The sequence below is a fragment of the Podarcis melisellensis genome, assembly GCF_964234715.1.
Source record: "Podarcis melisellensis genome assembly, chromosome: 17".
Lineage (NCBI taxonomy): Eukaryota > Metazoa > Chordata > Lepidosauria > Squamata > Lacertidae > Podarcis > Podarcis melisellensis.
In genome coordinates this window covers 6006559-6067687 of record NC_138534.1, presented here as the reverse complement: position 1 = coordinate 6067687, position 61129 = coordinate 6006559, and the positions used below count along the sequence as shown (strand labels likewise).

The window sequence follows — 61129 nt, the reverse complement described above, 5'->3', positions numbered from 1 at the left end:
GTAATTCATAAATTGCGAGAGGAAAGCAGCTGAGCTGGGGCAGTAAAACCTCATCCAGCAGCATGGAGAAATGCTGTACCAAGCTCTGAAAAAGGAGAGCAACTCCCGCTCCTCTAGATCATGTCTCTGTGGTTTTATTAAGGTTGAACCTGATCCTTCCCACAATCCGCCTGCTGGTGCCCCAGCACAGCCTCCTTGTGCTTCCCTTTCAGACTCTCCCTGCCCTTCCTTCCTTCCTTCCTTCCTTTCCTCCACATTAGATCACTGCCCTGCATGACCCCTGGCCTTTCCACCCATGGCCTGCGATCCTGTGTCACAGTGGGGCTTAAAAAGGTAAAGGTAGGTCCATTAGGTCCAGTCGCAAATGATTCTGGGGTTGCGGCGCTCATCTCGCTTTATTGGCCGAGGGAGCCGGCGTACAGCTTCCAGGTCATGTGGCCAACATGACCAAGCCACTTCTGGCAAACCAGAGCAGCGCACGGAAATGCCGTTTACCTTCCCACCAGAGTGGTACCTATTTATCTACTTGCACTTTGACGTGCATTCAAACTACTAGGTTGGCAAGAGCAGGGACCGAGCAATGGGAGCTCACCCCATCGCGGGGATTCGAACCGCCAACCTTCTGATCGGCAAGTCCTAGGCTCTGTGGTTTAACCCACAGCACCACCCGCATCCAAGTAAACATGCAGCAAGAGCAGCAAAAGTGCAGAACCTGGTGCCCTCCAGGACTACAACTCCCAGCATCCCTGGCCAATGGCTATTCTGGCTCAGAGGCTGATGGGAGTTGAAGTCCATCAACATCTGGAGGAAGACACCCTGATGTACAGGATTGTGCTGACAGCTACTCTCAGATCTGCTATAATTCTTCCTGCCCATTATTTATTGGACACCTTCACAGGACATCTGTGGAGCCTCATCCTTTAAATGCAGTTCCCAAATTCCCCCCAATAAACCACTGTTGTTTAGGTTCTTGGCAGACCACTTAATGATTTTTCCGCTTGTTGTTGCAATTGTAATTCACGCTGCCAAGCGTGCTCTGTGAGTTCATCGGAATTCAAACTGCAATGCAATAAAATACAATATAAGAAAGAAAAGAAGCCATAAAAATACAAATAAAAATCAGTATGAATGGGTGATGGTTGTACTGACTCCTGTCTTCACCTACAAAGCCACAGAGACACCAAGGAGCACCTGAATGAAACTCATGGTCCACAGTCTGGAAATGCCGCTTGAAATCCCTCTGCAGCTTCTGCCTTTGGAAAGCCCCTTAACCCAAGACTGCGCTTCACTAACCGAAAGAGCTGAGCAAAAGATGGCCTCCCAAAATTATCCACCTTATTTGTGAGCACTGATATTGGAGGAGCCATTTTGCTGAATTGTTTTTGGTGTGGATGGGTTCCCCAACAATGCAGAGAAGAGTCGTTCCCCCAAAAATAAAATTATGGGGAAATTCTCTTCTTCTGATTTTCCCCCAGCCCTGTTAATACTTGATAGAACTAGCTTGTGGGTTAATACAGGTGGATAAAGGAAGCAAAGGGCAAGAAGAGGAAGACAAGAAGGAGCAGGCACCAAAGACTTCCTTCTATGATGGCTAGGAAAGCCTTCTTGGCCCAAGGCCACTTTCCTTTCTGGGACCGCATGGTGAGGATGGGAGAGGCTATAGGGAAAAATGAGCTGGGCAACAAATGTAAATTTTACCTTTGTACATATCCCTCTCTTGCCTCTCAAGGGAGAAAGTGCAGAGCAGAGCAGGTGTGAAGAGTTTATCTCAGGAGGGTGTGTCTCTTAGGGGAAGTCCCAAGAGTCGAACAGAGGCCCAGGGGTGGGGTGGGAAGCATCTGGACCCCAGTTCCTGTTCTACGATATTAAAATATATTGAGTGGCATCTGTAATCCACAGATTTAGTCTGCATACACATTGTACATTTAAAGCACATTCAACACACATTTCCCACTCTCCAAAAAATGGTTGGAATTGTAGTTCACCTCTCACAGAGCTACAATTCTCAGCACCCTTAACAAAGCACAGTCCCCAGGACTCTTTCCAGGGAGGTGTGCTTTAAATTGTACGGCGTGTCCCAAGTGCCCAAAGCTGTACCCTAAATTGGGGAGAAGTTGGGGACAGGGCATTTCATCCAATATTGTGTGTGTGTGTGTGTGTGTGTGTGTGTGTGTGTGTGCGTGCCTGTGTGCTTTCAGACTCTCCAACCATTTGCAAGGGCTTGAAATGCTGATAAATTTCAGCCCAGTTCTTCAGAAGCCATTGTTGTGGTATTCATCCCCTCCACCTCCTGTCTCTCCCTTTCCGCACTGCCTCCCCACATTGTTCCTCCTACATCACCACACTGCACATGACAACAAACACATTGCTGCAACTTCCACAGATTCCTCTTTTTCACTCAAACTATCTGGCACAGGGAGGCCTCCTCAGCATCGGGCCTGCAGTGATTTATTCCCCTGCAGTGATTTATTCCCCTGCTCTGATCTCAAATAATATCTCCTCTGAAGCAATGATCCAAGCCTCAACCAGGATCATCTTTGACTCTTTAAAGCAGGGGAGAAGAGCCTCAGGTCTGGAAGACAAATGAAGCAGTCCCAGGTGTCTCTATCCACCCCTCTGGTCTCTTCCCAAGCCATGCTCCTCACTCACCTTGCTCTGTGACCTCCTTAAGGGCTTTTTATCAAGCTGCAAGTCTCCTTGTTGTTGTTGTTTAGTCGTGTCCAACTCTTCGTGACCCCATGGACCAGAGCACACCAGGCACTCCTGTCTTCCACTGCCTCCCACAGTTTGGTCAAACTCATGTTAGTAGCTTCGAGAACACTGTCCAACCATCTCGTCCTCTGCCATCCCCTTCTCCTTGTGCCCTCCATCTTTCCCAACATCAGGGTCTTTTCCAGGGAGTCTTCTCTTCTCATGAGGTGGCCAAAGTATTGGAGCCTCAGCTTCAGGATCTGTCTTTCTAGTGAACACTCAGGGCTGATTTCCTTAAGAATTGATAGTTTTGATCTTCTTGCAGTCCATGGCACTCTCAAGAGTCTCCTCCAGCACCATAATTCAAACGTCTCCTAGAACGGGACTAATGCCTTTTGGATGCCTGGATGAAGAGATGTGTCATGGGGTTGGGTTGTGTCTGGCTGGAATATAACATACCTACACAGAAAGAATTGCACCTGTGGATCCATCCACTTTGACCTCTGGCCCTGCACACCTTGGCGTGCTGCACCAGAAAGTTGTCTAGTGAGGGAATGCAGCTTTAAAGCATCGTTTACATCAGGGGGAAAGTAAGTCAGCCCAATCTTAAGAGAGCTTTCAGGTGCTGCTTGCTTGCAGTCAGCCCAGAGATAAATGTGGGCGGAGCACCAGGTGTGTCTCTTACCTTTGTAAGGTAAGCTGCAGTAAAAGTGTCACCTGCTGATTTCTGGACATCAGTGGTGGAGACACAAGTCAAGTCAATTTCCCCACCTTCCTGCAAGATGAAGCGGACCAGTTCAGGACCAGTTTGACCCCTATTTATGTTTCTCCCACTCCCGTTCATACCGATGGTGGATCCCTGTCACCTTTCCTGTTTCTCCTTTCATAAAAACAGGCCAGCCTGTTGGTCTCCAACAGGCAACCTTCGTCATCTCACAGCAGAGAGCAAAACTCAAAGGCCGCGGGCCAGAGAGTGAGAAAGCGAGTGAGCCAAAGAACAGTTTCTAAAGCTATCAGCCGCATCCATCCTTAATCATCTCTCCCTTGCCCAGGGCAGCTCAAGTGAGAGCACTCAGGAGCAGAGAGAGAGAAAGGCAGGGGGAAGAGAAATGGACCAAAACAGTAATCAGAGGTTCAGAGGAACAGGGGCTGGGCAGCCACAGTCTGGAAAGCACAAGGGCCAAGGAGCAAACTCTCTGTCGTCCACCACTTCACATTTCAGCGTGTTGTAGGGATAGGTGAACTTGCCCATTTCAGCTTTTCTCAGTTGTCTCATTTTTCAAATCTTAAGTTCGGTTCTCACCATTTGTATATCAATTTTTGGATTTCTTTTTCATGCCTTCATGAAAATTCAGCCGCATTTCTCCTAAATATGCACATTATCGTTTGCATTTTTCTCCTGGAAAGCTGCACTGCAAAATTTGGAGAAGCGCATATTTGTTTTGAGAAATCTGTAAAGCGGGTGGGTTTTTCTTTAAATGTGAACTCAGTTGATTCCCACCCACCCCCATCCTTAATGTTTGAGTAAACAACTTATTCCTTTTACCTTTCATGCCTTCCAAGGATGTCTTATTCTTATCTAGCAGAATTAAGAAAGTATTTTCAGCTGCACCGCAGGATCCCTTGCAAATGTCACAGAAGACGCATTGCAAGGAACACCAGGCTGCACCTCACAGGCTCTGCAACACTTCACAAGTTCCTCCCCACAACCACCACTCCCAAATATTAGCATCCCATTTTAAGAGTTAGCCTTGTGTCTCCTTCTCCTGCATCTCATGTCCCCCTGTCTGAGGTCCAGGATGTGGCCCGCTCTTTCTGCCATATCACAGGTGTGGCCAAGTGGTCCCAAATGTCCTTTTGGGGAAGGGGCCAGAGCTGAGTGGATAGATCTTTTCATGCACATGGTTCCAGGTTCAATCCCTGACATCATTTCAGCTAAGAGTAGCTCAAGTAGCAGGCAGCCAATCAGAAGGCACAGAACTGACTTGGTTTATGGAAACATCAGCAGCCGAAATGGAGGGGGATGTCCTTCCATTCTCTTTCAGGCAGATGTAATGTCTGGGGTCACATCCACACCCATACATTTGAATCACTCTCACACCACTTTAACAGTCATGGCTTTCTGGGAATGTGCAAAGTTGTGTCACGTGATGAGCCGGTGCCCTGAGCCTTTAAACACACTTGTCAATCGGAGGGAGAGCAATTGCCATTTCTATTTATTGATTTAATGTTTATGGTGGTTTTCAGTCCTATGGTATTCAGGCTATGGTATTCTCAGCATTGATAGAGAAGCTGTGGCTGGCAAAAAAATGTACTTAGCCAAGGACACTCAGGGAGTCCCAGTGGGGAAGTGATGGTCAGCAATCCTAGATTTCTATCACCTGGAAGGGACTGGCGCAAGACATTTTTCTGCCTGAGGCAAAGGGCAAGATTGTGCCTACCCACCTCCATCCCAGGGGACAGAAGCTGACAGAACTGGCAACTGAATCTCATTTCAGCACTGGAGATGGGACAGCATTTTCCACTGCAATGCCCTTCAGACTTGGGTCCCCCAATGTTGTTGGACTACAGCTCCCATCATCCCCACCCAGTATGGTCAGGATGATGGGAATTGTAGTTCAGCAACATAGAATAATAGAATTAAAGAACATCTGGGGAGCACACATTGAACAACACACCTTTCATGAACCTGAAGCCAGCATGCTAGCTGAATGTGTGATGGGCGCCTGTGTCACACACAGATCTTATCTCAAAAATGGAGAACAGCTGGTGGGGGGACTCGCAAGATAGGACAATGCCCTCCCCCCAGCATCTGCCGCCTGAGGAGAATGGTTCACTCTGCCTAATGGTAGAGCCAGTCCCCCCACTGGCTCAGGCAGAGATCTCTTCAAATATTGCTGCCCCTGGGAGGATTATGAGATGAAGGCATTCCTGAAGGCATCATTTACCTGGAGCATTTGGCCGATGGAGCAAGTTCACTCCATTTCCTGCCCCGGCTTTTTGTGGTGTAACAAGGCAGCCCAGGGAATGATTTTCCAGGAGCCCAGCAGGAGACAGAATGCTATGCCTGACTTCAGTAGCGGTAAAAATAGCTTCAGAACATGGCAGAGATGAGAGAGGAAAGAGGCAAAGTAGACAAGAGGGATTCGTGGGCAGATTTAGATCTTGGTTCAACCACATACTAGTTCTCCTGAATTTGGTATGCTGCAGAGCCAGAGCTAACATCGGGCAGAATGACCTGACAGCCTCAGGCACTTGATTTTGGGGTTGAAAGCATAGCCAATTGTTATTTATTTACTTTATGACTATTGCAATTTTGCTCCGAAAGAGAGGCGCTTGTGGGATTTTCTGCCTAATGTTCCGAAACAAATTGATTGGGTCTAAGCTGGTGTTGAGAGACCAGGAAAGAGATCTTGGGGTCATGATGGAGAACTTGATGAAGATGTTGACCCAGTGCACAACAGGTTTGGGGTCATGATCTTGGGGTCATGATGGAGAACTTGATGAAGATGTTGACCCAGTGCACAGCAGGTTTGGGGGGAAAAGCAAATCCCAGGGGTGATCAGGAAAGGGACTGGAAATTGGCACTGCCAATATTGAAATGCCTTCATAACAGTTGAGGTTTCCTAGTTTCAAGAAAATGGTTTCAAAAATAGGGGGACAGGTCAGAGGTTAATAAAATAGTGCAGGGTGGATAAAGTGGATAGGGAGCTTTTTCGCCCTCCGTCCTCATAATGCCAGAACTCAGAGTCATCCAATGAAGACGAATGGTGGAAGATTCAGGACAGAAAAAAGAAGTTTTTTTCTGCTTCACACCACACATCGTGGACTTTGTTTCCACATGATGTGGTGAAGATAGCCGTCAACTTAGGACATTTCTAGACTATTGTTATTTTGGTGTGGGATTCCATGGCACCCTGGCAGATTCAGATTTCGGGCAATTGAACGTTATTTTGGCAACTCACCCACTTCCCTCCCCCAAAAGCAGACAAGGAAAGGGGATGGGAAATGTGTGAGATAAACATGGGAGAACGCTTGCTTGATGCACCATGGTATAACCTGGCTGTCAACAAATTGGAAGGAACACTTGTACACAGCTGCTACCACCCAACCTCCCCACAAACTGTATGTAACCAATCAGGATGAATGCTCAATATGCAAGTTGTCTCAAAGTGACTTTGGTGGCTCTAAAAAGTCTACTCATGGGGTGGGGGGCAGCAGAAGAGGACTACTGCCCCATGTCCTGCTTGCAGGTTTCCTAGAGGAAGCTCTGGTTGACCACTGTCTGGAACAATGCTTCTGCTTCAAAACTCTCATGCAAAACCTGTGTTGGCAGCTGCTGTCCAGCACGCTCTTCTCTGGTTTTCACCTAGGTCCTGCCAGCCGTATCCAGTAGCTGGATGCGCTCTGCTGTGTAAGGCTGCAAGGCACAAGGGCAATACAAAGGGTGTTGCTCTACCTGACCTGCTGCCCACACTGAGCCTCCCAGAAGCTACTGTCTAGATTCCAGTCAAGCGTCCTGAAATTGTTGTTGTTGTTGTTTAGTCATGTTCGACTCTTCGTGACCCCATGGACCAGAGCGCGCCAGGCACTCCTGTCTTCCACTGCCTCCCGCAGTTTGGTCAAACTCATGATGGTAGCTTCGAGAACACTGTCCAACCATCTCGTCCTCTGCCATCCCCTTCTCTTGTGCCCTCCATCTTTCCCAACATCAGGGTCTTCTCCAGGGAGTCTTCTCTTCTCATGAGGTGGCCAAATTATTGGAGCCTCAGCTCCAGGATCTGTCCTTCCAGTGAGCACTCAGGGCTGATTTCCTTCAGAATGGAGAGGTTGGATCTTCTTGCAGTCCATGGGACTCTCAAGAATCTCCTCCAGCACCATAATTCAAAAGCATCAGTTCTTTGGAGATCAGCCTTCTTTCTGGTCCAGCTCTCACTTCCATACATCACTACTGGGAAAACCATAGCTTTAACTATACGGACCTTTCACTACCCTAAGGAGTCTCAAAGCGGCTAACAATCTCCCTTCCCTTCCCCCCCCCCTACAACAAACACTCTGTGAGGTGAGTGAGGCTGAGAGACTTCAGAGAAGTGTGACTGGCCCAAGGTCACCCAGAAGCTGAATGTGGAGGAGCAGGAATCAAACCTGGTTCACCAGATTACAAGGGCGTTGGTCTGCCTGACCTGCTGCCCACACTGAGCCTCCCAGCAAGCTACTGTCTAGATTCTAGTCAAGCATCTTGAAATTACACTTCCTTATTATGTACAGGAGGCAGTTGGTGGGGTGGGGACAACATTACTCAATTAAGCGCTGTTTAAAGAACTGTTTCTTATATATTGTGTGACTTTTGATACTCATTTCCATGCCCTGGCCCTTCCGGTTGGCTGGCTTGGGAGGGTGCAGAGTTAAGCTTTGCTAGACTGGAGTGATTCCCGGAAGGTGTGGGCGTGCCCCAAAGTTCTTGGGGAAGAGCAGGGGATGCGCGCTGGCGCACCTGTCTCCCGCACTCCTGCCTACCTGAGAGCATCCCTTGCGCAGCAAAAAGGAAGGCAGGAAAAGCGGGAGAGGCGATGCAGAAAGGCAGAAAGACACCAGGAAAGGGGTGTGCGATGAGAAAGAGAGGGGTGGGGACTCGGAAAGGCTAGAATGGAAGGAACGGAGCCGATCTCTCCCTCTCCCTCTCATACTTAATGCATGGGGAGCGCGCGGGGGGGGGGGAGGCGGAATTCGCCGTCCTGGGTTCCCCCCTCCCATTTGCACTCCAATCCTCTCCAAAGCCGGGTGCATTAAAGCGCGAGGATTTTCCGAGCGGATTTCCCTGCCCGCCGCTTCGCTGCCATCTCTAATTCCAGCGGGCGCCCAGCGGCTGGGCAGACGGGGCGTCAAGGCGCCACCCGCCGCCGCCTGGGGACGCAGGCGAGCCCGGGGGAGCCCGAGATGCCGCGCGGAGACGGCGGCCAGAGCCAGGGACCCCGAGGGCAGGCGACACCGGCGGGGGACCCCGGGGTCAGGTAGGAGGAAGAGGGCGGCGGGGGCGCAGAGGAGCGGGAGGGGGGCGCTTCAGCTCCAGGGACCCCCAGTGCAAAAGAGATCACTAGAAAGGCAGTGCCTCTGAGCGTGTGCAGAGCTCTTTCCTCCCGCCGCTGCCTTCTGCGGGATGCATGCAGTGTTAGCCCGGATCAGAAGGGACCGGTCGCCATCAAGGGACGTGACTCCCTCAGGTCCGTTGGTGTCAATGGGTCTACTCTCAGCGCAACTTAATGGGATATATACAGCCCTGATAATAATGTCAAGCCGGTTCCCACCAGATGCAAAAGAGGACCCCGTTTAATTTCTATACGACAAAGAGGCGCGGCGGGTTCAGATGCGATTGGAATTGCTGCCCTCTCTGATCTGAAACCCTCCGTGGAATCACTCAGGGGTGAAGGAAATGCACTCTGTACCTGCTCGGAGGCACTTTCGTTTGCTTTATTTTCTAAACCCGACGCTGGGGCTGAGTCCTCTGAACAAGTCAACGCCGCCTCCCTCCAGGACAAGGCTCCTTTCCTTAAACAATTGCAGCGAGAGGTGAGGTTTGTTTGGTGTGAGGGGTTATAGAAACAGCTTGGGGGGGGGGAGAAGAAACTGCCGTGGCTGTTGGGAGTTCCTTCTTCTACACAACTGTTGTTCTTAGTGCAAGGCAACAAATTACAAAGAAATGAGATTCCGACTAAACATCGGGGGGGGGGGAACTTTCTGACAGTAAGAGGTGCTTGACAGTCTCCCTCTGGAGGTTGTGAAGTCTCCTTCCTTGGAGATTTTTAAGCAGAGGTTGGATGGCCATCTGGCATGGATGCTTTAATTGAGATTCCTGAATTGCAGGGGGTTGGACTAGATGACCCTTGGGGTCCCTTCCCACTGTACAGTTCTGTGATTCTATACCTTCTATGAACATAGAATATATGAAACAGACCCCCCCCAAAAAAAGCATGGGGAAAAACAAACCCCACCCTCCCTTCAACTAACCACAAACCCATTTTACAATTAATTACCCTGTTAAAGAAGCACAGAGATGGCAGGAAAATGGGTCTTTGCTTTTCCTAACTTGGACAACAAAGCCAGCAGGATTATTATTCTTGGGCCTTACAGGGCAGAGCAGAAGTGGCTTTTTCAAAGGACGAGGTGAGGATTGGGGGAAAGCATTAAAGACCACAGCAGTGGCATGCGGTGCGATTTTTCATAGGGGAACAGTTAGGGCCAGAGATGTGCGTGAGCATCGTGCCTCCTCCCTTAAGCTGGGCAGAAGCTTCCCGGGCTTTGGGAAGGAGGCACCAGGCTGTAATACTTTAATACTCTAATTTACCATGAACATTTAGGAGACTAGCCTAGTCCCCCTAGTCCACTGACCGCACACCACTGGACCACAGGGTGGGAGAAGGACAGATCTGTTCCACTGGAGACAATGTACTGCACATGGTAATGCTCTTGTGCAGCTCCTGTTCATGTCAGATAATTTTGTGCAAGAGAACTTCCCAGTGGGCTGTGCTCAAAGATAATTTGTGCACAAGGAAGTGCCATTTTGGATATTTCCAAGTCGGGCACAGGCTGGGCCCTGGCCCCACATCAGCTCTGAGATCAGTGCCTCCTCTACACAAAGACAAAGACCTCACACTGTCACTCAGCCAGCGAATTGGTTGGGAGAGTGATCATTGCGCCCACTTTGCAGGTGAACAAACTGAGAGGCAAAGAGCAGCTTCTGCAATGGCCTCCAGGAGCCACCATGCTGAATTCTGGTGTAAAGGCTGGTGGAGCAGGTGCTGCCTGGTTCAAGGGATCTGGTGCAAGGCAGCAAAACGGAAGGGAAGAGCCCATCATTTCAAAGAGGCCAGCAGGGCACATGGGGAAGCAGCCTGTTCAGGGCAGCTAAGTGAAAAGAGCAATCCCTTTGGTAGCCAAAGTCCCAGAAGCCAGGCCTAGCCCAGGAGTCCAAGTAACCCAAGGGGCTGCTTGGTGTGGTGGTATCTTTAGCAGGGTCCATGAAGCAGCACACTCTCTCTAAGGGAAGCAACCCGCAGGGTCTCTTGCGATGACACAGAAAACACAAAGAAGTTGCCTTATACGGAGTCAGACCATTGGCCCATCCAACTCAAAACTGCCCCAACAGAAGCTCTCCAGGGTTCCAGGCAGGGAAAAGTCCCAGCCTTTACCTGGAGCTGTCAGGAATCGAACCCGGGTCGTTCTGCATGCCAAAACAGAATTCTACGCCTGCAGGGCTACAGCCCTTCCTCTTAAAGGTTTCTGATCATGTCCAAACTGTGCATGATCTCCCAGCTTTTGAAATTCTTAAGGGATCCTCTGGGTCAAATCTCTGGCATCCATTGTTTCATTCTGTTCTTATAGGGAGAGTCGTGAGATACTCCTATAAACACATGATCAGTCAATCGCTGCTGCCGCTGCTGTGGTGCAAGAGAGCACACTCAGAGTGGGTGACTTTGCTAGAGTGAAGTCTACAGGCCTGCCGTTCAGGGATTAAAAACTGGGTGAGTTTTTCAGGGCAGCTGTGCACCGGGGGATCTGAGCTAGCAGCTCTATGAGGTGAAGCAAAAACAAGAAGGTAGAACGTGCTAAAAGAAGTCAAAGGACTTAAAAGATTCCTCTTCGTTGCCTAAGTGTGCCCGCCTTGTCGGCTGTCATGTGGAGAAGACCAAGGGAGGCTCTTTGGAAGTATAGATAGAAGGGCATGTTTGGGTAGTGGTGCCATGTCTTGACCATCAGAGACATCATAGAACTGTAGAGTTGACAGGACCCCATGGGGCATCTACTCCAAACCCTCTGCAATGCTTTTAAAGCAGGGGTGGGGACCCGTGGTCCTCCAGATAGTGTGGGGCTCCAGTTTCCATCAGGCTTAGTCAGCAGAGCCAATGGTCAGGGAGGGTGGGAGCTCTGGAGGGCCACGTGCTCCGCAGCTCTGCCCTAAAGCAGCTGGTCCTTGCTCTGGACTGGATCTCTTCCTTCCGACACCAGGGCCTGGTTCTCAGGCTAGTATACTGACATTCCGCCTTTCCTCCAAAGAGCTCAAGGTGGCACACAGGGTTCTTCCACCTCCCATTTTGTCTTCACAACAATCCTGTAAGGTGGGGTTGAGTGATTGGCCAAGGATGACCCTCTACAGTTTTAGGGTTTTAGGATTGCCTGGTGAGTTTCATGGCTGGAGTGGAGATTTGAACCCAGCTCTCCCAGGCCTTAGTCTGTCACTTGAACCACCACACCACAAGGAAAACCTCAGGGTGACAGCTCAGAGCCAAAGGGGCCAGGTGTATCCTGTGAAGCTTGAACACTTTTGTTATTCACTCTACCTTGGTGCCCAACAGCCCTGTCCCTTACTTGCTAGTCACAGCCAGGTTCTGTCCTCAACCTGCCAAGCGATGTTCTTTGCTCCCTACAGCTTCTGTTAGCCTCTTCTGCTGCTGCTCTAGCATCCTGCCCCTTCTTAGGAGCTGAACCTGAGGAGAACTGGCAATGCCTCATCCAGGGGTGAGGAGGCCTCAGACCCAGGAAATAAATGCCTGGCTTTAGGAAGTCTCCCCAGTCCTCACCCTCTATCAGTCCTGATTCACACACTCCTTGAGGGTTTTTGCCTGGCTGGAAAGTGTCCTTGCACTCCAATTTTATCTTCATCTGCCTCTGCCAGACAATCATCTGACATCTTGATCATGTCAGGTGACGGACAGGTGGGCGGTCCTGCCCAACTGTCAAAGTTGACCTGCAGGGGGTGGGTTGGGGGTGTCTGCTTTGCCAACGTGCTCCCCACAGGGGAAGCAGCACCCAGCAGGATTGAACCCCAGTCCTGCAAGCCCATCAGCTGAAGCCACCCAGTGACATCAGTTGATTGATGGGCAGGTGTGGTTTGGGGGACATGGCCAAGCTGGACCCTTCTGGCAGAACCAGATTGACCCATGAGGCAGAGGTTTCCCACCCCATGTTACAGGCTGCCTCAAAGTTCTGCCTGCACTGGCTGAACAGTAGGTCTGTTGGCCTCTCTCCTGGCTTGTTGCCCCAGCCTCAGTCCTGGACAATATCTGTGCAATGCCATGCAAGGCGGCAGTTGCAGTCGATCCAGGTGATCCAAGGCGGCCATCTCTGGACCAAACGGGGCAGGCACTGAGCCAATGCAAATCAGTTGCTCTGAATCAGCCCAATAGAAGGGGCCCAGAAAGGAGAGGTTCAGTGGAAGAGTCCATGCTTGGCTTGCAAACGGTTCAGCCCTTGGCATCCACAGATAGGACTCGGAAAGACACTTGTCCAAACCTCGGGAGAGTCACTGCCAATCACTGTAGACCAGGAGAGGGGAAGCTGGATCCAGCCAGATCGACAGTGGCGGCCAATCCACTGTGAGTCCACTTTCCAGCTGGGCAAGGAAAACCACTTGTCAATCACCTAGCATCATATGGCATCCAGTAATTGTAACGTCAAGCTGCAGCTGCCAAGGAAGAGTTGGGAGCACACACTGTCGATGTGGACCATACAGAGCTTGATGGTCCAACTTGGATGGCGTGAGGCCTGCTTCCTGTATCCCAAAGTAGGCAAGGCTAGGCAGACAGTTGTTCTTGCCCAGGCTAGGAGTGTGGGAGGGTGGGGTTGGAAGAGACCATTGATCCAACACAGAAGGCAAGGGAAAAGGTTTGCTGTGTTTTTTGGGGAGGTGCCTGTGCATGAGAGCAGGCCCCCAAATCCTGCTTCCCTCTTCCCATCTGCCCCCTAATGTGCTTGCCCTGGGGCAAGCTCTCCCCCACCCACCCCTTGCCTGGCCAGTCGTCCTCTTTCCTTTTTAATCCTATTTGGAGAGAAGAGACCCTCCATTTTCATCCCCTGGCCCCAGCCTGATCTCCGCAGATGCATTCCCTTCTCTCTGCCTAATGTACTGTGCTATTATCCCAGCCGTCCAGGCTCTGGCACCAATCCCCTTTCCCCGGAGAGAGGGAGAGAGAGGGAGAGAGACCACTTTCAGCTTTAATCGGCTGCATTTCAGTCACAGAGGGAAGTAAATAAATAACACACACAAACAGCGCTCAGAAATCGCAATTCCATATTGAGGGTCTTTAGCCCCGGGTGGCTACCGCTGCCTTTCCTCCCATGCAAAGCCATCTCCACCCTCCTCAGTTCTCAGCCTCTACCAATTCCACCCCCTCCTCTTCAGACAGATTCCAGTCCTTGTTTCTGGATTCAGATCTGACTTGTTCATTTGGGGGGGTTTCATAGCAGTGGTGGTAGTAGTAGTAGTAAATAATAATGCTTCTAGTAATTAGGACTTAAGAGAAATCAGAAAATTATATAGGCAGATCCTGATGGGTGCTGGGTTCAGCCAGACTTTGGATGAGGCTCAGCACTCTGCCCAGCTTTTTGCCATTCCACCTTCCTTTCCCCTGTCCCTGCAGCCCCTTCCCCAATTCCTATTTCCCCAATTCTCAGTCCTTCTCATACTATTCTGAATTCTTGGGAAACCTGACTCTTCTACACAAATCAAAAACAATGTTTTTTAAGTATGTAGTTCTCCTCAATGTGTGCACTGTACAGTGGTACCTCAGGTTAAGTACTTAATTCATTCCGGAGGTCTGTACTTAACCTGAAACTGTTCTTAACCTGAAGCACCACTTTAGCTAATGGGGCCTCCTGCTGCTGCCGCGCTGCCGGAGCACGATTTCTGTTCTCATCCTGAAGCAAAGTTCTTAACCCGAGGTACTATTTCTGGGTTAACAGAGTCTGTAACCTGAAGCATATGTAACCTGAAGTATATGAAACCTGAGGTACCACTGTATTCAGAATGGTGAAGTTTCTTTTGAAGCAGGGGAGGAACTGAGCAGCCGGGATCCAACCCTCTTCTATTCTATGCTCAATTGGTAAGAGCATGAAACTCTTATAAGTCAGGTTTGTGGGTTCAAGCTCCACATTGGGCAAAAAGATTCCCGCATGGGGGGGTTGGACTAGATGACCCAATGGGACCCTTTCATTCTATAATTCTATTCCAGCCTTGGATTCTCTGGCACAGACTGCCTCTTCTCTCTTTGGTAAACACACAAGACGTAACCGGCTGTGCGTTTGAAAAAATAATATATACTATTCATTGTATTGAATTGTAGATTTCGACAAAAGTAGCTCATAAAGTTCAAGGAACAAAGTAGAAGACCCAGTGGATCAGTTCATTCTCTAATCAGTTTATGCATAAGATCCATATACAGTGGTACCTCAGGTTACAGACACTTCAGGTTACAGACTCCGCTAACCCAGAAATAGTACCTCGGGTTAAGAACTTTGCTTCAGGATGAAAACAGAAATTGTGCTCCGGCAGTGCGACAGCAGCAGGAGGCCCCATTAGCTAAAGTGGTGCTTCAGGTTAAGAACAGTTTCAGGTTAAGAATGGACCTCCGGAACGAATTAAGTACGTAACCAGAGGTACCACTGTATGTGAAAGTGTCTATTCCACCTGTCTGTTCATAGAGTCCAACAGTCCACACGAAAGGTTGTTGCAGTTCCACAGAATCCTTTCACAGAGTCTAAGGCAAGAATTTCTGGAATATTAGCCTTGTTTCGCCATCTTGGGCTTCATTAGTAGTACAAACTCATATATGATATCACAGGACAGTGGATCTTATAGCATAGTAGTAGCTGCTGACTTTTGTTGAAATCTACAATTCAGTACAATGAATAGTGTATGTTATTTTTTTCAAACGTACAGGCGGTTACGTCTTGTGTGTTTACTGAATATGTTTCACGTAACCAGAGCTTTGTTGTTTTGCGCATCTCTCTTTCGGGCAGGAGGAAGCATTCCTCACCCAGCCGTCGCTGAGAGCAGTTGCAAGCGGAGAGTCAGGCAGATTTCTGGGGGAGAGTCATATTGTGTCCAAGGACACTCAAGCCCCAAACATGCCTTCTGTAGGAACCACCTATAGCCGGGCCGTCCAACCTCTCAGACCAAGTGGGCTGCAATAATACTTTGACACAGGGGCCACACACTGAATTAAATTCCTGTAGCAATAATTTAAAGTGTTAGCAATAGAGTTAATACAAGACAATTCGTTGCTTCTTGTTGTTGTTTAGTTGTTTAGTCGTGTCCGACTCTTTGTGACCCCATGGACCAGAGCACGCCAGGCACTCCTGTCTTCCACGGCCTCCCACAGTTTGGTCAGACTCATGCTGGTAGCTTCGAGAACACTGTCCAACCATCTCGTCCTCTGTCATCCCCTTCTCCTTGTGCCCTCCATCTTTCCCAACATCAGGGTCTGTTCCAGGGAGTCTTCTCATGAGGTGGCCAAAGTATTGGAGCCTCAGCTTCAGGATCTGTCCTTCCAGTGAGCACTCAGGGCTGATTTCCTTAAGAATGGATAGGTTTGATCTTCTTGCAGTCCATGGGACTCTCAAGAGGCTCCTCTAGCACCATAATTCAAAAGCATCAATTCTTCGGCAATCAGCCTTCTTTATGGTCCAGCCCAGCCTCTCGCATGATGAATTCTGCATATTAGTTAAATAAGCAAGGAGACAATATACAGCCTTGTCGTACTCCTTTCCCAATTTTGAACCAATCAGTTGTTCCATATCCAGTTCTAACTGTAGCTTCTTGTCCCATGTAGAGATTTCTCAGGAGACAGATGAGGTGATCAGGCACTCCCATTTCTTTAAGAACTTGCCATAGTTTGCTGTGGTCGACACAGTCAAAGGCTTTTGCATAGCCAATGAAGCAGAAGTAGATGTTTTTCTGGAACTCTCTAGCTTTCTCCATAATCCAGCGCATGTTTGCAATTTGGTCTCTGGTTCCTCTGCCCCTTCGAAATCCAGCTTGCACTTCAAGACAATATTCACAATTAATCCATATAATCAAGCACACAAGTAATAGAGTTGGTATATTTATTTTTTAAACAGATCAGAGGCTGCCAAGTGTGATGGGGGTTGCTGGATTCAGGCAGGACTCTGGTCAGGAAAGAAGGGGGAGGCAGAAAGCAAGGAAGTTCTTGCCAGCTCACGGGGCGGGAGGAGGCAAAATTTATAGTAAAATTATAAGCTGTAACCAAGATGCTTACAGTGATGGCAAGGTGGACCAGCAAACGTACACCCCATACATGTAAAGCCCACTTAAAGCACATGGCTTCCTCCAAATATTCACAGGAATTGTAGTTTACCCCTCACAGAGCCACCCCTCCAGCACCCTTAAGAAACTATAGTTCCCAGTAATCTTGGGGGGAAGTTGTGTGCTTTAAATGTTTGGTGTTTCTGCATATTCCTAACTGATTCTGCCCCGTGTGAATGAGTGGAAATCCCCACTGGGGTTTTCCACCCCAGGCAATCAAATGTCTTGGCCTCACCCTTGGCGTGATTCTCCCATGAGTGATTTTTCAATGCCATCTGAGTGCAACATCCCATTCATGTGTAACAGATGGAGAAGGTGTTTTCATTTCCACTAGGAACAACAGCCTTGCTGTGGGGTACATGTACACAATCATGTTGCTGTCAAGCACTTTGCAAAAAAAAATAACAGCAGCTGAATGAGTATTCATGAGCATGGGTTTTGCTGGAGAGGAATGCAAAAAGTTCAGAGAATAAGGCAGAAATAAAAGAATGTTGTTGATGATGTTGTTGTTTTAAAAATGAGATTGGATGTGGCAACAGCAAGACGAAAGCATCTGATGGATGTGCCTATGAAAATGGCTGTATCCAATGCTAGTCCTACTCAGAGTAGACCCATTGAAATTAATGGACACAAGCAAGTTAGGATTATTCCTTTCAGCAGGTGTGCGTTGAGTAGGGCTAGCATTGAAGACAACCCCCTGGAATTGCCCTAGCAATGAATGTGCTGTTTGTGGACGAAGCTTTGCTTTTCCCCTGCAAGCAGATCAGAATGAATGCACGACAAATAGCCTTCATCGTTTAAACTCCCTGCAAGCTTTGTGCAAACAAATCAGGATGGATGCACAATAAACAGGTTCTCTGGAAGCAGCCACAGTCCACAAGGAAACTGCAGAATAAAAGCAGCAGAGCCAACAGCTGAAATCTATTTAAAGGAGACAGGGTGAGCTCCCGTTGCTCGGTCCTTGCTCCTGCCAACCTAGCAGTTCAAAAGCACGTCAAAGCGCAAGTAGATAAATAGGTACCACTGTGGCGGGAAGGTAAACGGCGTTTCCGTGCACTGCTTTGGTTCGCCAGAAGCAGCTTAGTCATGCTGACCACATGACCCATAAGCTGTACGCCGGCTCTCTCGGCCACTAAAGCGAGATGAGCATCGCAACCTCAGAGTTGTCTGGGGTCCCTTTGCCTTTTAAATATCATTAAAAGTGTGTAATAACTTTCCACTTTCCCCAAGAGAACTTACAGTTAATTCATTACCCTTCCTACATGTCCAGTCCAAGGAATCTGCCCACCCACCAAAGTCACTTTTCACTTCCCAAAACTTGTACCCTGAGTAATGGCATTCTTGTATTGCAAGGAGCAGAAACCTGTATCCTTCCAGATGTTGCTGAACTTCCATCAGTCCCAGCCAGCATAGTCAAGGATCAGGAATACGGGAGCTGTAGCCCAACCACAGCTGCAGGCCCAGAGGTTCACCCTCTGCCTCCCACTGCCTTACTGAATACCATATTTTTCACTCTATAAGACGCACCAGACCACAAGACGCACCTAGTTTTTGGAGGAGGAAAACAAGGAAAAAAATATTCTGAGTCTCAGAAGCCAGAACAGCAAGAGGAATCTCTGCGCAGTGAAAGCAGCAATCCCTCTTGCTGTTCTGGCTTCTGGGATAGCTGCGCAGCCTGCATTCGCTCCATAAGACGCACACACATTTCCCCTTACTTTTTAGGAGGGAGAAAGTGAGTCTTATAGAGCAAAAAATATGGTACTTCTCAAGCTTTCATGTGGAATCCTTGATCTGGGCAAGCAACCACACTCATCCCCTGCTGGTGCACAGGGCTGTCGACAGGAATGGTGGCAGAGTCCATGTGGCAACAAAGACCAAACACCTCACTCAGAAGCCGGGCCAGCCAAGACATTTTGGCACAAAATGGCAACACCCTCCCTGCCAGGGCAGAAGGGCTGAAGGAACATTCCCTCACTGCAAGAAGTAAAGTTATAGGGAACCAGGCAGAGGGCCTTTTTGGTAGTGGCTCCCTCCCTGTGGAACGCCCTCCCAGCAGATGTCAAGGAAATAAGCAACTATCTGACTTTTAGACAACAACCCTGTATTGGGAGGTTTCTAATGTTTGAGGTCAGGGGTGCCATCTCACCCTCACAGTGGCGTAGCGTGGGTTGTCAGCACCCGGGGCAAGGCAAGTAATTTGTGCCCCCAACCCGTGGATTTGCACCCCGTAACCCTAACCCCCAGATGTTGCGCCTGGTGCGGCCGGCCCCCCTGCACCCCCACGCTACGCCACTGCACCCTCAGGATTGTGGGTGTCTTCTACGGACCTGTGACGTCACACACACTACGTGCAGGTGTGTGCATGTGACGTCGCACATCTATGTTGCAGCAGCTGGCGGCATCGCCTCCTCTTCTCCGCAGCCAGCGAGGCACCCTTTTCCGTGGCGAGGGGTTCGTACTCAGAGTCTGCCTTCACGTCCCTGGTCGAAAAAAGGTGCTTTGCTCACTGGCAGCAGAGGACGGAGCTGAGCTGCTTCTCTCTCGGCTTTTCCCACTGGCTTTGCGGGTGCTCAGCCCCCACAATTACAGTGGTACCTCGGGTTACAGATGCTTCAGGTTACAGAAGCTTCAGGTTACAGACTCCGCTAACCCAGAAATAGTACCTCGGGTTAAGAACTTTGCTTCAGGATGAGAACAGAAATCGTGCTCCAGCAGCGCGGCAGCAGCAGGAGGCCCCATTAGCTAAAGTGGTGCTCCAGGTTAAGAACAGTTTCAGCTTAAGAACGGACCTCCAGAACGAATTAAGTTCTTAACCCGAGGTACCACTATGTAGTCATACCTCGGGTTGAAGTAGCTTCAAGTTAGGTATTTACGGGTTGCGCTCCATGGCGACCCAGAAGTAACAGAGTGTGTTACTTCTGGGTTTCACCGCTTGCGCATGTGCAGACGCTCAAAATGATGTCATGCGCATGCGCAGAAGTGGCGAAACGCGACCCGCGCACACGCAGACGCGCAGACGCGTGTTACATTTACTTCAGGATGCGAATAGGGCTCCAGAACGGATCCCATTCGTATCATGAGGTACCACTGTATATTATTAAGGGTGCCCAAGCACCCACGGCCCCCTGGAGTTGTCTCCTATGTTTGAGGTTTTACTATGTTTAGAGTGGCTGGGGAAACCCAGCCAGATGGGTAAAGTATAAATATTGTTATTATTATTAGCAGGAACAAGGGGGAGGGATAAAGATGAACATCAGGGTCTGCTGCCCCTGTGGATCCTGCTGCCTGAGGCAGTCGCCTCAGCTTGCCTCATGGGTGGGTCGGCCCTGCTCCAAAGAGTACCTTTTTCTGATTGCTCCACTGCTGCTCATGTGCACCGAAACAGAACTATGGGAAGTGCACATAAGGAGACACTAACTGGCAGGGTTGAAGAAGGCATGTTTAGCACTTTAGGGCTGCCTTGGTCTCCTGCGGTGCAGAAGCTTAGACTCAGTGGTGGAGCCAAAATGCAAGGGGCAGTGATGTAAGAGACAGTAGCAGCTTTTGCCTTCTTTTAAATTCTCCTTTCAACCCCAGCGCAGAATTACCCACTGCAGAACCAGAACCCTCTTTCCTTTGTGCTTTCAGAAAGGTTTGTTACTTGCAGTCATACAATGGGGGAACAGCTATAGCTCCGTGGCAGAGCGTCTGCTTTGCGTGCAGAAGGGCGCAGGTTCAATCCCTGGCATCTCCTGGGAATTGTATGGCTGTAACTACAGGTAACAAGCCTGCTTTTTAAAACACAGTAAGAGAGAGATACTGTATTGGCCCTAATATAAGCCTCATCCAAATATAAGCCGCACCTTTAAAATTGGAGGGACAGAAAGAAAAAATACCCAAATATAAGCCGTTCCGTTCCTCGCTGCTCCTGGCTGCATACTGGAAAGTCATGAATATAAGCCACACTTTAACTTTTCACGGTCAGAATTTGGGGGGAAAGTGAAGCTTATATTCAGGCCAATATGGTAAGTGTCTCTAATGGCCTTCTTTAAGATGGTCAAAAGCTTCCTTTTTAGGGTCATAAATGGTTCCTCCTTTTCAAGGTGGTTTTAATTGCTGCCATTATATTATTTTTGATGGTGGTTGCGTTTTTAAATAAATATTTTTCTTGTACCTTAGTGTTGTATGACTCCCTTGCTATTTTTATTGCTGTGGTCAAATTGTTTAAAAAAATGGTTGCATTGCTGTTAAAGGTCTTTTGTGAGCCATTCTGGGCTCTTTGGCATAAGTGTTTCAGGCAGCAATCTTACGTGGGGCTTACTGTGCAGCAAACGATACCATCGAGTGTTCCCCCTCCAATTTCTATGGACTGAAGCCGGCCAACCAGCCAGCTAAATTTAGTCCCGGTACTGGCAATGGGATGGCATTCTCCACCATGGCTTTCCTTCACCCCTGAGGCCTCAGGTGTTGTTGGACTACAACGCCCATCTTCCTCAGCCATCTCACCCAGTGGTCAGGGATGGGAGTTGTTGTCCAACCCCCCCCCCCAAAAAAAGAATATTTGGAATAGTAGTTTAAGGGTGCTGGGAATTGTAGCTTTGTGAGAAACAAGTTATAGTTCCCATAATTCTTCAGGTGGAAGCCGTCCATGAATAATAATAGCTTAAAGGTCCCGGGCCCTAAAGGAGCCAGACTACCCTCTACCAGGGCCAGGGCTTTTTCAGTGATGGCTCTGACCTGGTGGAATGCTCTGTCCCACGAGACTAGGGCCCTGCAGGACTTGATCTCCTTCCGCAGGGCCTGTGAGGCAGAGCTATTCCGCCTGGCCTTCAGTTTGAATTAGCCTGATATTCTGTTCCCTTTTCCCTTTCCCTTTCTATGAAGAAACCCTTCTGGGACCCCACATTTAAACTCTTCCCTGGTCTCCTCACTGGCCCTAGTAGGACCAACTTGGCCAGTTAGCCCTGGTGATCATTTGATGTTTACTGATTGGGGTCCCCCCCCCCAAAAAAACCCTGAATTTTTGTATTTTATTGTCACTGATGCTGCATTTATGTTGTATTTTATGCTGTTTTTAAGTCACATTTTAAATCAATGTTTTATATCTGCTGTTAGCTGCCCTGAGCCCGGTTTTTAAACCAGGAAGGGTGGGGTATAAATAAATATTATTATTATTATTATTATTATTATTATTATTATTATTATTATTATTAAATGTATGCTGTGTGTGCAGTCAATGGGACAGGGGTTTTTCCAAGAACGCTGTGCCACCCCACCAGAGGGCAGCAAACTAGTTTAAGGGGCCAACCCCTCACTGCCACTCCTCCTGGACCCCAGCACCTGTCACCTGAGGCAACTGCCTTACTCTGCCTCAGGGTAGGGCCAGCCCCGCCTGCCACAGAAAGAGGGGAGGGGAGATGGGTAGGCAAACAGAGGCAGATTTGTCTGGGATTGCTAGAAAACAGAGAGCCCCTCCCTCCCCAGTGGCCTCATTTCATCCCAAAGCGGAGCTGTATCTCTTGTTTCAGAGCTGAAGCAGCTGAGAAAGAGTGCCCTTCTGTGTCTTGGGTCAGGTACTAGGAAAAGCTTTTAGAGAGCCGTTCCTTGCAGCTTTCCCTCTCTGCCTTTTCCTCGCTCCCTCCTTTCCCTCCCGTCCCTTTTAAGCGCCTTCCTTTCTCACTGGTTTTCTTAGCTTTGGCCGCAAGTTGGGTGGGGACCAGTGGCGTAGCGTGGGGGGCGCACCAGGCGCAACATCTGGGGGTTAGGGTTAGGGAGCACAAATCCACGGGTTAGGGGGTGCAAATTACTTGCCTTGCCCCGGGTGCTGACAACCCACGCTAGGCCACTGGTGGGGACAACTCTTTCAGGCTGCGGGCCACATTGCCTTCCAAGCAGCCTTCCAGGGGCCACAAAAGAGTGATGGCAGGTGGGACAAGAAGAAGTGCGCAGAGCAAGGAATAGAAACTTTTGCCATATGTGGTGGGGGTGTAAGGTGGTAAGACAATTTTGGAACGAGGTACATGAAGAGATCAAAGAGAGCCTCAGGAGCTCTATTTTTTTTTAAAAAAAACAGAGTCATACTTATTGAGCTTATTAACAAACGACATACCCAAGGACAAAAGGAATATATTTTTGTATATAACCGTAGCCGCAAGAATACTTATGGCAAAATATTAGAAAACAGAAAAGGTACCACAAATGACAGAATGGCAAGTTAAGACTTGTGAGTTTGCCGAGATAGCAAAAATGACGGCATCAATCAAAAATTATATACAGAATGGGAATGCATAGGGGAATACATGAAGAAATATGGTGTTAAAGTAGAACTCATAATAGGCAATTGTTAAGCGTGTATGGACAAAAGAAGTAATTATAATTTATCAGTTTTCATGTTATTATATTTTGTTAAAGCAACTAAAAAAATATGTTAGGAAGATCTCACACAGGTGAAGGGAAACAGTGGGAAGGAGGGGAGGGTTAGGTTGAATTTGGGAAATAAAATAATATATGGGACAGCAAAGGATAGAATAGATTCTTATAGAATAGTAATATATTGTAACCAGAATAGAAGTTCAAAAGGGGAAGTCAATGTATTTTTAGTATTTTCATTACTGTAATAGTTATTATTATTTCTTAGCGGTAGAAGGCAATGTTAACTTAGACTTCTTCGTTTTGCTGTCTGTATAATTTTCTTAAGTCAATAAAAAAAAGAAAGGGGAAAAAAGAGAAACGTTTGCCTTTGTAATGTAGGGTAGTTTCTAAACACACACACACACTCCAGCCTCCACCCCGAAAAGTGCAAAAGCATTCTCAGAGTTCACAGACACATTAAAGGTAAAGGGACCCCTGACCATTAGGTCCAGTCGTGGCCGACTCTGGGGTTGCGCGCTCATCTCACTTTATTGGCCAAGGGAGCCGGCGTACAGCTTCCGGGTCATGTGGCCAGCATGACTAAGCCGCTTCTGGCGAACCAGAGCAGTGTACGGAAACGCCGTTTACCTTCCCGCCGGAGCGGTACCTATTTATCTACTTGCAATTTGACATGCTTTCGAATTGCTAGGTTGGCAGGAGCAGGGACTGAGCAACGGGAGCTCACCATGTCGCGGGGATTCGAACCGCCGACCTTCTGATCGGCAAGCCCTAGGCTCAGTGGTTTAACCCACAGCACCACCCGCGTCCCGCACAGACACATTATAGTGAGGCAAAAATACTCCAAGAGGGTGCGGAGTGTAGGGTTGCAATATGTCTGTAATTTACCAGACATAGCCACGATTTGGCTGTTGGAAGCTGTGTCCGGGCGAAAATTGCTGGAATATGGTAACCCATGTCGTAAGAGTAGATTTATTCCCTTAAAAATAGCTCTAGAACATTCTTTGGGGGCAAAGCCCAACAACTTTGGTTCAGAAAAAAAGAAAAAGCTCAACATCTCTGCCCCAACCCCAAAAGCTTGTGTCCGGATTTTTTACTTTTTGAAATTGGCAACCCTAGCAGAGTGGGGCTGGTGATGAATTGCCTGAGGACAAGGGCTGTGGCTGAGGAGGAGGAGGAGGAGGAAGAGGTGAGCCTGGGAATAATCTTGAGGGTCAGAGAGAGCGAAAGGCCTGGAGGCATACATTTGGCCCTGGGGGGTGAGCTTCCCCACCCCTGTGTTACTGCAGTGAAGGCGAAATGTGAACTCAACCAAGGGATTTTATTTTTAAAAAATAATCTTTATTAATTTAAATTACACACTTATACAAAGAATTTACAATCTCATACTACAAAAAGAAAATTAAAGAAAAAACAATTAAGAAAAAATAAAAGAAAAGAAAGAAAGAAGAAAAAGCAAATTTACGTACATAAAAAAATATATTCCTAATTAATACTTAATTAAACACTTAAAAAAGACTTCTGACAAAATGAGTCTTCCCATCATTTTCATTGTACTGTTTATACCGTCATTCCCCCCCCCCCCCACAGTTTTATATTCTTTAATATTGTTCCAGTCTACTCCACAAACGGTAATTGTTGTGTTTACAAGTATCACTCAAGTTCTGCCAATATGGTGTGATTGGTACAATACGATCTTATATAATCCTTAAATATTCTCCATTCTCCAAATATTTTCTGGTTCAATACTCCTCTAACTCTTCTCATCAGTTTTGCTAGTTGTAAATATTCTAACACGAGTATCTGCCAATCTGTAATTGTCGATATTGTTTCATTTTTCCATTTCCTCGCCACAAGAATTCTTGCTGCTGTGGTGACATACATGAACAGCGGCCTTATGTCCCTCTGATGGACTACCCTACCCTGCTCCCTCTCCTAACTCTTCTTTCTTCCCAACCCAGACCGTAATCCTCCCAGCGTCCCAGCAAGACAACCCAACATGGACCCAGCCGGCTTCCTGCTGCTCTGTCTATGGTCACTGTGGACCTTGAGATGCAGCCAAGCAGCTACGCAAGCAGACTCGATCAAGATAGAAGGAGACATCACGTTGGGAGGGCTGTTCCCCGTCCATTCCCGTGGCCCCGCTGGAGTGCCGTGTGGGGAAGTAAAGAAAGAGAAGGGGATCCATCGGATGGAGGCCATGCTGTACGCCCTGGACCAGATCAACAGTGACCCCGACCTGCTTCCCAACATGACGCTGGGCGCTCGCATCCTGGACACCTGCTCCCGCGACACCTACGCCTTGGAGCAGTCGCTGACGTTTGTCCAGGCCCTGATCCAGAAGGACACTTCCGGCGTGCGCTGCTCCAACGGGGAGCCACCCATCATTGCCAAGCCCGAGCGGGTGGTGGCTGTCATTGGAGCCTCTGCCAGCTCTGTGTCCATCATGGTGGCCAACGTGCTTCGCCTCTTTGCCGTGAGTAGAGGGGCAGGACTTAAAAATGGCATTTCCCCAGAAAAGGCAGAACAGCTATGGGGGGGCAGGGTAGGAATGGGGGGAAATCATAGAATTGCAGAGTTGGAATGGACCACAAGGGTCATTAGTCCAACCCCCACAGTATAGGAATCTTTTGCCCAACATGGAGCCAAACTCACATAATTCACAGCTTCTGAAGCAAAAGAAGAAAGCACCTAATTGTCAACACAACCTACAACCTTTGACTGGTTGTAATAGTTCTCTGGCTTCCGTATATTGAAATGAGGTCTTCTTAGCCATTGTTGTTATTGTTTAGTCGTGTCCGACTCTTCATGACCCATGGACCAGAGCACACCAGACACTCCTGTCTTCCACTGTCTCCCGCAGTTTGGTCAAACTTTCATGCTGGTAGCTTCGAGAACACTGTCCAACCTTCTCATCCTCTGTCGTCCCCTTCTCCTTGTGCCCTCCATCTTTCCCAGCATCAGGGTCTTTTCCAAGGAGTCTTCTCTTCTCATGAGGTGGCCAAAGTCTTGGAGCCTCAGCTTCAGGATCTGTCCTTCCAGTGAGCACTCAGGGCTGATTTCCTTCAGAATGGATGCATTTGATCTTCTTGCAGTCCATGGGACTTTGAAGAGTCTCCTCCAGCACCAGAATTCAAAAGCATCAATTCTTCGGCGATCAGCTTAGCTCATACCCTCCAACATTTGTCCAATGAAAGTAGGGACATCCCATTCCATACTGATAATTTTACTGTTTATACCCCACACATCTTACTGGGTTGCCTCAGCCACTCTGGGCAACTTCCAACATATATAAAACATAACAAAACTTTAAACAGAAAAAAACCTTCCCTTTACAGGATTGTCTTCAGACAGTCAGGGGTCAGATAACTCCATACCCTCTCGCATTTCTCTAATGGAAATAGGGACATTCTAAGGAAAAGCAGGATCAAATCAGAAACCGTGACGGCTTCTCTGAATCAGGGACGTCCCTGGAGAATAGGGACACTTGGAGGGTATGTTAGGTGATGTGTGTTACTGGGTGTTCAGAAACATTCCAACTGCTCAGAAGTCAGCACACTCAGTTTAAGAACCAGAAGGCACTGTTCCGGTCCTAAGAAGGGAGAAACATCTCTATCAAAGTGACAGTCAACTGCTACTAGACCAAGAATGGGGAATCTGTGGCCTTTCAGATGTTGTTGGGCACCAACTCCCATTAGCTCCAGCCAGCATGGCCAATGGTCATCGTGAATAGTGGAAGTTGAAGTTCAACAACATCTAGAACAAGGCTGAGAGAGCTTTTCTGAATGGAGGAGAAAGAGAGAGAGAGCGTGCCCGCTAAAAACTGATGTCTTGTGTACACATGTCTGATGCTGCCCGAAATGTGGGTGCCTGAGAATTTTGGCATTCGTGTTTTTTAAAAGTTCCTAGTCCTCATGTTTGTGGAGATGTGTTTGAATAACAGGACTGAAATGTCTAAATTTATTTGGGAACTTCTCCCTTTCTCATGGCTTCCTCCTTTTCACCCTTACTGCTCTTGCACTTCATAGCCACATAGTTATGGTAGCTAAAGAGGTTTAAAAGTACAGAACTTTTATATTTGCAAATACATCAGAGAGGAGAGTTTGCATAGGTTGGGGACTGAACGTTCATTTTCTCCAGCAAAGATGGGGAGAAAAGCAATGGTACCGAGCATTTGATACCAGACCTTAAAGACTACCATCCCTTTTTAACTCAACTCCTGTGCCTTTAACCCATGAGGCAGAACACCAGCAGCCAAAGTCCTTCCTGGCATGAAATGTGATGATGGGAGAGATTCACCTGTGGAATTTTTGGCTGTCACGCTGCACCTAAAAGCACAGCAGGAGCCCTGCAAGTGGAGAGAAATTGAGGCAAGCCTCCCTGAGCACTTGATCATGGATGAGTAGCCCAGTCACACATAAACACACGCCTGACCTTTTAACTATACTCAGCTGGGAGTCTCTGGGGTGGTGGGGGGTAGCAGGGTCAGTTTGAGCTGTAGGACAGATGGCTTTTCCCTGACACGCCAGATTTGGCAGAGGTGCTTAGCAGCTGCCTAGGGAGGGAAGCTAGAACTTGCAGGGCTGGTAAAAGGGGCAAGGGAGGTGGGCTTGGGTGGAAGGGTGGGCAATAGTTGCAAGGCAGATAAGTGAGTGTGGCAGGGAGCATGGCACCACCAGAACACCACCTTAAAACCATTACAAACTGCAGGACTTTGGGGCATCTGCACCACACACATCTCCCCCCCCCCTTGTTTCCCTTAACCTCCAGCCCAATGAAGCGTTCTGCGGAACCTGGAAGCTTGCTCATTATTTTGTGACATTTTGCACAACATCAAAGGAAGGTGCTGCCCTGTTGCAACTTTGGGGTCATGGAGCTCGTAGCCAGGTGCATGAACGCAATGCAATGGACCTGCATGTTTATCCATGGGGGCCTTTCCCCACACCAGGGGTCAGCAATCTTTTTCAGCAGGGGGCCGGTCCACTATCCCTCAGACCTTGTGGGGGGCCATACTATATTTTGGGGAAAAAATATGAACGAATTCCTATGCCCCACAAATAACCCAGAGATGCATTTTAAAGAAAAGCACACATTCTATTCATGTAAAAACACACTATAATAATAATAATTTATTATTTATACCCCGCCCATCTGGCTGAGTATCCCCAGCCACTCTGGGCGGCTCCCAATCAAGTGTTAAAAAAAACAAGACAGCATTAAATATTAAAAACTTCCCTAAACGGGGCTGCCTTCAGATGTCTTTTAAAAAAGAAGATAGCTGCTTATTTGCTTCACATCAGAAGGGAGGGCATTCCACAGGGCGGGCGCCACTACCGAGAAGGCCCTCTGTCTGGTTCCCTGTAACCTCATTTCTCACAATGAGGGAACCGCCAGAAGGCCCTCGGTGCTGGACCTCAGTGTCCGGGCTGGACTATGGGGGGTGGAGACGCTCCTTCAGGTATACAGGACCGAGGCTGTTTAGGGCTTTAAAGGTCAGCAAAATGTCTAGGAGTGGGGGTGGGGGACGTTTTTTCAGCCTGGGGGCCACACTTCCCCAAAAGCAACCTTCTAGGGACCGCATGCCAGGGACAGGCAGGGAAAGAGTTGGCCGGGCAACAGATAGTTAGATGGTTAGAACTAATGTCTGATAACTAGTACCAGCCCCAAGGAGCAACCAATTTGTATCAAGTGTTCTTGAGTTTGCAGGAGCTGAGAACCGCAAAGGAGGGCCCAGGGGCTATAGGGACCTGCTGCTCCCTCCATGTGACTTGGCAAGACACACCCAAAAATGATGAGCACAAGGGAGTCCTGAAGGATGCTCACAGGGGAAAGAGCCTGAGATGCAAACTTAACAGTTAAACCCCTGTGTTGCAAGCAAATATCAGTAATATCCAAAGGTAACACGATGACCAAGTACAACAATGCGATGTCAATATAAACTCTTTATATAATCTATACAGAACATTGAACAATATGAAATATAGGAAATATGCACTCTCTGCAAAACCAAATAAACAGTGCTGCCGAAGTGGTCCTCAAACAGACGTAGTGAACAGTGATTCCAGATATACCCACTGTTTCATGGAATTCTTCTTCAGCACAGCAGAAGGGTACAGAAATGCTTCAAAAACTGCAATTGAATTATTGAAATGATGACACTTGGGCAGTGTTGCACGTGATAAAACAAAGCACTACGGCTTGTTTCCTCCAAATAAGAATCTGACCCAGTGCTTCTTTCAGAGACTTGCATAGCCCACAAGGACTTTCAGAGACCTATAAGATTTATGTTTATTTGGTTCTATGTTTTCAAGAGAATCCATCAAGATTCTGTGACTTTCGGAGATTTAGAAGAATTCTGTTTATTTGGTTTTGCAGAGAGTGCATATTTCCTATATTTCATATTGTTCAGTGTTCTGTATAGATTATATAAAGAGTTTATATTGACATTGCATTGTTGTACTTGGTCATCGTGTTACCTTTGATTATTACTGAGATGCAGACCTGCCTGCCTTGTCCACATTCTTGCTATGCAGATCTCGGTAAATGTGCTGTTCCGCACATGGGTCCTGCTGAGCAGCCGCAGCCTTGCAAACTCCCCCCCCCCCCGCTCCTTCCCCAGCCTCAGCTGTCCCTGACTGGAGCTGCTGCTGCTCATTTTGCTAAAACCCCTCTAATCCCCATCACTAATCGCTTTAATGGGGCTTCTCACAGACCCAGCGAGGGCGGGAAGCAGAGACATGCTGTGGAAAGGGAAATGGGACAATTTGCTGCAGCTAGGAGAGGAGGATGGCAGTGGGTGGGGGGCAGGATAATGGAAACCAGCATTCTCACTGGGAAACTGGATTTTGGTGAGGGGAACAAGGAGTCCTGGGATCCATCTGCCTCAAAGATTGGGAGACGATCCAGGAGACGTGGGTTGGAATTGGGAAAGAGCCAGGATGATCAGCTCAGTTCTGTTGGATGCCCTCTGCCCTCAGTTTCCTCACACTGCCCCCAAAATCTGGTATAAAACACCACTCTAATCTCTGCCTTCCATTTCCCATTTAGCATTTCTGTAATAATTATCCACAGACAAGCACAACAGCGCTAGGATATATGCCAGCTGTCCCCACCCTGCTGCTCTCCAAATGGTTTGGGCTACATCTCGCAGCATCGCTGACCATTACCCATTGAGCTTCATCATGGATCTGGGTTTTGAACTGCAGCCGCCTGCATCTTCTAAACCCAACTCTCAGTCCTCTTCTATCAGGGTAGCTCCGGCAGCTATTTTTCTTATGCCTGGCCTGCTGCACAGCCTCTCAGGTTGCTTCCATGCTACAGGCCCTTTAACTTCTGCCATCAGCTGGAAGAGGGATTGTGCACTATGTCCACATGGCACTATGTTAAATGGCAATCTCCTTCCCCATGGTCAAAATCTTTCTCAAACGTTTACTTGCAATTGAGTGATATCCACCAATGTCCCCTGTAATGTTAATTGGGAGCTTCTTCTTTTCACATTCTGCTCATTTTATTCCTTCCTGTTCTACACAGCTGGAAGTTTTGTGATGCACTGCCCCTCAATACGTCAGGTTCTTTTTACTGTTATGCAGGGAAAGCTTTAATTACAGGCTTCCTTTCACTATTATTTTTCTTTTATAGCAAAATAACTATTTTTCTTTAAAAGAAAAGAAACTGGTTTATTAACTGCACCACCACTAGGCAGGAAACAGAAGCTACCTACCAATTAAGGGTCTCTGTGGGTGGCGCTGTGGGTTAAACCACAGAGCCTAGCACTTGCCTATCAGAAGGTCGGCGGTTTGAATCCCCGCGACGGGGATTCCCAGGGGGAAGGTAAACGGTGTTTCCATGAGCTGCTCTGGTTCGCCAGAAGCGGCTTAGTCGTGCTGGCCACATGACCCGGAAGCTGTACGCCGGCTCCCTTGGCCAATAAAGCGAGATGAGCGCTGCAACCCCAGAGTCAGCCACAACTGGACCTTATGGTCAGGGGTGCTTTACCCTTTACCTAAGGAGCAATTGATCTCTAACCACCTGGCAGCAGTGAACAGGAAGTGATAAAAAGCGCAGATCCTACAAAGAGGAAGCTTTTAATTAGAGGCACAGTAGTTAAAAGCCTCAATAGCATTTTGACTGCCTACAGTTAGCAGGCAGGTGCTGCAATTATGCTTTAATGCAACCCCGTCCCTGAAAACCCCCTTAAAGTGTGGGGGGGGATGCAGAAAACACTGGATTGGAAGAGGAGTATCATGATGTAATCTTCATTCTTTGAGAGGGGGAAAAGGCAATATGAAAGAAAGGGGCTAATCTGGAAGCTTTCCTGATCTCATTTGCTAGCAGCTAGGGAATGCAGTGCATATGAAAAAGAAAGCATATTCCAGAACCTAGAACTGAGACTCACATACCTCATTGCCCTGTTACAGCATCTTTGGGTTTGAATGGTTTCCTCCACTAGTCTGGAATTGTTTTGACAATACATATTTATAGGCTGGTACTTGGTTTCCTGTTTCAAGTGAATCATCCTTTTCAATTCTATGATAACAAAGCTTGGGTATTAAGTGTGCACACTGGGGCCAGACTAGAAACACTGTGTTTCCCATGTGACATATAGATGCTTCAATCTGCTCTGGAATTTGGCATGACAATGATAGTACCCCATAGAATTGTTGTTGTTACTATTACTATTATATAGGTTTCTTACTCACCCTTCATAATGAGGTTCCAGGGTGAGTAGCAACCATTTTAAAATACAGTATTAAAATACTGATTGGCTAACCTTTGGTTAGAGGGACGTGGGTGGCGCTGTGGGTTAAACCACAGAGCCTAGGACTTGCTGATCAGAAGGTTGGTGGTTCTAATCCCCGTGACAGGGTGAGCTCCCGTTGCTCGGTCCCTGCTCCTGCCAACCTAGCAATTCGAAAGCATGTCAAAGTGCAAGTAGATAAATAGGTACCGCTCCAGCGGGAAGGTATACAGCATTTCCATGTGCTGCTCTGGTTAGCCAGAAGCGGCTTAGTCATGCTGGCCACATGACCCAGAACTGTAAGCCGGCTCCCTCGGCCAATAAAGTGAGATGAGCACCACAACCTGAGAGTCGGCCACAACTGGACCTAATTGTCAGGGGTCCCTTACCTTTACCTTTGGTTAGCATATTTGTGAATTGCTCTGTTCGGCCACTGGAAAGTACAGCAGCCCATTATCTGTAAGGGTCAATTCATATGTAATAATTTACATATTTTTATATTTTATTAGGTTTATGTTACATGCACTCAGTGCTTTTTTTCTAAAAAAAAAATGTTTAGGGGTACTCTCATCTTCACATATCTCAAGGGCTGTCACATGGAAGAGGGAAGAAGCTTGTTTTCTCGTGCTCTTGATGTTGGGGTAGGACATGAACCAATAGATTTAAGTTACCAGAAGGGAGATTCCAACTAAACATCAGGAATAACTTTCTGACGGGAAGAGCTGTTTGAGAACGGAATATTGGGAGCTTGTGGACCCTCCTTCCTTGGAGGTTTTTAAGCAGAGGTTGGATGGCCACCTGTCCTGGGTGCTTTAGTTGAGATTCCCATATTGCAGGGGGTCAGACTAGATGAGTCTTGGGGATCTCTTCCAACTCTAATTCTGTGATTCTAATGGAGAAGGGAAGGATATTACAGGCCTAGAGAGGCCTGAGAGCAAGTCTGTAGCATCATTAGGGTAGGACAATGTAACAGCACCTAGCTATTCCCAGTGTGGTGTAGTGGTTCAGAGCGGTGGACTCATAATCTGGTGAACCGGGTTCGCTTCCCCACTCTTCCACATGCAGCTGCTGGGTGACCTTGGGCTAGTCACACTTCTCTGAAGTCTCTCAGCCCCACTCACCTCACAAAGTGTTTGTTGTGGGGGAGGAAGGGAAAGGAGAATGTTAGCCGCTTTGAGACTCCTTAGGGTAGTGATAAAGCGGGATATCAAATCCAAACTACTACTCTTCTTCTTCTTCTTGTCTCCACCCCTCCAGATACCCCAGATCAGCTACGCCTCCACGGCGCCTGAGCTCAGTGACAGCAACCGCTACGATTATTTCTCCCGCGTGGTTCCTCCGGACTCCTACCAGGCCCAGGCCATGCTGGACATTGTCAAAGCAATGGGCTGGAATTACGTCTCCACGCTGGCCTCCGAGGGCAACTACGGCGAGAGCGGTGTTGATGCCTTCATGCAAATCTCCCGCGAGGCTGGTGAGCCAGAGGATACCTGACGGGTGAGGTGGAGGGGGGGCAGCAGAGCCAGGAGGAGCTGAACCCAGAGAGGCCTTTCCGCTTGACCCGCCACTTTCCTCCAGGAGAAACTGCGGCTTGGCGCTGAATCGGAACAAATGGCAATCCGGTTTTCTGCAGCTTGCTGTCTGCTCCGATTGAGCACCAAAGAGGGTTTTCCAGGAGGAAGCAGCGGGGCAAAGGCAAAAGTGCTCAGAAAGCACAGGGCAAGCAGAAGGGACAAGCAGAAACAGTGCCTTCAAGGATGATCGTAAAACGGTCCAGGAAGTGGCCGTAGCAGAGGAGGACAGAGTGGGGGGGGGGAAGGTGAGAGGGGATTTAGCAGGCAGGTGGGGAAGCAGTGGCAATAGGATGGTGGTGATGAGGAAGAGGCAGCATCCCAGCATGTACCGTCACAAAAAAAGCACTGAGTGTTGATGGGCCCTTGGCCAAACCCCCATGGGTGCAATAATTATGCCTGACATTCTGGAGTGTTTGTGGGGAGGGGGAGAAGACACCTGCCAGTCATGGGCATAAAAGCAGGAGTCTAGTTCCCCATACCCACCTGAGTTTATATAGTCAGAGAATATTTATCTAAGAAAAGATATCGTCATGCAGCTGTTTGTGCCCAACTGAAGCTTAGGGAGGGAACAAGCAGGTGAGATTGCAAATGGGGGCCAGCTGCCTAGGATAGCAGCCACACGGGAGCCACCAGGATGGGCCAGGCAGGGGTGTAGGAAGGGGGGTGGTTTACCCCGGGTTCCATCATGGGGGGGGGTGTGTCAAAAAGCAACAATTACTGCCCTACTAGGTACAGATAGGTAGCCGTGTTGGTCTGCCATAGTCAAAACAAAAAAAATTCCTTCCAGTAGCACCTTAAAGACCAACTAAGTTAGTTCTTGGTATGAGCTTTCGTGTGGAATTTTTTTTGTTTTGCCCTACCAGGGCGGTTCATAAAAAACTTTTTTTTGAAAATGCCTGCTCCAAAGGTCTTAACTTACTACACTAGGGATTATATAGCTATATCTGAATTTTCATGCATGTCAGTTAATATCTTGACCCTCCTCCACGAAGATAACTGTTTACTTGCCTGTTTTCATACGTTGTGAAGGCTGAAATTTCAATTCAGTGGAGCCAAAACACAATCCATCCTGTAGATTGAAGTATCTGTCCACAGTCCCCTCCTTGTTATCAGAGGCCCATAATCCACATTCCTTTGTAAGAAAATATGAAATAACGTAAAACTATTTTTGCAGGCAAAAAATATATATAATCAATGTGTGTGGGGGGGGGTGACAAGAAATTTTCAGCACCGGATACCACCTGACCTTCCTACGCCTCTGGGACCAAGGCTGCTCTCCAGCAACCTCACACTGATGAGGAAAAAGCACTGGGGGGGGGGGACATTGTAAAGAGGAAAATGTGCCGAAGAGAAAGGCTCAGGAGTCCTTTCCTCCCACAGTTCCACTTTGCAGGAGTGTCTCTAGCCTGTGGCTCTCCAGCTGTAGAGGTTTAAGTGCTGGAGTAGGACCTGGGAGACCAGGGTTCAAATGCCCTCTCAGCCATGAATCCCATTAGGTGACCTTGGGCCGGTCTCTCAGCCTGACCTACCTCACAGGGTTGTTGTGTGGATAATAATGGGGAGGGGGGATGCGTGTCTGAAACCTTGAGCTCCTTGGAGAAGAAGGTGGGGTAGAAATTAAATTAAATGAATAATAAACTCCCGTAAGGCCTAGCAAACATGGCCGGTGGTCACAGGAGTTGTAGTCCAGCATTTTCTGGAGGTCCTTGTCTGCTCTGAGCAGTGGCAGCTGCCTAGGAGTCCAAGCAAGGCTCTGTCATATCCCCTGGCACCTCGTCCTTTCTGAAATGGAGGGGCTAGAGACTGAATCTCTAGCACCATTGGGCTCCTCCCAATTGCTTCCTGAAACTTTCTTACACCTGTCAGGTGGAGTCTGTATCGCCCAATCCATCAAGATCCCACGAGAACCCAAGCCGGGAGAGTTTGACAAAATGATCAAGAGGCTGATGGAGACCCCCAACGCTCGCGGCATCATCATCTTCGCCAACGAGGACGACATCAAGTGAGTGTGCCGTTAGCGGCAATGCACAACGTGTCCTCCAGGGGGAGCGTTGGGTGAGGTATTACCGTACTTTTCCGTGTACAATACTAGGTTTTTTTTACTTTAAAATTATGTGGGAAATTGTGGGTCGTCTTATACACAGGGCACTCTCCCCCCTATTTTTTTAAATTGGAGTCCTAAAAATAGGGGGCATCTTATGCATGTGGGCGTCTTATACACAGGAAAATACAGTAGCTCTCGCTTTCCCCCATGCGCCCCCTGCAGGCGAGTGCTGGAGGCTGCACGCCGGGCCAACCTGACTGGCCAGTTCCTGTGGGTTGGATCCGACAGCTGGGGCTCCAAGATCTCTCCTATTCTGAAGCAAGAAGAGGTGGCTGAAGGAGCTGTCACCATCCTACCCAAGCGAGCTTCTGTGGAAGGTAGGCAACAAGGAGGCACTGGGGCCAATTATAGTGGGAGGAAGTACGACAGGCAGACGTAGACCCCACACCTTTTTGGATTGGATGCTTTGGGACATGGGACCTCAGCTGACCCTCATTCTTCCCATTGCTTTATTTCTCACCCAAACACGCTTGCTTTCTAAATTTAATCTGCTCTTAAGCACCGCACCATAATTGCCCTGGTTGAGAATACGAGAAGGCGCTAAAGGACATTAAGTGGTAGCTAATCCATTTTAAGGGGATCCCGGGTCTGTGACTTAACACACTTGCAAACCAGCCATTCATAGCTATGAGGAAAGACTCTCCATTCATTTTGCTGCCTCCTTGAGGGTTTTAATCTGCGAGTGCCTTTGAGTACGGGGCCATGGCTGGCAGTCATTCTGAATTGATTCTTCTGGAACCAAAATAGAGGAATGGAAAGATCAGGGAGCCTGAAAAAATATTTGCTTGGAGGGTAGACTGACTATTTCTGTAGAAATAGGATCTTATGACTTGGGCTGCCATTTTTATTCACTTGACAGCAGCCTATGATGCAGGCAGAAATCAACAGGTGCAACTTTTCCCTGTCTCAGCAGCTCTAGGCTGAGCAAAGCTGGTTGATTTCTGCTTGTTCTGGGCTGGGGAACTGTAGTCCTCCAGATATTGTTGGACTACAACTCCCATGATCCCTGATTGTTGGCCATTATATCTAGGGCTGATTGGATCCAGAGGTCAACAACCTCAGGGACACACACACACAGAGATTTCCCATCCCTGCCTTAGATAAGATAGAAGGACTTATAACACAGAGGGCCTGATTTCCTGGGAACCTTCACCCCCCAAAAGGATCACACAGCATTTTAAAAATAAAGTACTGTAAAGGTGGGACGCGGGTGGCGTTGTGGGTTAAACCACAGAGCCTAGGACTTACTGATCAGAAGGTCGGCAGTTCGAATCCCCGCAACAGGGTGAGCTCCTGTTGCTCAGTCCCTGCTCCTGCCAACCTAGCAGTTTGAAAGCACGTCAAAATGCAAGTAGATAAATAGGTACCACTCCGGCGGGAAGGTAAACGGCGTTTCCGTGCGCTGCTCTGGTTCGCCAGAAGTGGCTTAGTCATGCTGGCCACATGACCCGTAAGCTGTATGCCAGCTCCCTCGGCCAATAAAGCAAGATGAGCGCCGCAACCCCAGAGTCAGCCACAACTGGACCTAATGATCAGGGGTCCCTTTACCTTTATCTTAATGTCTACAGAGGTCAAGCTCCTATTACAGCTGCAGCTACAGAGGCTGATGAAAAAGTTGGCAATGCAGTAGAAGGATGCCTACAAAGGCCATGACCTCCCTGTTTTCTCCCCCAAGGTTTTGACCAGTACTTCACCACACGCTCCTTGGAGAACAATCGGCGCAACATCTGGTTTGCTGAGTACTGGGAGGAAGATTTCCGATGTAAACTGACTCGTCCAGGGTTGCAGCCTGATGAAGGGGCACGGAAATGTACTGGTATGGAGGCTTTGGGAGAGAGCTTAAAACAAGGCGGGGTGGTACCAGGGATGGGGGAGGAATTCAAGTAAGTTCTCGTTTGAAGATGAACCTACCATGGAATCACAGAATCATATAGTTAAGGGACCCTGAGGGTCATCTAGTCCAACGCCCTGCAATGCAGGAATCTCAGCTAAAGCATCCACGACAGATGGCCATCCAGCCTCTGCTTAAAAATCTCCAATGAAGGAGAGTCCATTCCACCCTAAAACAGCTCTTCCTGTCACAAAGTTCTTCCTGATGTTTAGTTGGAATCGCCCTTCTTGTAACTTGACATCACTGGTTTTAATCCTACCCTCCAGAGCAGTAAAAAACAAACTTGTTCCTTCTTCCATGTGACAGTCCTTGAGATAGTTGATGATGGCTATCACATCTCTTCTCGGTCGCCGCTTTTTCAGGCTAAACATGCCCAGCTCCTTCAACCATTTCTCATGTGGTTTGGTTTCCAAATTTGCACTTTCAGAAACCATATGTGAACCAAAACACAGGCATCCTTCAAAATTTGCAGTGCGGTTGTTCAGCCAAGTAATATGCACAAAATGCATATGCTAGGCAACAGTGTGCATAAAAATGTGTGTATTTGTGAAAGCAACATACAAACATGCATTATATTAGGAAAATTTGCTTTGCAAAAATGTGCGTGGTAGGCAAAATTGTGCTTATTGGGAGAAGTATGCAGTTGAAATGTCAACACGTTCTTGTGAGGATTTTTCTTTTAAAATCATAAATTGCTGCAGAAATGTGGGGAGTTGAAGTTAGAATGCAGAAATGCGAACTTCAGGGTGAGAAAGTGAGAGAACCAAAAGTGACAGGTCCATCTGTTCCTTAGAAGATACATAGAACACCTGTTGTGAGCTCCCCACTCACCTGGTTCACAACTATTTCCTCGCAGCCTGGCTGTGCACTAATCCCTATTTTTGAGAGGCAGCGGTGTTAGAAAGGGAATATTATCGAGGAGCTGCAGGGCCTGGGATTATTTCACTGCTCTGCAGGGAATGGAGGGGATTAGATTTCCAAGTGGTGTCATCCCAACCCCATTGGTTTTCCCTGCCTGGAGCCCCCAAATCCAGGCTCCCCTGGCTGAGATAGACTTGGGTTGACTCTGGCTTTTTTCTGAGGGTTCTGTTATTGCCATTATCACAAAGCTTCCCAATTCTTCTCACATTCTCTCCTGAGCTTCTGCCTGGACCCAAACCGCTCCATGTTGCCTGACAAAACTGAGAGTGTTTGGGGGTTGGTTTGTTTTCCTTTTCAGCTGACACCCAGCTGTAGCTGAAATTAACAGTATGAATTCTTTGATCAAAGGATGTGCATTGTAAAATAATGAGATGTCTGAGTTATTACAAGAAATAATTTGTTATTATTACAGGAAATAAATTATTACTTGGAAATAAAACCGCCAAACGTCTGTAGCCAACAAAAAAAATTTACTGGTCCACTTGCCCACAATATTCAGTCATACCTCAGGTTGAATATGCCTCATGTTGAGTGTGTTCAAGTTGCGCTCCATGGCAACCCGGAAGTAACGGAGCGCGTTACTTCTGGGTTTTGCCGCTCGCGCATGCGCAGACGCTCAAAACGACATCACGCGCATGCGCAGAAGTGGCGAAAAGCGGCACGCGCAGACGTGCCACCGCTAGTTACGTTTGCTTCTGGATGTGAACGGGGCTCCGGAACAGATCCCGTTCGCATCCCGAGGTACCACTGTACATAAGTTGGCTACCTGTGGCCTAAAATGGGGAACTTTTTCTAAAGTTTCCTTCTTTGCCCACCTGGAGGCAATTCATACCCACAAAGGGCAAACAAGAGTCTCCTGCCTCTTTCCCATCTTGCTTATTCAGCTTAATTAAAGTCGAAAGTACATAATCCTAGTCAGTGGCGTAGCGTGGGTTGTCAGCACCCGGGGCAAGGCAAGTAATTTGCACCCCCTAGCCCGTAGATTTGCACCCCCAACCCTAACCCCCAGATGTTGCGCCCGGTGCGGCCGCCCCCTGCACCCCCCACGCTACGCCACTGATCCTAGTGAGCAATGACTAAAGTGGTTATCCTGGTTTTGTTTCCTGCCTTAAAGTTAATCTTACTATTTGTCTGTGAGGCAACCATTGTTTCACAGGAGGTGCTGATTAGATTTTACTGGTAACCAGATTACATGTGCTGATCTTTACACAAAGTATTAGGAGCTCAGGAAAAGGATCTAGGAGTCTTGGTTGACCACAAACTTGACATGAGCAAACAGTGTGACGCGGCAGCCAAAAAAGCCAATGCAATTCTGGGCTGCATCAATAGGAGTATAGCATCTAGATCAAGGGAAGTAATAGTGCCACTGTATTCTGCTCTGGACAGACCTCACCTGGAGTACTGTGTCCAGTTCTGGGCACCACAGTTCAAGAAGGACACTGACAAACTGGAACGTGTCCAGAGGAGGGCAACCAAAATGGTCAAAGGCTTGGAAACGATGCCTTATGAGGAACGGCTAAGGGAGCTGGGCATGTTTAGCCTGGAGAAGAGGAGGTTAAGGGGTGATATGATAGCCATGTTCAAATATATAAAAGGATGTTCCATAGAGGAGGGAGAAAGGTTGTTTTCTGCTGCTCCAGAGAAGCAGACACAGAGCAATGGATCCAAACTACAAGAAAGAAGATTCCACCTAAACATTAGGAAGAACTTCCTGACAGTAAGAGCTGTTCAACAGTGGAATTTGCTGCCAAGGAGTGTGGTGGAGTCTCCTTCTTTGGAGGTCTTTAAGCAGAGGCTTGACAACCATATGTCAGGAGTGCTCTGATGGTGTTTCCTGCTTGGCAGGGGGTTGGACTCGATGGCCCTTGTGGTCTCTTCCAACTCTATGATTCTATGATTCTAGGATAACTTCCAAGACACAGACTGCTTCCGAGGTCAAGAAAGATCATAACGGAGATCTCTGTCATATTAAGTTATGCCAGCATTTCCCCATGCCACGATCTACACTACAGCAATAGACCATGGCAAAAGTTTCAGAGTAACACTCACCTACCTATTCCTCGGCCGTTGGCTGGTTGAAGCTGATGGGAGCTGGGAGTCCAGAGAGCCACAGCTTCCCTTCCCACTGTCATACTCTAAGTAGACTCACCATTGGCTCTCACCCCTCTGTGCTTAGTTCTGATCCACATTTTACCCTTCCACGCCACAGGTGAAGAGCGGATTGGAAAAGACGCAACATACGAACAGGAGGGGAAGGTGCAGTTTGTCATTGATGCCGTCTATGCCATGGCTCACGCCTTGCACAACATGCACCTGGACCTCTGCCCAGGCCACATCGGGGTGTGTGAAAAGATGGACCCCATCCATGGCCAGACTCTGCTGCGCTACATCCTCGCCGTCAACTTCAATGGTGAGATGGGCAGAGTCCCTTTGACCGCAGTAGTGTCATGTTGCTACACCTGGCCTCAGATACAAAGGGCCTTTTAAAGATTTGCATGCATTTAAGACTGAAGGATGTCTCTAGTGCTGGGCCAACTCAAGAGTAGGTCAACTGAAGTGAAGGAACCTAAGTGAGCCAGGTGTGCCAGGATAGGAGCATCCCAGACCGTAAGATTTCAGGGCCAAAGCTTGAGGACGACCCCCAGTGATGTCACAGGAGCAGCCCAAATCAAAGACATTCCCACCCACCTGGAGACTCAAGGCCACCATCTGCCAATAGGCAAGGAAACCTGAAGCTTTCAGGTCAGACCTGGAGGTCTGGAAACCCAAGCATTGAGCTAACAACAGAGGCTGGTTTGGCCAGTTCAGTTGATCTCTTCTACAGCAAACTCCCATCTTATAGATACTAGATACAGGCTTGGTTGGGACCTGCAGGCCTCATCCAAAACAACCCCCAATCCTATAACAGTCTGAAGAGCCCTACTGGCATCCATCCCATCTAACTCAGGACCCAGTAACTCACAGTGGACAGCCAGACACCACAATGAAGTCTCCCACTGCTCTTCCAGCAACTGGTAATTTAGAACTGTGTTGCCGTGTTGCCCTTGAAGGTATCATAAGCCATCATGTTGATAGCCCCATCCTCCTTGAATTTGTCTAACCCCCTTTGAGAGCCATCTCATTCAAGAGAGGCAGTGAGCATCCCACTTGCAGTAACCCTCTCCTTCCTACAGGCAGCGCTGGGACACCTGTGATGTTCAACGAGAACGGAGATGCGCCCGGCCGCTATGACATCTTCCAGTACCAGCTGACAAACACCACGACCCCCGGGTACAAGGCAATCGGGCAGTGGACAGAATACCTACGTCTGAACGTGAGTGACCCAAGCACAGCACTAGAGGTTGCTGTGGGGCCTGGAACACAGTGGGGATTTGGTCAGGAATCTGTGTTCTCATTGGCAGCCACATCATGTTGCATTCTGACACCATCAGACCAGGATATTTGAGGTGCAGAAAAAGGCCAGAGTGCAACACAGTCCTGCATATGCAAGGCAGGAACGCAGCATGGTCTCTAGGACAAACCACTCTGCCCTCTGTATCTCTATGGTGCCTAGATCTATTTGCCTATCATTGGTTGCCTCACAGGTCATTCAGTCGGTGGTCTGACTTTGCCTTCTCACCTGCCCATCCCCACCCCTCTTTTTTGAATGAGGAGAACCCACACTCATTTCTGCTAAGTTCCCATTCAAAGCCCAGGCCCACAACTCACAACTCACCTCCCAGCCCAGAACCCATCACATTGTTCTCCATGGAAGTTGTCCTTCAAGCTTGTGTTTGAAGGCTGCACAAGTCCTATAGATGATGATTCTTCTTCTTCTTCTTCTTCTTCTTCTTCTTCTTCTTCTTCTTCTTCTTCTTCTTCTTCTTCTTCTTCTTCTTCTCTAAATGCACCACATTGGTTCAGCACTGCTATATGCGGTCCATGACAGCCACGGTTCGCAAGAGCCATATACAGTGGTACTTCAGGTTAAGAACTTAATTCGTTCTGGAGGTCCGTTCTTAACCTGAAACTGTTCTTAACCTGAGGTACTACTTTAGCTAATGGGGCCTCCCGCTGCCACCGCACCGCTGCTGTGCGATTTCTCTTCTTATCCTGGGGCAAAGTTCTTAACCCAAAGTACTATTTCTGCGTTAGCAGAGTCTGTAACCTGAAGCATCTGTAACCTGAAGTGTCTGTAACCCAAGGTACCATTGTACCTGGAAAGCCCATAACCATGTTTCCAATTTGTTGTACATTTGGACAGTGTGTTCATGGCAATTTCCTCTGTCAGGCTGGCATTCTTTGCAGATGGTGCACCTGTGTCTCATGGTCATTGAAGAAACATTTTAGTAGAAGAGGCGTTTCCACCTAAAACATAACAAAGATACAAAAAAGATACAAATAAAAATACAGCAACAACCCCCAGCCAACAAACCCCCCTAATCAATACCCCCTATGCTGTTCAACACCTCATCTTTTGTAGCTGGAGTCAGTGAGGGCCCTGCCCTCTCAGGCCAGGTGGGAACAAGCCAACCGGTTTCCCAGGACTCAGAGCCACATGAATAATTTTTCTCTGCAGAGGTGTTTTAAAAGTGTTCTGCTTTTAAGAAATACTTTCCACAATGACCTTTAGGTGCTCAGGAAGTCCTGAGAGTCTACTATGGAACCCCCTGTTTCTTACAAAGGATTCTGGGGCATGCTCTGTGATACACTCGGTTCACAGGAAGGCCTTCACAGGTTGGGCCTCTCTGGCCTGGATGACATTGCAGAAGATGGCCAGTAAACTCTGTCAGGGAAGCTTCTCCACAATTACTGGTCCTCTCACTGGTTTATCTAGGGACAAGGAACCTTTGACCATCCAGAGAAGTTGCTGGACTTCCATAATCCCTAGTCACTGGCTGAGCTGGCTGGGGTTGATGGGAGCTGGAGTCCAGCATCTGGAGAGCCAACATCTGGAGAGATTAATCCTTGATATGCTTCCTGAAAATGCTCAGGTTCCTTGGAACAGTTTCAGGTTCCTTGAAACAGTTTGTGGCTCCCATCTTGTTTATGTATCTCCCCCTATAGATTGATGAAATGCAGTGGTCAGGTGGCCAAAAGGAGATCCCGTCCTCCGTGTGCAGCCTTCCCTGCAATCCCGGCGAGAGGAAGAAGATGGTGAAGGGCGTGCCCTGCTGCTGGCACTGCGAACTGTGCGACGGCTACCAGTACCAGCTGGACGAGTTCAACTGCGAGATGTGCCCCTTTGACATGCGGCCCAACCTTAACCGCACGGCTTGTCGCCCAACCCCCATTGTCAAGCTGGAGTGGAGCTCCCCCTGGGCCATTCTGCCCATCTTCCTGGCCATGCTGGGCATCCTTGGCACTGTCTTCATCATCATCACCTTCATCCGCTTCAACGACACTCCCATCGTCCGAGCCTCCGGCCGCGAGCTGAGCTACGTGCTGCTCACAGGGATCTTTCTGATCTACACCATCACTTTCCTGATGATTGCGGAGCCTGGCATTGGCGTCTGTGCCTTGCGGCGCCTCTTCCTGGGCTTGGGCATGGCCATTAGCTACTCTGCTTTGTTGACCAAAACCAACCGCATCTACCGCATCTTTGAGCAAGGCAAGAAGTCGGTGACACCACCCAAATTCATCAGTCCCACCTCCCAGCTGGTCATCACCTTCAGCCTCATTTCAGTCCAGATAGTGGCTGTGGTCATCTGGCTGGGGGTCGCACCTCCCCACAGCATCATTGACTATGAAGAGCAGCGCACGCCCAACCCGGAGTTTGCCCAGGGGGTGCTCAAATGTGACATGTCAGACTTGTCCATCATCTCCTGCCTCAGCTACAGTATCATCTTGATGGTCACCTGCACAGTCTATGCCATCAAGGCCCGTGGCGTGCCAGAGAACTTCAATGAGGCCAAGCCCATTGGCTTCACCATGTACACGACCTGCATCGTCTGGCTAGCCTTTGTGCCCATCTTCTTTGGCACAGCACAGTCAGCAGAGAAGGTGGGAACAACCAGGCCAAGATGTGGGTTGTAGAGGAAAGGAAACCGGGTAGGCCTGGCAGGGGTCGGGTTAAGCAGCACACAAGGACCAAGCTATTTATTTACTTATTTATTACACCTAGAGGCACCTTTATCTTCCAATGATCTCAAGGTGGGGTACATAGTTCTCCTCCCCATTTGATCCTCACAACAACCCTGGATTAGCCTAGGAGATGGTGAGTGGCCAATGGTCACCCAGTGAGCTTCATGGCTGAGTGGGGATTTGAACCCAGCTCTCCCACATCATAGTCCAACACTCTAACCATTACACCACACTGGCTAGAGGAGAACATGTGAGAAGTTATTGATAACAGCAGCAGAAAGGGAAGGGATGTTTTTCCCTTCTGCCTTTTGTCCAGTCAGAATTGCCCTCTCCAGGCTGCCTTTCCCTCCTTAGGGAAAGAATGCAGGAACCCTCTGTCTTTTCAGTTTAAAACAAACTCAGAACGCCCAATTTCAGGAGACTGTTCACACATCTGCTATATATTGTATGGTTTGGCCCTAGGAGCTCAAACAGGCAGGCAGAAGCTCTTATGAAATGTTTCTTGCTGGGCTGTACCAATTCAGATTGCAGGTGGGAAGTGGGCTGGGCACTTTGTGAAACAGTATGAGAACTAAAACACAAGCACCTTTCAAAACTTGCATTTCTCTGAATTTTGCATTGCCAAATAATGGTTACAAAAATGCACATAATTAGGGGAAAGTGCACATAAAAGTGCATGTTAGTGAAGACAACTCATAGAAATGCATTCTATTAGGCAAAATTGCTTTGCAAAAATCTGTCTATTGGGGAAATTGCATGCAAAACTGTTCATGTTGGGAGAAATACACACTTAAAGTGCTGGTGAATTTTCATGAAGCCTTAAAACTAAGAGAAACCAAAATTGACAGAGTGGCCAATTTCTAGTCAAGATTTTATTAGCCACATTTGCATATGTAATACCTACTGGTTTGTCCCTTGTTGAGTTAACCTGGGCTGGTCACTATTTCTCAGCCTAGCCAACCTTACAGGGTTGTTGTGAGGAAAGAGGCGGGATAACCCCACATCTGCTGCCCTGAGCTGTCTGGAGAGAGGAATACCATTGCAATAAAGCAAGCAGGACGGGAACTTAGAGCGATGACCCACCCCCAAGCCTTCCTCTAGTTCTGCGCTGCTGGGATTTAAATGTCACAACATTTCCTGAACTATCGAGTCTGTCATTCTCAGAGGGTGTGCAGCGAGAGAACTTCTAGGGGTGCCATGATAAGTCACATTCATTCAGTAATTAACGGTTGCCTAGGAGCGCAATGTGCCTGCCTGGCGCATCTCTACACAAGCCGGTCCTCTCGCCTTTTTGCCTCCCACCCAGTTCATGTCGTGAGTGAGGCAGATTTCTCTCCCGGTGGGTAAATCCTGACTCTGCCCCATTTCCGAAGTGAAAGGTGAGGCATGCCTCTGATTTCAATCCAGGGCAGAGGTGGGGGAACAAGGTTTAGCTCTCGAAAGGTTGGGGTGCGATGGACTTCAGTAGTTCAGGCAGACTCATATGAGCTGACATGGGACACCCAAGACAGCCAGATCCAGTCCTGAGTTATATAATAATAATAATAATAATAATAATAATAATAATAATAATAATAATAATTTATTATTTATACCCCGCCCACCTGGCTGGGCTTCCCCAGCCACTCTGGGCTGCTTCCAACAAAATATTAAAATACCATAATACATCAAACATTAAAAACTTCCCTAAACAGGGCTGCCTTCAGATGTCTTTTAAAGATAAGATAGCTGCTTATTTCCTTCACATCTGAAGGGAGGGCGTTCCACAGGGCGGGCACCACTACCAATAAGGCCCTCTGCCTGGTTCCCTGTGACCTCACTTCTCGCAATGAGGGAACTGCCAGAAGGTCCTCGGAGCTGGACCTCAGTGTCTGGGCTGAACGATGGGGGTGGAGACGCTCCTTCAGTTGGGTGTCTCTTAGGGCCCCTTCCAGGCAAGGGTGCCAGTTCCTGGGGGCTGAAGCACTATGGGCCTCCAACCCTTTTTAAGGAGGCCAGGGGCCCCTCCATATTCAGAGGGCCCCATGTGCAATGTCAGGACATTGTGTCAGGCCCCTTCAATCATTTGGAGAAGCTTCCATATCAGGGATGATTTGTGCCTACTGGGGCAGTCAGACACAATCCCTGCTTTAAATGCTGTGCCTGCCTGCAAAAATTTTGGGATTGTTACACAGCTTCATTTCCTATTTGTGCATATCCATTCACTTCCTGCTAAAATCCTGCAACTTTTCAAACCATTAATGTTTGAGGCTGGGGGTGGGGGGGAGCTCCTGCTATAGCCCCTCCAGACAGCAATAATGTGTTAGCATTGAGAAAGCAGCTAGTTAAGTGGTGCCACTAATACACTATTATTGCATCAAGAAGGTGTTGCAGAATGGGCCCACAATAAAGCACTATTCTGGAAGGGCCTTAAGTTCACTGACATCAACAGTCTTAGGCATGCAAACGCCAGTTAAATGCATGTAGGGCACGTTAAAAATCCATCACAGTCCACCTCTCTGTCGCAAGTTCTTTCCCTGTCTGTGCTCAGGTTGGACAATCGACAGAATCAGGCAGTGAAGCTCTTCTTGGGCTGGGTTGCAGGTTTGAAAAACATCCCTGGTTCTCAACAAATAACAGATCAGGAGAGAAGGCTGGGTTGAACCCTGCTGTGCTAGTTCTGCATGCAGTTCTCAACAAATAACAGATCAGGAGAGAAGGCTGGGTTGAACCCTGCTGTGCTAGTTCTGCATGCAGAGCTTTTGGAAAATCCGGGAAACACTCAAAACCTGAAATGATACAGGCTGGGATGAGATTTGTCCCCCGCAATTGTATGATGATAATGATAATGATAATATATTACTTATACCCCACCTATCTGGCAGGGCCTCCCCAGCCACTCTGGGCAGCTTCCAACAGAATATTAAAAACATGATAAAACATCAAACATTTCAAACTTCCCAAAACAGGATTGCCTTCAGATGTCTTCTATAAGTCAGATAGTTGTTTATTTCCTTGACATCTGGTGGGAGGGCATTCCACAGGGTGGGCGCCACTACAGAGAAGGCCCTCTGCCTTGTTCCCTGTAACTTCGCTTCTCGCCGTGAGGGAACCGCCAGAAGGCCCTCAGAGGTGGACCTCAGTGTCTGAGCTGAATGAAGTGGCCCCGATCCAGTAGAGGGAGAAAAGATAGCCCTCCTACTTTCTTGGCCAGCCTCCCATTCTTCTCCCTGCCAGATCTACATTCAGACGACGACGCTGACCATTTCGATGAGCCTGAGCGCCTACGTGTCGCTGGGGATGCTCTACGTGCCCAAGGTGTACGTCATCATCTTCCATCCAGAGCAGAACGTGCAGAAGCGGAAGCGCAGCTTCAAGGCAGCAGCCACGGCCGTCAATGCCTCCACGAGGCTCTCGCAGAAAGGGGCGCAGAACGGGGAGAGCAAAGATGAGAAGCCGGACAGTAAGTAGCCAGAAAGTAGGTATCGCTGTCTTATTTTCTCTTTCGCTGGCCCCTTCCTGCCGTGCCTCAACTGACCTCCGTCTGCCCTGTAAGTACCACCCCCTTCCTTCTGCCACCCCCAAGGTGTTCCCACTCCTCCCAGTACCACCACCGCTGTGCCTTTGGGCCTGACAGAAACGGGGGCTTTTTGCCCCCCCGTTGTTTGTAGGAAAGGCCAACTTTGATCTTTCTCTCTCTCTCTCTCTCTCTCTCTCTCTCTCTCTCTCTCTCTCTCTCTCTCGTTCCTCATTGCAGTAACACACCAGAACCAAAATAGCCTCGACGTGAAAGGAAGTGTGTTCTTAAACTACAGCCCCACTGGTTCGAAAAAATTCCATCACTAAAAATGGGCTTTACCAATTAATCAACTGACATTTTCCTTGATTAATCTATCAGTTTAAGTTTTCAGACCTAACAGGAAATCCTGAAGAGCTGGGGAGAGTTTCAGGGCTTTCACCTAATCGCCCTTTGTTTCTCCTGTTGGAAAGGCCTGGTAAAATAGTAGTTGATAGGTAGTCAGGGCTACTTGCTAGTTGGGAATTTGCAGCAGAAATGAGGGGCAAGGAAGGATGGGGGTGGGCCCTATGCTATCTCACAAGCAAGCTGAACCTCACTGTCTTCCTGGAGCCCCTTTGCACACTGGCCTTCGAGGGGAAAGCTGGGCGGGGGTGGCTCTGGAATATTAATAGCCACCCTCTGGGTGAGGATGTCCCAGAGCAGATGGCAAGAGCTCACAGCCAAGAGCGCACGCCTGACCAAGCAATGCGCAGAAACAAGGCGAGACGCAGGAACCTTGCCTGTTGACGCTGCCTCTGCCCTCTCACTCTGTCCCAGGAGAGGCCACTTTGCCCTCTTTCTCAAGATCACGTCCTTTACTTAAAGCAACAACAAGCCAACAAAACAATAGCTGAATGAACATGAAAGAAAAGCCACCCCCAATTTTGCCTCTGCTCAAGCCAGTGGGGATTCAAATCCCCATTCCGTTCATCTGCATGCATTGAAAGAGGGGCAGGAATCCAACTTTCTGCCATCCCAATTCAATATTCATTGCTCTATATATACCTGGCCCAACTGTAAGAACATGGGGATTCCCTTGCTGATTTAGACCAAGGGAAATTTAATCCAGACTCTGCTTCCAAATGCAGCCAGCCACAAGTGCTTGGCTGCCCATGAGCAGGACATGAGTAGACAGGACACCCCGCCCCCCCCCCCGGTGTTAGTTCCCACTGCCTGCCATTCAGGGGTATACTACAGTACTGCCTTTGAACATGGAGGTTCTGTTTAGTTGTGAGCTTGAGAAACGTGTAGCGATGGCTTACCTAATGGCTTTTTTGAAAAGCAAGCCGAGCTTTCACCAATTCCACTGCCCAAGAACCTCACCCTCTCTGCTGTGTTTTAGATCAGGAGTGGGGAAGTTCTGCCCCCACACCAAGATGTGGCGAAACCACAACTCCCATCTGCCCTAGCAAGCATGGACAAGTGCCAGGGATTATGGGAGTTGTAGTTCAGCAACATCTGGTGAGCCAAAGGGTCCCTGCACTTGTTTTGAGTTATCGTGGCAGCTTGAAATTGTGGGAATGTTCAAGGTGGCAGGAGAGGATATATTGTTTATTAATATCCTTCCTAACTTATGCTAGCAAGTTCCTTTATGTAGCAGAGTTACATTCCCCCTTTTATATGCACAGCAGATAGCTGGTTGCAGGCTCGTGTGAGCCTCTCACTATTATACAATTCAATCTGTCTCAGATTGAATTGTACATTCCTGGTAAATTCCCTTGAATCCCTCTTAAAAGAATAAAGATGCAACCATCTTATTCAAAGTCAATAAAAGAAGTTTACTCACATCAGTTGACAGTTGGATTCCTGAAGGCAGACTTAGTTACAAATATGTACATGTGGATCTGCCCCATATGGGGGAATAATCCCAGTGCTTCTACTAGCTGAGAGCTAGCAAAGCAGTCCTAGCTAGAAGCTGGTCAAACGAAGAAGGAAGTCAAAAAGAGGGAGGTGTGCTGCGTGATTTGTCCTGTTGTTACCTGGACAAGTTAGGTCATGCCCACCTTCTATCACATGCAAAAGGAAGGATGCTCCAGCCAGGAGGAACAGGAAGTTTCGACTGGCTGGACCAAACATTCCCTCGCATGTCTTCTCTAGCAATACAAGGAATGTTGTACTTGACTGCCTCTCATGGATCACGTCCCACAGAAAGCACGGTGGCAGCAGAGTGTATATGTGCAAGGGCCCATTAGTCTAGAGCAGGGGTCAGCAAGGCTTACTGGGCATGGGCCAGATCACTCCCGTGGAGATCCTCCATGGGCCGGACCGGCGCAGCGTGACACAGGAAATCACTTCTGCACATGCCCAGATGCCAGAAATCACACCTGCACAGAAGCAATTTTCAGTATCTGGGCATGCACAGAAGCAATTTCCAGTGCCACACACATGTGCAGGTGCGATTTTCAGTGCCTGGGCACGCACAGAAGCAATTTCTGGTGCCACGGAAGAGAGTCCCCATGCCATGCTGTGCCGGTTCAGCGCAGCGCGTGGGGACTTGCTGAACAGGCAGCTCAGTTCGGGGGCGGCTTGTGGGCCAGTTAAATGCCTCCGTGAGCTGCTTTTGGCCCAAGGGCCTTAGGTTGCCTACCCCTGGTCTAGAGCCAGGGTTGACGTGGGTAGGAGAAACTACTGGCCCTTCAGATCTTGTTGGGACTCCACTTCCCATCGGCCCCAGCAAGCACAGCCAATGGTCAGGGATGATGACAGAGGCAGTCCAACACGAGGGAGACTGAAGTGTCTCCGTCTCTGATAATAAACAGCTGGGCTGCAAGTCTGTTGAGGGCTTTTCACGTTTGCCCGTGACAACTGTGCGGAAGCTCCCAGATTATGAACCAGGTTCTTGGCTTAAAGCCCTTCCCCCAGTAACTGAACAGCTCCCCGCCCCCGCAGGCAGGTTTTCCTATTCGGGGTCCCAGCGTGGCCCATCCCTCCCCACACCCACCCCTCTCTAACAACTCCCCATTTTGTGTCCTTTGCAGGCCTCCCTAAGGTGATGTACATCAGCTACACAGAACTGACCATGGGGCCCACATGACCGAAGAAAAGGATGGGCACAACCATTGTGGGGAATGGGAGGGGGAGGGTTTTTTGCGGGGTGAAGCTCAACAGAAGGGGCTGGGGTGGGCATGTGTTGGGGAATAAACCTGTATTTTTACAATACCACTTTGCTTCTTTTTCTCCCCCAGCTTCAGCCTAAGGGCATTCAGGGGGCCCTAACTGAGGCCCAAGTGCAACCGGGCCCCCCCTTCCCTACTTCTTCTTGGCAGGGGTAGAGAACCCATGGAACTGCAGATGTTTGCTGGGCCACAACTCCCATCACCCCTGCCCATTGGCCATGATAGCTAGGGTGGCTGATGAGAGTTGGAGTCCAATGACAAGGCAACACAGGCTCTAGAACCCAGCTCTAGAATGGAACTGCCCATGTCAGAAAGGCATCATATTCTCAGTGTGCTACCCCTCTCCCAGCCCTCCTGTTACAACAATGAAGGCACCTGGAGGTTCATTGCCTAGTCCAGATCTGGGCTGCAGAAAGTGCCCCCTCTAACCCTAACACCAAGCACTGGCGATTGGGGGGGGGTGTTATTTACAAAGGAGCAAAGGAATTCAACTGGAACAGACAACTTGGTCATACTTCTGTAACTGGAGGGATGAGTGGGGGTGACTGGCAGGGGGATAATTATGCCCTCAATTATGCAATGTGCTATCTTCTGAAGCAGCCAGTTCCCTCTCCTCTGTCTCCCCCCGCCTTGTGCCAGACATTTTGCTACCTGTGAGTCCCACCCCCCTGCCAGAGAGACAGTGTTTGATTGGACTGGACACTTGTCATGCTGTGTCCTCCCCACATACTGAATGTGCACATATCCTGGCATTCAGTGATGAAGTGCTAGCTGCTGAGAAACTTGGCTTATTTTTTAAACATTTTATTATTATTAAAATTTGTATACCGCTCTTCTTCTGAAGATCTCAGGGCAGTTCAGTGCATAAAAATACAGAATAAAATGACAAAGTACATAATAAAAACAAGAACAGAAACAAAATAATACAAATACAGTGGTACCTCCGGTTACGAACTTAATTTGTTCCGGCGGTTTTTATCCTGAAACTGTTCTTAACATGAGGCGTCATTAGTGAAAGCATGCCTCCAGCTTGCTATTTCCGCTCACATCCCGGGGCAAAGTTTGCATCCAGGAGCAACTACTTCCAGGTTAGCGCAGCTCGTAACCCGACGCGTGCTCAACCAGAAGCGTTCATATCCAGAGGTACCACTGTACACTTAAAAGGACATACAGTGGTACATTGGTTCTCAAACTTAATCCGTTCCGGGAGTCCATTCAACTCCCGAAACCATTCAGAAACCAAGGTGTGGCTTCCGATTATCTACAGGAGCTTCCTGCACTCAAGCAGAAGCTGCGTCGGACGTTCGGCTTCCAAAAAACATTCGCAAACCAGAAAACTTACTTCGGGAGCCAATTTTTTCGAGAGCCAAGCTGTTCGAGAACCAAGGTACCACTGTAGACTGTTTGTCAGCTGAAGGCTTGGCTGAAGAGGAATGTTTTCGCCCGGCCCTTCAAGATGTATAATGAAGAATATATGCTAAAGTTTTTTGGTTTTTTTAAAGCTAAAACTCACATTTAAACATTTCATCTGTTAACATTTAATATCCTTCACCAAGGACAGGGAAACTGCAGCCACCCAGATGTTGCTCGATTTCAAGTCCCATCATCCCTGACTATTGTCCTCGATGGCTGGGGATGATGAGAGCTGGAGTCCAACAACACTGGGAGGGTGTCTAGCTGGGGAAGGATGGCTTAAGGGAAAGACCAGGTTCAGTCCCCAGCATTTCCTGGCAGAACTGAGAGAAAAACACATCTGAAATCCTGGAGAGCCATTACCAGTCAAGTGTATGCAGGACTGAACTAACTATACCAACAGTCTGACTTCGTATAAGTCAGCTTCCTATGTTTTTATGTCCAGAGCCAGCCCATTTTTGCTGCTTGAGGACATTTAAAGGGTATCTAAGGAGGATATGATGAGTTTGACCAAACTGCGGGAGGCAGTGGAAGACAGGAGTGCCTGGCATGCTCTGGTCCATGGGATCACGAAGAGTCGGACACAACTAAACAACAAGAAGGAGGATATCTACAGGGCTATGACGTGGAGGATGGAGCAAGCTTGTTTTCTCCTGCTCTGGAGCTGAACCAATGACTTCAAGTTGCAAGAAAGGAGATTCCGACTAAACAGCTGGAAGAACTTTCTGGCAGTAAGCGCTGTTCAACAGTGGGACAGACTCCCTCCGGAGTTGGTGGACTCTCCTTCCTTGGAGGTTTTTAAGCAGGGGTTGGGTGACCACCTGTCCTGTATGATCCAGTTGAGCTTCCAGCACTGCAGAGGGTTGGACCAGATGACCCTTATGGTCCATCTAAAATTCACTCCCTCTAAGTGCTCCACTCCAATTTCATGTACAGTACAAGCAACCAGACTTCATTTCAGCACTAGGACAGCACCCTCCACCCCAGTTGAAGACAGCAAGCTAGCTGGAGGGGGGATAGCATTCAGCTCTGTCCTAATACAGTGGACGCTCAGGTTGCGAAAGTGATCCGTGCGGGATCCACATTAGCAACCCGCAGCGTTCGCAACCCGCAGTGGTGTGTCTGCGCACGCACGGGTTGCAATTCGTCGCTTCTGCGCATGTGCGACCCCCCAAACCCAGAAGTCACCCGTTCCAGTACTTCTGGGTTTCAGCGGATCCGTAACCCGAAAAAACGCAACCTGAAGCGTCTGTAACCCAAGGTATGACTGTACTTTGCCAATGCTCCCCCCCCCCCTATATCCACCATGATATGCTGCCTGATGGCAGGGCTGGCTCTGTGTATAACCACCCATGCTGTAGCACTGAGCAGCAGCCTCCTATGAACAACCTCATCCCATCATTTCTCTCCACAAACACACTTCTTTGGCTCCTCCCTTTTGGCTCAGCACTTGCTGTTGATACAGGACAGGCATCCAGTTGGGCTGCCCACACTGCTCCCTTTGGCACTATCCCCTGGGAGGGGAAGAAAGCGCAGAAGCTGCTTTGGCAACAGCCCTTTCCCAGAGGCTTCCAAGCGCTGCCATGGCAGAGCTGCCAGGAGCCGCAGCGCATCCGCTGCCTCGAGCTTCGTTTCCCCCCCACACCCCACCCACCCTGACTACTTTGACAGCCACCTCTCTGCCTAGGCTGTTGGCCAGCAAGACCTGGAAGCATGCTTGGTCACCCAAAGCCCAGCGCCATCTCTCCTCTCATGTTAAATCTCTCTCACACACCACCACACACAAAAAACCCCACAAAAACCCACAGGGAACTGACAAAAGTGGGCAGGGAAACAAGAACAGATGGCTCTGAATTGGGGCACAATTGGGGTGCCTGAATGGAACAAGAAGAGGGGTGAGAGGCAGAGGTGCATAACCCTCCATATTTTGCTGGATTCCCATCAGCCAGCATGCCCAACTGTCAAGGGTCCCAGGCTCTTCCTCAGCTCTGAACTAGAAACTGGATTCTACACCCTGCCCACCGCTGACTAGCCAACTTCTTTGGGTTTCCAGATGACCAGAAAAAGACTAGCCTGTTTTGTGCCCTTTAGCAGCAGAAGCCAATAGCTGGTTTCCTCTCTTCTGCCCCTCACCAGCAGAAGTAAATTGCAGATCACGTCCCAACGTCTTGCAGATCACACTGCACAACTACAGTACAGCTGTTTGAGAAGCTGGCGAGCATACAACTGCCTGCTTGGTGTTTTCTCCTCGTTGACTTGGGGTGGGTGGGAAAGGGAGGAGGAAAAGGGCACACAGATGAAGTGTGGAGCTCTGATGGAGTGGTACTGTCCGCTCCAGCAGCAGAGAACAAGAGCAGCAGGTGGGGTGGGGCTGTGGGGCAGAGCATCTGCTTTGCATGCAGAAGGTCCCAGGTTCTAGTCCTGACATCTCCACTTAGCGCTTGGACTGTCCTGTCCAGGAAGCCCTGGAGAGCCATTTCCACTTAACGTAGGCAGACAACACAGACCACTCCGTATAAGGCAGCTTCCTATTACCATTTAGACCAGCCTTTCTCAACCTGTGGGTCCCCAGATGTTGTTGAACTATAACTCCCATCACCCCTAGTTAGCAAGGCCAGAGCTCAGGGATGATGGGAGCTGTAGTCCAACAACATCTGGGGACCCACAGGTTGAGAACCGCTGATTGAGACTCTACCTGAAGCAGCTGACATGTCCTTCAGAAGTCAATAGGAACCATTGCCTTCTATGGGGGGAGGGAGGGAGGCATGTGGTGTGTTTTTGCAGTACGACTTGTCACCTCCTGTGGGATACTTGCCATGCTTTGGGGTCAATCCAGGTTCCACTCCTTACATCAGATAGGGAAGTTGGGTTTCCTCCAGATGTTGGGGTACTCCAACTCCCATCATCCCTGACCAATGGCGCTGCTGCTTGGCACTGATAGGAGCTGAAGTCTAATGACATATCAGGGTGCCACAAATACCCTATCTATAGGCAATCCAAGCTGTCTCCCACCAACTCATCTTCTTCTTAGTCCTGTCAGCTGGAAGCACTGGAGTTGGGGCCTGCTGACAGTTTTGCATTCACTCATTTGGATATCTGTTGCCTTGCTAGCGCTGACACCGAATCTTACATTTTGGTTCCAAGTGATCAGCTACATGATGCTGTTGGTCTCCAACTCCCATCAGCCCAAGCCAGCACGGCCAATGCAGGGCATCCGTGTCCAGTGTTGACTACCACTGCTCTGGGTACTTGACAAGCCTGCCATGAAGCTAATGGTCTTGCCTTGGTGGTTTCCCCCCAGCTGGTATTCAAGGAATACTGCCCCCATCCATGGAGGTTAGCTTTTAATACTGCCATTAAATAAAAAATGCCCAGCAGTACAGGCTTTCCATGTTTAGGGATATGATATACAACTCCTTCAGCTGAATATTTTTATTTTTTAAACAGTTCATATTCAAAACATGCAATGCAACAGAGCAGAAATGTAAGCTATGTTGACGGTTACGAAAGGTAGTGTATACACCACCCACCCGCCCCCTTTTAAATGTGCTAAAATTAGCTCTAAAATGGACTAGGATGTTCCAACAGAGAGCATTGCCTTGTTGAACAAGTACAAAAGAATGGTTTAAAGAACAGGATGTAGAAAGCCCATGGACATGGCGTAAGCCTAGAGAAAAGGCTCAAAAATTAATGTCCTGAGCATGTTCCAGAAGGCAGTTAACAGAGTCTTAAAGAAAGAGTTGGTGTATAGAGGCTGCATTTAAGCCCCTTCTGGGCTGAGGAAAGTGTAAACAAAAAGCATCAGAGTAACTCTGGCAAAAAAGTGGACTGCCTCTGTCCAGACAGGAATTCTTACAGCAGGTGTCACCAAGCTTGTGGGCACATTTCAAATTTTGAGAGCGCTGGGGGCGACAGTCACAAAATGGCTGCCACGGATGGGGCATGGCATAACGCAAAATGGCTGCCATGGGGAGCATGGCTCAACACAAAATTAGCGGGACAACCACCCCCAACCAATTTATGCTTACCGTATGAAGTAAGCTATGGTTTGCTGGTTCTGATCATAGAAATCTCTCTCTCACACACACACATATAAACAGCATTCCTCAGGTATTGACAACACTTGTATTTCAGAGAAATCAGTTAGGAGCCCTTTACTTTCTGGGAGGACCAGAGATATTTTTTAAAAAAAGAAAAGAAAATGAAAGCTCAGACTTTTTCTAAGGCACTTGGCCCAGAGGCACCACTGGAGGCTTTCGCTGCTGCCATGCTTCCTGTGGGCGCTGGGTTGACAATTCCCTTTATCAAGGAATGGATTTGATGAGGGACCTTACAGTCAACAGATTGAGCTGGTTATTTAAAGTCCATGAGATTTCTCACCTGCTTGAGAACCAGGCCTTGTGTATATCCTGCGCTTAAATGAAAGATCGTAAAACTGGCAACATAACTCATATTCTGCATCAAGAATTTTTTTTGGGGGGGGGTGCATGTTTCAGAATTCATTCATGCAAATCATGCAGGTTCACACTGTATATTAAGCACTTTCATATCCCGCCTTTCTTCCATCAAGGAACCAAAAGTGACATACAGTGGTACCTCAAGTTAAGTACTTAATTCATTCCGGAGGTCCGTATTTAATCTGAAACTGTTCTTAACCTGAGGCACCACTTTAGCTTATGGGGCCTCCCACTGCCACCGCGCCGCTGGAGCACAATTTCTGTTCTCATCCTGAAGCAAGTTCTTAACCTGAAGCACTATTTCTGGGTTAGCGGAGTATGTAATCTGAAGCGTATGTAACCTGAAGTACCACTGTACATGAAAGTTCGCCAGTGGCCTCCAATCCAGAAATAGACCAGACTCAAGACACACTTCGCTTCAGCCAGGCCAGGTTCTCCTTCTGAGCATCTTTTTCTCCATAACACCCCTCCCTCCCCACCTCAGCCTGAACTCTCTACTCACACTATATTTTATTTCCTTTGCCTTGACCCATTTTTTTTCAAATTTTTAATTGATTTTCCAGATTTATAACAGAAAGAATATCACTACATAACAACAAAAAAATACAATACTAAAAAAGTAACATAAAAACAATTATTACTTCTAATACCTAATTTAACTTTCATTGTTAACTGACTTCCTCGAATCCCCCCTAACTGAATTTCATTGTACCACCTTGTAACAGTTCTCCAAAATCTTATTTCTAATAAAATTAACTCCTTCTATTTACTATCCTCCTGTTTTATAAATTCTAGACCTTAGTGTTTTACAACGCATTTTTATTCTAATCCTAAGCCTTCCAAGTGACTTCCAATTATCTTATATTACAATATTTAGCTAGATATTCTCTAAATTTCTTCCAGTCTTCTTGAGTCTCCTCCTCTTTCTGGTCGCGGATTCTTCCAGTCAGGTCAGCCAGCTCTAAAAAGTCCAACATTTTCATCTGCCATTCTTCTATTGTTGGTATTTCTTGAGATTTCCAATTTTTGGCTAATAACAGTCCTGCCGCTGTGGTGGCATACAAAAACAGTCTAATATCTTTTTGGGGCGATTCTGCCTTGACCCATTTTTTTGCCTTCCCCATCCCACTTTTGATTCACTCTGTTCCTCCAAACAGTGGCATAGCATGAGACGGCAAGAGGAGCAAAAATCTGACATTGGCTTCCACGGGGATGACTGCTCCACCTTGGCCAAGGCAGCAGAGTAGTCCATCAGGGGGTTGCCACCGCTGCCACCTAGGCCCATCTTGGGGGGCCCCATCCCCAGAGAGCAGCCTGGCCTGGCTGGCACGTTCCCAGCAGAAGCCAGCAACCATGCCCAGCCCAGCCAGAGGGCTCAGGGCTAGGGGCCACCGCGCAAACAAAAAAAAGTTTGGAAAGAAGGGTGGAGAGATCAAAACACAGCATGAGAACAGATGTCCTCTGCTCCCTGGTGTTCATGAGAATCCCTCTCTCCTATCTAGGCTGGCTTCTGTTATGTGCCAAAGTGTTTTCACGCATCCAAGACTGCAATATCTCATTCAATGACTTCCTTCATTGCGCGTCCCATTCTGCCTCGTGACCCCGATGTTGTCAACCTCTTCCCAGGCAACCTTATCCAAGCGCCACTTTTCCGGAACAAACGCTGCCCAGTTCTCAGACACTGTTTAAATATTTCATCGTACAAGACCAAGCAGAAAACGCTCACTTAAGGCTTTTCCCGACTCCCGCTTCAGATGGGTAAATATTTCATAGGCAGCAGCCTCACCAACCCCAGACTGCTTTGCATCCAAGGGCAGAAAGTCGAGGTTGGTGGGCAGGCCAGATACAGGGGCAGCTTCCATCTTGAGCAACAGGTTGATGACCCAGGACCTGCCAAATCATGTGGAAGATCTGCAGGTTTCAATTCCCCCCTCTTAATAAAAAGAAAATAAATGGTGAGGAAGATAGATCTTTAAAGGGGGCTCCTGTTTCTTGAGACACACTTTTCCATTCCCACCTCTGACTAGTGGAAAAGCTCCCTAAACCAGGTCCTAATCCAACCCATCCCAGGAGCTCTGGTAAGTAGCTGCAGGCTGACAAAAAATCTCACATTCTGGGACTGCAATTCTATCTTCTACCTAGGAAGAAGTCCCACTGAACTCAGTGGTACTTACTTCTGAAGAGATATGGGTGGAATTGCACTGTAAACAAGCAAGATGACAGGCTGGAAGTGGAAGGGGACACACACAGAATTTAAAGATGAGAGCTTAAAAATATGGCAAGGCCCAAAAGTTGCCCCCCCCCTTGCTTTGTCCCTAAATCACATTTCTCTGTCCCTAAATCAGCCAGCCAAGAACATTGCACTGGCCCCCATTATCTCCTGGCAGTTTAGCTTTCCGCCTCCCAGACCAGGGCCCTGAAACCAGCCATAGACAGCCCCTCATGGCTCCCTCTATTTACGTCATCCATTATGCCTTGATCCTCTCAGAAAGAAGCCAGGCAGCCACATTTATCCCTTATGCGGCAAGCAAAGCCCCCTCAGCCCCCTCCCCACGACTCTGGCCTCCCTGGAAACCCAGACCCTCTTAGCCTAAGCCAAGCTGATCTGCAGCAACATCTCCCCCACCCCCAATATTTTAGGTAGGCAAGGAAGGAGGAGCATTTAAGAGCTGCAACAGGAAAGGAGGCAGCGGGCAAAGGCAGATGCCTCAATTATTGACGTCATACAGTTTCACCCTCAGCCAATGTAAAAGAGCACACCTGTGCGCACATACAGTGGTACCTCTGGTTATGAACTTAATTCGTTTCAGAGGTTCATTCTTAAGCTGAAACTGTTCTTAACCTGAGGTACCACTTTAGCTAATGGAGGGTCTCCTGCTGCCGCCCCGCCGCCACCACACAATTTCTGTTCTCATCCTGAGGTAAAGTTCTTAACATGAGGTACTACTTCCGGCTTAGCGGAGTCTGTAACTCGAAGTGTTTGTAAGCCGAGGTGTTTGTAACCCGAGGTACCACCGTATAGGGAGGGAGAGATTGGTCTAAGACAGGGGTCAGCAAACTTATCACGCCTTGGGCCGGTGTCTCCAGCGCTGATCGCACGGCGGGTCGGAGGGAAGGGGAGAGCGTGCCCATATGCTATTTCTGGCACACTTCTGGGTTGGAGGAGCACCAGAAATAGCTTGTGCGCATGTGCATGGGCCTCCTCCGACCCGGATGTGCATTGGAAATAATTGCGCATGCGCACAAGTGGGCAGCAGCGCGGCACCGCTAAGAGCGGGCGGCGGTGGTCACTGCGGGCCGGATAAACGAGTCCCTTGGGCCTTATCCGGCCTGCGGGCCTTAGTTTGGGGACCCCTGGTCTAAGAGTTCTACCTTTGCTTGTAGAACTCCAAAAAGGAAGTAGTAGCCATTAGGCTGGTACCCAATGCTCCACTTCAAATTCAGCATTCATGGTGGGAGGGTAGAAACCTTGTGTGTGTGACTCAGATACAATTTCTATTGGTGGGGGACCACCTGGAGTGTATACACTGGCCTAGAATCAAAAGCAAGCAGGGGGGGAAGTAATCCCGGGTGAAGAGGGGTCCGAAAGACCACCCTCTAGAGTTGCATCTGTCGCTCCAGGTAAGGATCTCTCTTCGCAAGAAGCGTGGTGAAACAGCAGCACCAAGTGGCAAGATGCAGAACTCCTCCAACCAACAGCTGCCTGCTTTAAGAACATAGAAAGTTGCCAAATGCTGGGTCCGAGCATCGGTCCATCTGGCCTAGTGCTGTCCACACTGACTGGGACACACTCTCCAGGATTTCAGACACGATTCTCTTCCAGCCTGACCTAGAGATGCCCAGGACTGGATGCAAAGCAGCTGCTCTGCCACAAAGCTACAGCTCTTCTGCACATGTTGAGTTCTCATCCCCAAATTAATAGTATTTTTGGTTCACGTAATGCATGGCTACATTTCCCCCCACCACCACCTCTAATGTTTGGAGTACTGCTTTTTTCTGTTTCAATTTACCGTATTTTTCGCTCTATAAGACGCACCAGACCATAAGACGCACCTAGTTTTTGGAGGAGGAAAACAAGGGGGGAAAAATTCTGAATCTCAGAAGCCAGAACAGGAAGAGGGATCGCTGCGCAGTGAAAGCAGCAATCCCTCTTGCTGTTCTGGCTTCTGGGATAGCTG

General features: G+C 48.5%; 1 protein-coding gene across 1 annotated transcript; it reads left to right on the top strand.

The window, feature by feature from the left end:
* The first annotated feature begins 8600 nt into the window (after nt 1–8600).
* LOC309359811 (metabotropic glutamate receptor 6-like) lies at nt 8601–51024 on the top strand. Its single transcript, XM_081893960.1, has 11 exons — nt 8601–8702; nt 25099–25613; nt 33132–33348; nt 35315–35450; nt 35715–35869; nt 37228–37368; nt 40574–40774; nt 41538–41677; nt 43411–44346; nt 47644–47869; nt 50944–51024. Exons 2-11 carry the CDS (start codon nt 25137–25139, stop codon nt 50997–50999), a joined length of 2685 nt encoding a protein of 894 aa, XP_081750086.1. The 5' UTR covers nt 8601–8702; nt 25099–25136; the 3' UTR covers nt 51000–51024.
* The last annotated feature ends 10105 nt before the right edge of the window (nt 51025–61129 follow it).

What these genes read in the sequence shown, in the direction of transcription:
- LOC309359811 (XM_081893960.1), top strand. Translation starts at nt 25,137, where the DNA reads ATGGACCCAGCCGGCTTCCTGCTGCTCTGTCTATGGTCACTGTGGACC. An exon ending in GCAAATCTCCCGCGAGGCTG is followed by an intron (nt 33,349 to 35,314) that starts GTGAGCCAGAGG and finishes TACACCTGTCAG; the next exon opens with GTGGAGTCTGTATCGCCCAA. An exon ending in CCTCGCCGTCAACTTCAATG is followed by an intron (nt 40,775 to 41,537) that starts GTGAGATGGGCA and finishes TCCTTCCTACAG; the next exon opens with GCAGCGCTGGGACACCTGTG.